Here is a 72,089-nt window from a genome sequence, read left to right on the forward strand (position 1 = left end):
TTCTAAGAGGACTCCTCTACCTTCAAGATCCTCCTTGCCTCACCTTTCTATCCCTTTTCCTTTCACTAAGAAGAAAATCAAGCTCTTCTTTGAAGCTTTCCTAACTGGTAAGGAGATTGAAATTCTTGAAATAGACTACCCTGCCCACATCCACCACCAGTAAATGCCATTGTCCCTACTCCGATTTGTTTCCCATTGTATAAATATTGGCTTTACGATGTTACTCTAGGTTTGGTGCTAAGTCACATATCACCCCTTTTTTTTTCTTGGATTTCTCCACTCCTCTGATGCATTCGCTCTTTATTTTCTTGCCTTCTTCATTTGTTAAATCTTCTGCCTCTGAGCCCTCTACCACTGTCCTTCGCCTTAACCATTTTGCTACCTCTCTTTACTTTCTCATGACTCTCTATTTTAAACCCTTAACCACTACTTCTTCTCTTCACTCCTCTCTCCTCTCTATCCCTATTTCCCACTGCTTTTCCTCTCTTTCTTATTGTGTTTCTTCCCCTACATGTGTCTTTCTGGACTTGCCTCAAAATATAGAGGAAGAGCAAGTTAGGAGGCTCGTAAATGTGTTTGTTCATACAAAGATAGAGTCAGACATTTTAGCACTTTTGAAGGTCTTTCTGCACTTGGATCCTGCTGGATTTGGATCACTTATTCCCTTAAGAACTTTCCCAGTCAAATTACAAACATTCTGGTCTAGAATTGATTGGATATAAGCTTATCTTTGGTTTCTGAATGAGACTCGGTGTTTAACACAAATTACATATGCCTCGTAGGTCAGTGTGCGATTTCCCACACAGATAAGGTCATTGAAAAGTTCTTTCAAAATCAGAATGATTTGCCTATGTTTTGACAGATGCACAAATGAGTTTTTTGGAGTTTAGTATTTCAAAATGACCTCTGAATTTCCAACCTATTTAAATGCTCATGATGTTAATTTCTTCTAATTGTGGAGAAATGTCCAGCCCCTCAACTTGCAGTTCCTTCACAATAGGAATTCCCTCCAATTTTGACTGGGCAGTTTTAAGTTGAGGGACTGGAATGGATACAGCACCACTATGATGATCACATTAAGAGAAATATATGTACTTTGAAATATAAACAGCTACTGACAAAATGCTAAGAACACAAAAGAGAAAAATTCAAGGTTCTATATTGATTATATTCTATAGGGAGAAAATGTCACATAAGGATTAATCTGAAGCATGAAGATGATTTAGGTTAAATCATTTAAGATTACATAAGCAAAAATCAAAATCTTCCTTTATAACACCAGGAGTTCTCAGAGTCACATCAGACTCTGTTGGAATGAAAGCTGTTTTCCCAAAATAATTCCAGTGATTCGATTACAACTTATTATCCAGAAAAAAATGGCTTAACTCCTTTTACATGACCCGAAATAATGCAATTTTTTTCTTTAATAGAGCATAATGAGAGTTGAGAAGTTACGCTCAGAAAATGAGAACCACCTCTGTTTCTCATTACCTTGAACATACAGATTTTGAATTTTATGGAGCAGTGATTCATATTTGATCTAGTTTTACAACAGAATCTGATTTGGCACACTGAAGTAAATATTAATACATTTTTTTCCTAGATTTAAAACTAGAAATGTGACAAAATCCAGCCTTAACTGCTCTAATCCAATAAGGAATTTAGTGTATTTGAGTCTGATAACACACCCAAAGAAGCTTAACGGAATTTTTAAATAATGCTATTCTATTCAAGAAAAGTTTTACTTTCTCAAAGGGAAAATGTTTAGAAGAAATAGCTGAAAATGGAATCGGTATGACTGGAGTTGACTTATTCTTTCATTATTTAGTTCATTCCCCACATTTGTGAGGGACCATCTTGAGTCTATTCCAAAAGGGGAGAAGAGAGTGTTATAGAAGAAAGTGCTGCCTGGGTTCAAATTTCTTCTTGGCAGGAAATAAGACCAATTCCGACAGCCTCAATAGCCTCATCTCTAAAATGGGGGTCATAATAATAAAAAATAAATCTGGAAGATGGCTCTTGTGCGGACTAGTGAGCAGTAACAGTGGCAAGCATGTAGACACCACTCAATTAATACAAGGTCTAGACAGTCAAAGCGTTAATGTGGAGATGCCTTTTTTTCTTTTTTTAAGTAATTGAGCTCTAGGGTTAACAAATTACTAGTAATGAAAACTGGCTGAATCAAAGGTACATATAATCGTATGTCTATTTTTTTATGAGCTGCACATGTTAAGATTTTTGCAATTATGTTAGGCCTCCTATCCATCCCATTTTTCGTAGACAAGCTCATTTGTTAATTACCTTTAGGGAAGAACCTACTGTGTCAATAGGATGGGGTGTAAATGGTTGTCTAATAAAAGACTCAAGTGGCTAACTCAGTCTTGACTACTCTACCTCCCTCTGGTTTAATCTTCCAGACATGGGACCTGAGAGGTCTGTGGCCAGAACTGATAAATCAGGACGCTTTTGTGAAAACGGTATGTGTGGTTACATTTGCTCTTATGGAGTGCCAACAAGGAGCCACCAAATCAAATTCTGTGGTAAAATCCTCTTCTAAAAATTGCCCATTAACACGACAGCTCCAAAAGGAGAAAAATGAATCTGTGAAAATAGTTGCTAGAAAGGCTCCAAGTAATATATCAGGACAGCCTGGAGAGGTGGTTAAGTGCAGAGGCTTTGAATCAGACCCTAGCCTGGCCACTTATGCCTCTAAATCTATTTCCTCGTTCGAGAAATATGGAAAATTATGTCCTTTTCACTGGATATTTTAAGGAATAAACTAGATAAAATTTATAAAGGAAAGAGTACTAGATATAGTACATTTTGTCAAACACGAATCACTCATTTTGGTCATCTTAATGAGCAGGTTCTGACTGTTCCGTTCATGTTATTTTTTCACTTAAAAATGGTTTTCTGATTAGGTAGGGGCAAATGATTTATGCAAGTTGAATTTAAATTTAAGGCAAATTGAATCCAGGGAATAAGAACTGCCAATTATTTAGTATGTATTTTTGTATCAGGCACTTTACATATTTAAAACTGTCTAATTCTGATGGCAACCCTATCAGAGAAATTCTATTATCCCCATTTTACAGATAAGAAAACAGCCTCAGAGGGATTAAATAATTTTCCAAGTTCACACAGTGACAGAGTTATTAAGAGGCAACGTAGGAAATCATACCCAAGACCTCTGACTCAGAAGCCTGTGTTTTTTCCAATCTATCTCACACCATTCAGCTTCACAACATTTAACAAATAACCAGGCTTGGTGTCTGTGTGGCCTTAAGGCAGAATGATATCATTGGCATGGAACTATTGGGCACTTGGGCCAAACTGCCTGCACGAAAGAGTTTTCTTTTTAGCTGTGCCTAAACAAGCCATGAGATATAGAAAATAAAACAATTTTTAAATGATCCCACATTATAGGAGCATATTAATCACATACTCCTGGACTCCCTGTTATAGCTAAGAATGCATCCTAACCCCTGTTTCTTTCAGCCCTTTTTATACTCCAGACTTTTCTCATCTCTCTAGCTTTGTGTGTATATACCTTTAGTATCCTTACAGTATTGCTACCAGCTGAGGCTTGCACTGTTTGTCATGGCTATATAATTGATCTGGTGCGGGGTACTGAGAACAGCAATCCATGCTGATTTGGTCAACCAGCCTGGACCAATTAAGAATAGTGAGTGATAGGATACCACAGGCTGAGACTCAATGTCATCAGTAGATTCCTTCTTCTAGAACATAGGAGGTTCTCAGGAAATGTTTCCTGGATTGACATTTAAAAATATTTTAGTTTTTCCAGCACATAACTGATAAAGTGTAATATATCAGAAATGTTCCTTTTACTAATTGATATATTAAAATACATACTGAAATGAACGGGTATATTGAAATGCAATGAAGGAACAGACACATACCTTGAAGTGAGACAAATGGATTTTTTGTAAGAAGAATTCATTTATTATAATCGAAAGAACGCCTCTTTTACAAACCAGGAGGGTCCTTCTTAAGTGTGGCAAATGGTGCTTGCTTTAATGTTTTATTTATTTAAGTTTTCCCCACTGCCAAGAGGATCGAGTCCAAACCTCTTCTGCCATGGTCACTCCAGTCTGTCCAACCTATATGTCTAATTTTTTTTTCTATATTAATTCCATTAGCAATATCCATCCTACCCAAACTGTACTCTTCACTGCCTCTTAATGCCTCTTGGTATTTCCTTCCTCTGAACCTTTCCCAAAGACATTTCTGTGGCTTCAGTGCTCTCACCCTCTTCTCCATCGATCCAAACTTTTCCCAAGGTGAGTACGTTCTATTTTATGATGTTTACTACTCCCGTGGAATTATCCCTTGTCTGATGTTGTGACCAAAATTTGAAAGCCAACTAACTTGGCACCATTGTGCTGTAAGCTCTCTGAGGGCAGGGGCAACTTCTGTCTTTTTAATAATACTTCCTCAGGATCTGGCCGATAAATAGTTATTGAATGTCTAAAGAAAGGAAAGAAAAAATGTCGGAACTCTTCTTGCAGAGTTGTCCTGCATACATACTATTCTATGTATTTTTTGGTATCTCTTTCAGCAGTAACCATAGTGCCTTGAACAAAGTAAGAGTAATTTTCTTTTCCATGTACTAAATTAATCTTTGAAAATCCATGCAAAATGTTTGAGTTTTTTAATAAAATATTAAATATTTTTTAATCCAGTGATGGTTTTATAAGGTAATGGTGATTCTGATTTAAGTTAAATGTATTTAAATGTACTATAGTAATTTTTAAATACACCATTCTACTTCTCAAACTAAAACTCAAGAAAATTATGTTGATCTTATCTATACCCTTATAATTAAAGTGATTTAATTAAGGCAATTTTCTATAGTAATGGCTTCTTTGTAACATTCCCTAAATATGTCACTCCCTAAAGTAACATATGTCCCCAATAGATAACATCCCCTAGATATGTTCTTTCTTCCTTCAAACCCTCATTGACTCCACAGCCCCATCCTGTAGCCCAAGATGACTGATCCATCTTTTGGGTCTCTACTTAGATGTTACTTTCTTCAAGAATCTTTCCCTGATGTCCCATTCCCACCCTCCTCATGGACTTGCACATCACACCCCCCCCCCTTATTATATCACATGGTAATTACCTAATTCTCCACTAGACTACAGCTTCTGGAGAGCAAGGGCCCTGTCTATTCTTTTTATTCCAGCAGCTAACATAATCCATGGCATATAGTATGTGCTTGACAAATATTTATTACATGAGTGAATGCCCTCCTCAGGAAGAATGGAAGGTGACTGAGGCTTAACGTTTCAACTTTACATTGGTTCAGTGTGTAAGAGTCATCAAAGTAGAGGTAATCATTAATTTCAAAGGAAATTTAGAGACCCACTTCAAGAATTGTGTAACAACCCTTGCCATGGAGAGGGTGGGTTGGGATGGGAAAGGGATTGAAAATGAGCCAACAGACAAAAGAATACCCAGTACCTATTCAGTGGTATGGCCAGGGCTATGATACTGTTTCAACCAAGCTTCAGGATCTGTACGATGGTTTCCACCAGTTCTTTTGTCCCAGTCCCCAGAGTGGGGATGTCAACCACAACACTCTGTGAAGTTACCTATATGTATAGAAAGTGTATGTATATGTGTGAAATGAGAAATATATTGTACAGATACAAGTAAGGTGGTGGCCAATTGATAGGCAGAATACTCTAATAGCATTGATGATCTTCAGTCTATTTGATCTTTCCAACAATCATCGTTCAGTCTATTGATAATGTTTCAATCTATTTTCATGATTGAGCCTATACCATATGATAGTGGTTCTCAGGAACACTTTACAGTCTTGAAATTATTGAGGAACCCAAGGAACTTTGGTTTATGTGGGTTATTGCTATCAGTATTCATTATGTTAGAAATTTAAACATAAAATTTTAAAATATTCATAGATTTATTTTAAAGTAACTGTGGTGTATCTGCTACATGTTAACATTTTTTTTTCTGGAAATAACTATATTTTCCAAAGAAAATAATTTAGTGAGAAAAGTGGCATTGTTTTACATTTTTGCAAGTCTCTTTAGTGTCTGGCTTAGTAGAAGACAGCTGGATTCTCATATCACTTCTATATTCAATCTGTATTGCAGTATGTTGTTTTGTTTGAAGTAGATGAAGAATATCCCATTTCACACAGATATGTAGTTGGAAAACGAAGCAGCATTTTAGTAACACTTTTAATAATTCTGGATATTCTTCTTTGATGCTACACCAAAATTCAACAAGTGGTAGTTTCTTAAACTTTCTAATTTCAGTGTGGAATATGAAACTGTCAGCTAAATTTTCATACTCCATTATATTAAAATTCTTTGATCTATCTTGTACTTTGAATGGATCTTTTAACTCATGAATGATTTTATAACATCATCCATCATTGGTCATTTGGAAAATACTGGTTCACTGAGTCATGAAGATATTCCAAATGTCAATACTTTTCGTTTTACAATACCAAAAACACATTAATTAAAATGATCACAATCTTAATACAAAAGACTTTGAATATAGGAAATCTACCAAGCTCATGGTGGCAGAGACATGTTTTCTAAATTCTCTGTTTTTTACTTGAAAGACCACATTTTTCACTGAAAATAAATACTTCCAGTTGTTTACCTTGAAGTGACAGGCTCACTTAATTTGTTTGGAAAAAAATATTTGCAAAACATCCAAGTGTAAATAACCATAGCTTGTCTGTCAGTTGCTCTTTCAAGTAAAAATATGTCTCATGAAAAAAAGCAGCTAGTTTAGCTCACAACCCAATTACCCAAGGGTTTTAATTCAAGACTAACACTGTGCTTTGGGATGCCGCGGAAGAATTTTATGTGTGCCTTCCATTTTGCCACACAGAATAGTAAAAGGACAGAGTCAAGGGTTTAAACTTAATGAAATGAACAAGTTTTACTGCTTCATCAAAGACATTTTTAAGTGCAAGTGACATTTGTGACAGGGGAGACTACAAATGCTAGGAGAGTTTGGTTCCACTGCCCTGACCCATGCTAAGGTGCTAGCAGTTTTACTCAGCCGTTGCTTTTGTGCCTATTAGTGCAAATGTCAACATAGTAAAAAAAAGAAAATTAACATCTTAGAATTAACATAATAATAGCTTTGGCCTTGCAGAACTCCCTGAAAGGGTCTCAGGAATCCCCAAAGGGCTTATGAACCATACTTTGAGGATTGCTACTTTAAGACACAGGCTTGAACGAAGAGTTCTCTCACACAGACTTTAGTTATATTCTTAATTTTATAATCATTTTGGGTTTTTTCCCCCAATTAAATAACAATAAATTTCATAATTAAAAGTAATCTCAGAAATAATAACTAAATCTCTGCCAAACACTTCAATATGGCATACTACCTCATCCTCACAAAACACCTGTAAATCAGCTATAATTTGTTCCATTTTTATACTTGAAAAAACAAAACAAAACACTGAAGCTCGGTGAGGCTAACCTATTTACCCCATAGCAAATAATTACCTGAGTCTAGAATCAAATACAAGTCTGTCTGACTAAATAATGCATGTTCTATCTAATACGGCACATCACCCAAGTCTGAAGATATTTAATACATATATATTTTTCGAGAAGACAGATATATTGATATATGCAAATCCTGATGTTCAAAACAGAAATATTTTTAGGAACTTTCATAAAAATATCCTTTACAGAGTTCTTATAGAACTTGTCACATAGATTTGGTCTGTCATGAATTGTCTGCATTAATGATAAGTCACTTTCACACATTTTGGACTCCGTTTCTTCCTAATGGCAATTTTAAAGTACTATCTCAATTTCTGGTTTATTCAAACTCCCCACTAACTCTGTGAGATTCACGGGCCAGGGAGGGTGCCCTATCCATACTGAGGAGGGAACTGACCCTCAGAGAACTCCATAGACTTCTCGGCTTTTCCCTTTCTACTTGCTTTTCCCTCAGTGTCATGCAATTAAGACCATGCGTCTCACATAAGAAAAGCAAACAAAAGTACAACCTCTACACAAGTGCTTTTCTTGTAACTTTTTCTACTTTCCCTCAAGACCAAACTGCTAGGAAAATGAGCTTGTGTTCTCTGTCCCCATGGTCCCACCTTCTCTACCTACTATGATCTGGATCTTTCGCACACATATACTATAAGCTACAATTGCTTAGGTGAAGATCACTGAGACATTTGTAAGGAGTAGCAGTTGCTTCTCAGTCTGACTGCCTTGATCATTCTGCCACATTCTGTACTGGTCAACAGTCCCTTCCTCTCTTGGCTTCATCAATCTTGCTCTCCCCTAGTTTCCATCTTGTTCTCTGGTCTCCATATCTTTCTTCTGCCGGCTCCTCTTCTTCCATCCACTCTTACATGGATGGAACATTGGTGTTCTGCCATGTTCCATCCTAAGTCTCTTCCTGGCTGCCCTCTTCTTCTCCTTGGCTTTAAGAAATACCTCAATGCTGATGATTCCTCATGGCCCCTCCAGCTTGGATCCTCTCTCTTAGGAGCACTCCTTCCAACAGCCTAAATGGTGCTGCACTCAGATATCCCACATTCGGCCCCAACTCAAGAAATTTAAAACAGAACTCATTACATTCCTACCCAAACTGCTCCTCTCTATATGTTGTTTCTCTTGGCAAATAGCACCATCTCCTGCCTTCTTGCCCCAACCAGAAACCTCCATGTCAGTCTAGACTACTCCTTTTCTCCATTACCCTCCATATCCAATCAACCACGAGGTCCTGTCTGTTCTATTTCTGAAATATCTCTAGAGCTGTCCCAACCTCCCAATTGGTACTTCCATTGCCTTAGTTGAGCCCTAACTTTTTCTCTGGAAATAACCTCCTCACTGCCATCTCTCTCCTATTTGTCTTCCACAACAGTAGCAGACAAAACTTTTTAAAACTCTTATTGGATGACAGTTAGAAACCTTAAAATCTGTCCTTGCATAAAGCCCTGAATAGTCTCCTAGCCATGCACCACCTTCAGGAGAGTTTTGGCTCTTTGGGCTTGTAGAGTCTGGTGTGGCCTGGCCATGCTCACTTCCAGCTGCAGTCTACCACACCTACCTTCTCCCAGCTCCCAGGACATACCTCAAGTACTTTAACCCTTTCCTAACCTCTTCACTTGCTTTTCTCTGTGGAATGCCCTTCCTTCCCCATCCTTATCTGCCTTGCATTGTCTTCCTCATCCTTCAGAACTCTACACTAAAATCTCTATTAAGAGTACCTTCTAAAGAAGAATTAGCTGTTTCCTTTCCAAAGGTCCTAACCAACAGGTACGTTTATTATAGTGATAATTCTACTTCCATTAATGCCTCTGTCTCCCTACCAGGCTGGAGGCTCCTTAAAGTCCGCACGCACTATGTCTTACCTTGAAATCACAGCACAAAGATATACATAGTACACAGTAGGCACTTAATAAATGTTTGTTAATGAATGCCCAAGGACCAGCTCTGGGTCATATCTGTTAAGTAAGGGCTGGAGTCACTTCTCCAGATCTTCTGAGCAGAGCCCAAGAGATCCCCTTTTCCCACCTCATTGTCTCATATCCTAAATAAATAAATAAGCAAGCTTGCACGGTGGTATCAACATCTCTTTTAGCGTCTAAACATTCTATGGCTTTTACAAAACTACTTTGTGGAGTATAAACAGTTTCATAAGTCCATCTACAGCAGTATTCTCACCTAGGAGCCACAAAACTTCGGGAGCCTCATTGCACCGCCCCCTGTGACCAGGTATTTAACAAAAAGACCACAGTTGTTCATATGACCTCGGTAAGGCTGATTTTCATCTTATTTATCTCCGTTTCTCGGTGGCAATAAGAAGAGGGCAAGTATTTTTCACGCTTTCAATACTGACACTCTATCTTAATAAACTATGTTCTGAGAACTTAAAATTCGAGAGTATAAAAACCAGGTTTGCTGGAAAGTAGGTTCGCATTTGGGAAAATGAGATCACTAAATCACTCACTCCCCACCCCCACCCCCACCCCCGCCTTTTTTCTCTGCCCTGGCCAGGTTGCTAATTAGGTAACTTCTTATCATAATTACCTAGTCAGCCTTAATGGCTTCACACACTCTGCTCCGTCTCTCACTGGTCCTGTAGGGCCGCTTTTCAATTGTTAAAACAGCTGCTGAGTTTCAAACCGGAGGAGGCTCGGTGTGCGCCGAGGGGGAAGCGCTCCCTGAGTGAAGGCTCTGGTAGGCAGGCGGTCGGGTGAAAAGTGGGACATGAATGCACAGTTTGCGCACTCAGCTTTCCGCCTCCAACCTTCTGGATTTAGCTCGTCTCTCCACTACCCCCCCACCCACCCATCAACCCCAGAGTTCCCCCTTATTGTGCACCCGGGTCTCTCTGACGGTGCGATGGCCCCGCGTACGCCTCTCCCTAGGTTTTGTGGTTTTGAGGGGGTCTCGGTGGGCCTCCCTCTCCTTCCTCGCGACACGGGGGGCGGTAAGGACGGTGGGGTGTCCCCTGCGATGCCGCCTGCCAGGGTCCCTGTTTGGGGAGCGCTGGGTCGTGCGTGTGTGTGTGTGTGTGTGTGTGTTTGCGCGCGCGCGCGCGGTGGCGCGCAGCGGGAGGGAGGGAGGGGCTGAGGGGGGAGGCACCGGGCAGAGGAGGGAGGGGGCGGGCGGGCGGCGGTGGGGCGGGAGGGGGAGCGGCTCTGGGCTTCAGCAGTGACACTCGGGAGCGAACACTCACTCCCCGCTCGGAGCAGCGAGAGAGCGGAGCGAACCGAGCCGCGCACCCGCTGCCGCCGCGCGCCCGGCTCTCCTTGCGTCGCACTCCAGCCAGGCGCCGGTGCCCCGAGCGGCCGCCCGCGGAGCCCGCGACAGCCCCGCTGGGCTCGGCAGCATCCTCCCGCCGCCCAGCCCCCGCACGCTCCCCGCCTTTTAAAAGGACCTCCCGCCACTTCCCCGCTCTGTCCCGGGATCCCCCAGCCCCGCGCTTCTCCCCGCTCCACTTCGCAGCAACTTCGGCGGCCGCGCGCCGCCAGCCTCGCCGCCTTTGAAGTTTGCAGCGCCCACGGCAAAGTTGGGACACTTTGGCCGATTTAATTTTTCTCTTTTATCTGCCTCCTCCTCCGCCTCCCAGCCCCTTCGGTTCCTGAGTACTGGTGCTTAGCATCTTGGCCGGTGCCGGGGACGTGGACTGTTTCGCACACCACACCTCGGGGAGGGATTTTTCCTCTCCCCCTCCCAGGAAAATCAAACAGATTTTTGTAAGGTAAGTAGCGAGAGGAAAGCAAACTCCTGACGCCCCGACGCCTTAGCCCGCCACCCCAAGACCTGGCACAGGGAGTGTTCACACCCGAGGGCTCATCTGGGATGGGGGTGGAGGCGCGCGTCCCCTAAGTCAGAGGGGCCCAGCGAGTGGAGGTTCTCCGTCACCGCTGGCCGAGGGCACCAGATCCGGAGGAGCCGAGGGCTTAAGGGGCGTGGAGCAGGTTTCCCTCGGTTCTCCACGCTGGCTTCGTGGCTGGGCGGCGCAAACGGTGTTAGAGGTGGAGAGACCGTGCACAGGCCGGGGACACTGGGTTCCCGGTGCCCAGGGCGCGGCGGAGTCCCGGGAGCCACAGAACCTTTATCCCGGACTTGGCCTGGACACTCACTTTGCCCGCCTGCCGGGAGAGCTGCTGCCTCCCCCTCCGGTTCACGCCCTCTACCCTTCTCTAGAGAAAGTCTGCGGAACTGGGTCCTGGGAGGCGTGTGAGTGTGGGACGAAAAGCGAGGGGTCTGGACTGCGCCTGGGGCTCGCCCGCGGGCAGGGCAGGAGCGGCTTCCTGGCGGGCGGCCCCCAGCCCCGCAGCCCGGGCTCTGAGATCTCGGTCCCCTTCCGCCAACCGAGCCCCCACCGCTCTGGCTCCTCGTTAGTCCTCTGCGTGCTAGGCGAGCATCGTTAGAGAAACTTCCTCGAGCTGGGCAGGGAGGCCCGGGACCTGATCCTGCTTTTGCCGGGGTACCAGAGCAGCCACCAAGGGGACCTTCCCTCCCGCCCCAGACCCAGCCGACAGGGCGTCGTGCCCTAGCCCTGTCTGTGCACCAGTCGGTGTCCGCTCTAGTTGGCGCTACCTTCAGTACCACCGAGCAGAGAGTTGGCGCGGCCCCGACACTCAGGAATCCGAACGAGTGGTTCCAGGTCCCAGCTGTGCTCCTGGGACACTTCGCAAACTGCAGAATTTAGGGTGCGGTTTCGTTTCATTGTGCGCCCTTCCTGCCCCCTCCCCCCCGTACCCCCGCCCGGGGCTGGAGAATTCGCCGCAGTCCCCAGCACCAGGTCCACGCGGGTCGCCGAGGCCCTTGGAGTTTGCCGCGGGCACCTCTGCAAGGGCGCTGAGCTGTCCTTCGGGCCAGGTCGCGGTTCCCCTCCGGGTCCCCTTCGGGGCGCTGTCCATCTCCTGCTCTGGGTACAAGGAGCTCCCTGAAACCAAGACCTTGAGCGAGAAATGAACCTGAGAAAATGTCTCTGGGTTTGATTTTTTTTTTTTTTTTTTAACATAGTTCCTTTTAGCAACTTAGTTGGGCTGGTTAATTTGTCTACTTCTCATCATCATTCTATCCTGCTATATCAAAAAACAATTTAGTTTTTCATTTAGTCGCTGACCTCTCCAAACACACTACCCTCTTCCCCCCACCGCCCTCGCCCACCCATTCTTTCGCCTCGCTTCCTGAACCCTTTTTCTTTTCTGAACGAGGGAATCTCCCCGCACCTCCTCCTTTTTTCCTCCCACCCGGTCCCTGAGCGCCTGTGAGAACCAGGGGAGTCGTCAATGGAAATAAATAGGACCCCCGCTCCATTCTCCGCCCCCTTTAAACAAGTAAAATCCTCCCTGGGCTGGCAGAAGTAGAGATAAAACATCCCTCCAGAGGGAGCGGTTTTGAGGATTTGATGGGATTGAATTGTTTTATTATCCTGAAAGATGTGATGGATGGATGCGAGAGCAGAGTGTACTGAGGGCTCTCAGTATTTATCATTATTTATTGTTTATTAAGTGTGATAATAAGGCCGTACCCTAGCTGAAGACCCTGTTTATATTTGGTTTTGATTTTGTGTCAGTCTTTTATTACAGTGGTTTCAGAAAGTGAATACACCAAAAGGGTATTAATTCCTCACACTCATTCTGCATATGGAATTAATTAAATGTCAAAAAGATACTGTCATTTTACCAAAGTTTAACCCATGAACTTTTAGAAGGTTGCAGTCTTATGAAATGCCCTCGTTTGCCTCAGTCTGTCTCCTTAAAGTTCAAAAAACTTGGCAACATAATTAATTATGGTCCCAATTCCCATTTTCAATCTAAACCTATATGCAGGATTACATTAAAATATCCCATCATTTATCCTTTAAAAGTGACTCTGATGAGTTTAAATTCTTTGGGAGAAGGAGTCAGCTGGGAATGAGGGGTCCAGAAGTTAGAAAAATTAGTGACTATTTCAGATTTCACTAAAAAAATCCTTTTAATTCTTCCTTTAAAGAACGAAATTAACAAGTGTTTTCTCTGCATAATTCTTAACTTCAGCGAAGGTCCTTAATCTTTACCATACACTAGAAACACAACAGCTTGCAGCTTTGTCTCTATTGTTTTCATTTTTATGTCAGGACATTTTATTCATTAAACCTGTATGTGGAAGTCACAGGCTCCACGTGGCAGCAACACTCTGTTTTAATTAGTAACTATCATAAAAAAGAAGCTAGAACTCTGTAATGGGCCTAAATTGCTAGGAATTATGTGTGGTTTAAATTACGCATTTATTTCAGCAGAAATGAAACCATGAATATAAAACATCTTTTAATCACTTGCAGACACAGCTTTTATCTCTTAAGATGTAACAAAATATATAATTGAAAAATATCCTTCTAAGAATGAGGGAAGCCCTGACCCTCATTTTATTTGTCCTGTGTCTATTGAACATTCATGTGGTAACATGAATAGTAAAAAGCAAAGAGTGATGTCATAATCTTGGCAATACCATGCTGAGGGAATGCTTACATTCAGGGTAGCCATCCATCGTGGATCAGTCTGCAGATAACTTAATGTAGCAACTTTTTCAGTTGGCTTCCTGAACCTGGTGATTCAGATATTAGTTTTCTCACTTGGATTTATTGGCCAGACTCTCCGTGTGATAAGGGAAAACTTGTGTTGTAGAACTCTAATAATTTGGAATGAAGGAGTTCGGAAGGTAGAAATAAAATGTACCTGTCCGTTGTTATCTTCCCGTGTTTGTTCCTATAGTATTTCTATTCAGTGTATCAAGAGGCCAGAATTTTTATTTTCAAACTGATGGTGTTTTTGTTGTCATTGTTAGGACAGAACTTATTTTTCACTTTGCAACAGTGAATGAGTAGATATTGGAAACGTAAGGACTATGCCTGAGTTAACAGATAGCAAGAAGTAGTGTGAATTCCACATAATGTGCACTGACTAAAATTATTTTAATCTTTCTCCCTTAGTTATTCCAGTGATAAGGTGGTTGAGTCTAGTGACCAAGCAGTGCTCCCACGCTTTTTTTTTTGCTCCCCGTCTCTGTGTTAGGTCTTGTTTTGGGGAGCCCTGCACTCTTGGTAGCATCCAAGTAATGAATGGACCTCTCCAGGGTCAGCTGCCATCATCTTAGTCACCAGGAAGAAAGCATATCCCGTAGCCATCCATATTGTGTCAAAACCAAGTGTAATCTACAAAAGTCATTCAGATTATTCACTTGACCTCGAAACAATGTCTAGAACCTCTAAATGTCTATTTTGGAACAATTATTCCAAAGAATATAATTTATTCTTTTCCAGTTGGTTCACAATCATTCAGTAGAAGCAACAACTAAACAAGTTATAGTTGAGTAGTAAATAGTAAATCACACTAAATCTTTACTTTCAAATGGATTTCAAAATTAAAGTTCTCCAATATTTAAACACTCCATTTAAAAATGCTTTGCAATTTAAACCCTGAAGTTATGCTAAATTCTGCCTTATTTTAACATTATATTACGGTGCAAATTGACACCCATGATACACACACTCATGCTTCCACATGTTAATTTTCACCTAAGAAGAAAAGTAAATACTTTGCTGTTATTGTTCAAAAGAATCACATAGCATGATATAAAGAACAAAACTGCTAATATTTTATGGCATCATATGGTGGTATGCTGATCCTAAATTCAGTTAATATTTCTGGGAAAAACCACACCATTTTAGGATTAAGCTGTGTTTGGATATGTGTATAGATCTCTTGCCTCTTCTGAGATGACACCTGACATTTGCTTTCTATAGCCCACCAGTGCCCAAGCCAATGACAAATGAAGGTATATTCCTGGCTGCTTACTTGCTGAACACATTTCCTAAACCCAAAGATGCTATATTCACACCTTCCCCCTTTCTTTTGTGTTACTAAAAACTGCAAAGCAACAAATCCATGCATTTTAGTATTTTGAAATATTTGGAAATTATAAAATATATAATATTAATTGACCCAAGATTTTAAAACGTGTTGCTTGTTTTACATTTTAAAAATTAAGAGTAAGGTATTTGATCAGTATGGAATAAAAGCGAACTGTCAATATGTTTTTGCAAATTTTTCGCTTTGGGATAAAGAGACAGATTTGACCACAGAACAGCTGGATAATGGGTCCTGTTACAACGTCAATTTTTTTAAGAACTCACTAAACTAAATGTGATTTAAACTTTAAAGTCCCCAGACCTCAAGTTTTTAAATCTAGAAACTTCCAAGATTACATGTCATTATTCCTTCAACAGTTTCCGGATCCTTTAGAAACTGATTTATTTTAGTAAGTTGGTGAGTAGTTTTTGGTTTTGATTTGTTCATTTTTCCTGTATCAAATTTGAAAATGATACATATTTAATACTTTACATATTCCTCTGAAGTATTTATTTTTAGTTTCACCTGTGAAAACTCTGAATGAATCTTTAAAAAAGAAAAAATATGGCAGAATGTATATAGTTAACTTTTCCAATGTCCCTTAATTGTTCCTTTCAAAGAATTTGCTGCTATTCTTTTGAAAGAATTGCTTCTATATAGTTATGAAAGAAAAAAAAAGAATAAAAAATTTTTAGAAACAATGGGTTATATAAAGTTTGGAAGGAACTCAATAAAAACATGATTACACATGATTAGAAATCGATTCATTTGAACAGACCTCTTAGACACTGCCTCTGCAGTGTGGAGGTTTTAAATATAATAACCAAATAACAAAAATGAGTTAGCAACATGCATTTATGTCTGTTTTCTAACTGGAATGATTACTGCCAATATCACAAATAGTGGTGACTGACTGGAGTATATGGTAACCGTGCAAGTTTCTGTCCTCTCCCTAACATGAAAGCGAGGCAAACCCTATCTCCTTCCAGCTGTGTGCTCGGAGGACATATATTCCACACTCTAAAGACATAGCCAAAAAATATGGACTACATTCAAATGCGTGTTTTATCCATAACTAAAAAATCATCATAACTACATAGATCTTGTTCTCTGAGGCAATTGTCCTTAAGCATACAGATCTAGACAAAATGAGACTGAATTTTATCATTTTTCTGAAAGAAATAGTAAAACCTGAACCCACAATTAGAAAGATTTGTGAAGGGTGATAGCTTGTTTTTGAAATCACCATGACTGTTGTTCAAGTTATAATATAGAAACTACAAGCAAGTGTTTATTTGTGAAGATTGAGAATACCGTGTCTGGAGAGTTGACAAACTAAATGAGAGGCGACGTTGTGATACTTATTTGAAAATATTATGTTTAAAAGGGAAAAGCTAATGTGAAAGGGATTAATTTATTTAGGGTTAATTTCTCTGACTTAGGTCCTGCACGTGTTAGGTGGCTCCTGGGGTATAGATGGTTACAATTCACAGCACGTCCACGTGAAAAATAAACCTCAGCAATCCATACGAACCTAGGAGATGGCTCTGATTACTCCCTTTTGTTCAGGTCATGTGTACTCGAAGCTCATGGGCATTGCCAAATGTAACAGTATGCATTTTATTTCTGTAACAAAATATGTTTCTGATTAAATTATCAGAGTCATACCAAAAAACAAAAACAAAAACAAAAGGCCAACTCGCATAAGCATAAATGTACTTGATCCTTTTTAGTTATCTTGTTTACAATACATTTAAAGACAGATAATAAATACATTTTACCCATAGAATACACTAGTAGATATGCCTTGGTTGAAGTCTAAATATTATTCGTATGTTGCTATTCATATTAAATCACAGCATTCACTGGAATTCACTGATATCATCAAAAACTTCAAATTGGGGTTGATTCAGAAGTAACTGGATCCTGTAACTGAAGAGAGATGTGTTGCCGGCAGTGGTGATAGAGACCAGAAACAGCAGTGGTAGCTAAAACACCTGGCAAACTGAGAAAAGACAGCAATCATTTATCTTTTGGCCTCCCCAAGGCTCAGATATTTTAGTTCTAGGGGTGATCCTTCGAAGTTTGCTAAAATGTGCTATGAAAATATATTACTTTTTTTTTTTAAAGGTTTTTTATTTATTTGACAGAGAGAAAGACAGCCAGAGAGGGAACACAAGCAGGGGGAGTGGGAGAGGGAGAAGCAGGCTTCCCGCTGAGCAGGGAGCCGGATGCGGGGCTCGATCCCAGGACTCCAGGATCATGACCTGAGCTGAAGGCAGATGCTTAACGACTGAGCCACGCAGGCGCCCCTATTACTTTTTTTTTAATGGAAAATGAAACTGCCCCTTCAATAGAAGACGAGGATTTGACCCTCTGACGATCCCAGTGGCAGGCAAGCAGGCAGGTCCCATGGGAGATGGCCTGAGGTATTGGGGAAGCCACCCTGCCCCCAAATATTACCAGGGCCTCTTGGGGTACTAAAATACTATATGTGAAAAGATGATTTTTCACTTTTAAAGTAATTTTGTTTTTCAGTGTCCACTATAAATATGAATATACCCCTAGGATGGGAAACAGGGTAAGCGGCTATCAGCTCACATCTTAAAAAGATGTTAATAGCTAGACAAAGCCAGATGGGAAGAAGGCTAGTTGAAGACAGAATTTTAGAGAAGGGAGATACTGATCTTTGGATCTCTTAGCCCCTTCTTCTTTGGACAGCCTAACTTCAGAGTACACCTGTTCTTTTTTCTCTTCCTTTGATAATTGCTTCTCAGTTTCTTATACTCTAGTGTAAGTTATACCCAGGGCCCGCTTCATAAGCCACACCTGGAAGGGCCCCTGTGCTTAGTTGAATGCTCTTCTGTCCCCATCTTGAAATTCTTAATTTTTGAACAAGAGGTCTTGCACTGAGCCCCACAAATTTTCATTTTATACTGGGCCCACAAAATATATAACTCATCTTCTTTCTACCTTGATGTGAACTTAAGATATGGACTCTTGATGTTAAGGAATTGGTAAGGACATTTGAGATTCTCTTTGCAAGATTAGGTCTAGTGACTATTTGTATTTACAAATGTACCTTTTCAGTAAAATGAAAGAAACAGAATACTCTTCTGAACAATTGAGATACTGAACAGGTATCTAGCTTTTGATAGTGTTGATCTTGTAAAGCAGTGGTCTCTGAGAGGGAGTGTCCTCTTTGCCTCACAAGATGTCTCCTTATAATGAAAGGAGAAAATATCAAAACTCTATTTACACTTACTTTTATATATAAAGAAGGAAAAGAAGTTTTGTTAACATTATGTAATATATCTCTTGACAAAGGCACTCTTACTCAGCATATTGGATGGTCATTGAAAAATCAATAATGATAGAGGTGACAGCTTCTTGAAGTAAAAATAACAGGTGAAAATAATGACATTCTAATCAGCTCTGACAAGAAGTCAGCCCTACCCGCAAGTTAACCAGAAAAAAGATGTGCAGTATAGGAGTCCATCCAATATAATCAACTGTGATACTCATCTCAGTATAGAACGTCTTAAGTTATATATACTCTAAACCCAATTCTAAAAGATTTGGAAACAACACATTACAGAGCCAGAGGTTTTAAACAGAAAGCTGAAAGATCCCTCAAATAGTCACTGTTATCTTCAAGTATTCTTAGTTATATGTATAAGCATTTGATAATTCCTCTGTTACCAGTAAACAGATAATACACTCCATTGGGTTCTGAAAAATTCAGTACTCTAAGACTTAAAAAAAAAAAGGTATCTAACCTGCTTAATGCTTTTGTAAGAATATATATTGTGTTACATTTTGAAATTTTTATTTAAAATTGTATTGTCTCTCAGTAAAGTTGCCAGCTATTAACTTATGTTAAAGTTGTTTCTGTGCTTTGAATTTCACAACATGAATGGAAATTACCCTACTTATTAACAATATTATAACTTTGTAAAACCCTCAGTTGTTTACAAGGTACTGCCACATCCATCATTTTCCTTAATCTTCACAGGAACCCAGTGAGGAAGAGACTACTGCTGAGAAATCTGAGACTCAGTTTCAGTTAAGACATTTACCTACACTCACAAACTTTTAAAATAAAGTGGGGACTCTGGTTCCAGAAGCAAAATTGATGGAAATGTCTAAAACTTTTAAATTGAAATTTGCAAGGACACAATTTGCTTGGAATTTTTTTGTTACAATTTAGTGTTTCAAAAATATCATTAATTTAGTCTAAATTCACAAGACCTTAATCGTAGACAGCTTATGTGCTAAATGTTCACTGGTTTTGGTAATGGTTAACTTACTAGGTAATTTTGTAAAGGAAGATGATTACACTTTTCCACTTTTAAATCAGTGTGTATTAAGGTGCAATACTGAAAAATTAATAATCTGCAGAAACCCTTTTTAAATTAGTGGTAATTCATAATAATTCACCTCTACAGTCATTCCAGTATTCTACTAGTAATACAGCGGCATTTTAAGAGATAAGATTTGAAGTTAGATCTGTTTTAAAAATTTTTAAATAAATTATTTCCCCCCAAATTGCATGAAGTTATACATTTCAGTGGAGTAATGAGGGTTATTATGGATGCATATGATAGGATATTCCAAATATCCTAGATATTTAAAGCCCTTTAAAATGTAATGAGGAGGGGCGCCTGGGTGGCTCAGTTGTTAAGCGTCTGCCTTCGGCTCAGGTCATGATCCCAGGGTGCTGGGATCAGCCCTACATCAGGCTCCCTGCTCCGCGGGAAGCCTGCTTCTCCCTCTCCCACTCCCCCTGCTTGTGTTCCCTCTCTCGCTGTATCTCTCTGTCAAATAAATAAAATCTTTAAAAAAAAAAAATGCAATGAGGAATAAGTAAGCTCCAACGGTGAACATATTTATACACACATACATATTAACACTTCAGCCAGCAAGTTCAGTCTATAATTAAAAAAAAATACCTATATTTAAAGTTTTATTCACACTTACAAAGCAATGACAACAAAGAGGCAGTTTTGAAACATCTTTTTCCCTTGTCAGGCTCTATGTTGTGTAATGACCACTGATCACTGTTGACCCCCAACATTCACCAGCTGCAGCCTCTCCCTAATGTGTCCCTTAAAATTTTTTTTTAAAGAAGAAAAACCACACCTAACTGTATATCTTACTTTTGGGGGGAGGTGAGGAAGGGGTGAAATAATTGTGGTCCAGCATTGTGTGGTTTGTCATCTCTCTGATTGTTGTAGACTTATGTGTTTGTGTTATAACACCATAATTTACTATAAACTCTTCATTAGAAGTGACCGTGGGGTCTGCCCACATTATCTGCCTTCTGAGTGCCCTGTTCTTTAATCATCTCTTAAGCCAGAAATAATAATGCAGAACATCCCAGGAACTGAGCCTGATCCTCAGCTCTCTAATCTCAACACGTGCGTCTGAAATCCTTTGCTAGATCTAGTCCCTAAAAAGCCCGAGCACACTCACCTTTGAATCCGTTTAATCCATCTTTGTTAAACAATATTGATGCCCTCAGATATGGTCTATCAAGGCTAACAAAAAGAATATTAAGAATTTCCTACTGTTTATGTGATTATTTTTAAAAACTCAACATCTTGGCCTTTCCTCTGTGCTTCTAGTCAGTCTTTGATGAAACAGGAACCTTTTACCTGATAGATTAGGTAAATTCAGACCTGATGCTGAGACACCTTCTGATACCTGTTTAAAGAGCAGGTCAAAACATGTATCTTTTGTTGTTGAATAAAATTTTGCAACTAGTTAGAGAAGCTGTTTCATACTATTTATAGCTAAATAGGACCTCTTTTTATTTAAAAGGGGCATTCACATCCACTATCTTAAACCTCTAAACAACTCTGGGAATAATTGTCTCCATTGTGTAGATGAGGAAACGGAGACCAAAAGAGATGAAGTGACTTGCTCAAAGTACAAAAGCCAATAATGGCTTAGTCAGAACTTCTTCGACTCAGATCTTCTTACTCGAAGTCCAGAGATCATTTTCTGTTTTACTCTGGCAGCCTTTTAACTGTTCCCAAACTTGGAGACATGAGACCACAGAATGAGCTACAGAAAGGAAAGAGAGGCGATACGTTAACTACCCTCTCTTTGAGGTTCTCTCAACTGCGAGATTGTCACGAACCAGTGTCCTTGGAGAGTATTATCTCATCTCTCCAAAGACAGGGCTTTACGTTTATAGTTTGTTTTTGGCCTTGGATTTTGTAAGAGGGGTCACAGAAGAAATACATATTTGAAAACTGTTACTTTAACTTATTGCTTTTTACAAGAACACGACAACTGCATACTTGTGTGCCCCCCACTTTTTTATTTTTTCTGGAAATAAAAACAATTTAGGGTTTAACTATTTTAACTATTTAAGGTTCCTGGTACATCTTTCTGACTCTTCTATCTTTGGATTATATTATCCTGATTATAGTTATTTTCAAATCAGTAACTTGATCTTGTCCTGGAGGCCACCTCAAAAACTCTTTGACAGCAGACGGCCTTTACTGCTGTCTTATCAAAATACATGCTGGGGCGGGGGGCAGGGGAAGAGGCAAAGCTCAGGACCATCAAGTATTTGGGAAAATATGGGATTGGATCCATGGAATCAAATGCCAATTCTTAGTCTATGGTAGTTATTGTTCTATAGTAATAATGATTTCTTCTTGACAGCATCTTATTTCTTCTTAGTATTTGCCAACTCCATTAAGTATATGAACAAATTAGAATCTTGTCACAATCGCCTAAAAATTCCACTAGGCCATTACTGGGCTTTAATATAAACATATTCCCCAGGGCAAAATACCTGCCTGCCTGTCGTCATTGTCGCCGCCTTCTTCTTCTTTTCTTCTTCTTTCCTTCTTCTTCTTCTTCTTCTTCTTCTTCTTCTTTTCTTCTTCTTCTTCTTCTTCTTCTTCTTCTTCTTCTTCTTCTTCTTCTTCTTCTTTTCTTCTTCTTCTTTTCTTCTTCCTTTTTCTTCTTCTTCTTCAAATGTAAAGAAGATAGAGAAAGGAAAGCTGTGAAATTGTGTGGATGTAATAATAGTACTCAAAGTAAAAGGAGGAAAGGATGTGTATAATCTTCATGTCATCCATGCTGAATAGATGTTGAAAACATTAACATTTGGTAATGAGTAAAAATTAGAAATCAGAAAGTTCAAATAATGAGGGGAGGGATACCTGGCTGGCTCAGTTGGTAGAGCCTGCAACTCTTGATCTCAGGGTTGTAAGCTCAAATAGAGGTTACTTAAAAATATATATTTTTTAAAAAGTGAGAACAGTGAAAATACTGGAGAAGAAAATCATAGTGTCACCATTACCAGATAATCAGTCATGTGATTGGAAGAGACAGAGCTACTTAACGTGCAGCCCATGAAATATCAACATCCACATCACTGCAGAGCTTGTTAGAGAGGCCAAGTGACAGGGCCCACCCCACACCTTCTGAATTAGAATCTGCAACTTAACAGGAAAGCTGGGTCCTAATTGCACATTCAGGTTTGAGAAGCACTGGTCCATAGTATTTGTTCTATTCTCTGATCAGAATGTATCTGAGCCAAACCATATTTTACATGTTTTCAGAGGAAAGAGGTCTTCCTGAGTAATGCACTATGTTATTCTTAATAGGACATGTCTGTGTTTTTAAGGACAGAAAAAAAGCATCCTTCTACCAGGTTCCTGGACCATCCAGCACATACCACCCATCTAATAGCAACCAGCCAACAGGTTTCCATGAGGTCCCCCTCAAAAGATTAAAGAAATACTTCCCAAGTTTTTAGGTTTTACAAAGTATACCCATAAAATTGTCAAAAGCATCCATAACTTATTTCCTATTTAGCTTATAATATCTCTTGTGAAACAAATTCCATAAATCAACAATAATAATCAATCTTACTATTTTCGATTTCATTTATTTGTTACCCACAAAATGTCATGAGCATCTCCTTGGTGTTTAGGTTCCGTGATCAGCATTATACCTGCTGTAAAGATAACATTTCCTTTCTGCAGAACCTGGGCATCTCAAGAACATGCACAAACAGAAGTTAAAATGGTCTGCAGTAGAAATATGCACATAGAAAAGCACACAGCTAAGTTGCCCTGTGGTTGTAGATGCATGAGTCGTGAAGAATGCGTAGGAGTCTGCGGCCCAGAGGAGCAGCAGAGACAACCTTACAAAGGAGGCTGCCCAGTGCCCAGGGCAGGTGGCACATTCTGGGCAGGGGAAGTCAAGTGTGGGGAGTTGTAGGAAATGAGTTTGGTAGAGCGAGTAAAGTGCGTGCACTTCATCCTCCAGGTCACAGGAAACCATCTGACTTTTTTATTTTTGTCAGCAGAAGAAGAAAACATTTTTGTTTATAAAGATAATGATGTCCGTGCTGTGCAAAATGATCAAGGAAAGATGTGGGAAATGGCTGTGGGTATGAGAAGCAGTAAGTGGATCTGAGGGACTGGCAGTTTGGGTAGAGAAGAGAGAACCAATTTGAGGGAATATCCAGCAAGGAGACTGGCAGGATTTGTTGGTTAGCGGGGGATGGAGATTGAAAACGAGTGGATAATGTTGAGGTTCCTAGTGTGGCACCTGGCAGGACAGTGCTGCTGAGGTAAAACTCATGTGTGCTGGTTTTCATGCAGCATCCGATGACCCTTCCACAGCCTTGCCTAGAACTACTCTTCCATTTCAGTCAACAAATACAGGAAGAAACCAAGGCGGCTCAGGAGTGGTCGCAGTCACTTAATCTGCCCATGGACTTGAGGGTATAGAAGTGTTCTGGCAGAGGAAGGAATAGGGCCCAGATTCCTACTGCAGCCCGAGTCTGGCTTGGTGGCCAGTGCTGAGCCACTTCACCCCTTTGAGTGTTCGATCCTGGGCATCAGGAGGAAAAATGGGTCTGGAGCTAAGAATCAGCCTTGAGGCCTTGGCAAACAACCACCCCCAACTTCTTTGCATAGCCCAGAATCTAACGGGAGGATTTCAGACCACCTTACTCTTTGCAATAAACTTCTTGAAATCAGTATAATTAAGCAAATATTTAATCAGTGCCTACTTTAAGAACTACAGAAGTCTATATAAGAGATAGAAAGATGAGTAAAAAATCTTTTCTAAGGGGCACTTACTTGAGTAAACTCATGTTATGAAAGCCTCACGAAGAGCTTTTTTTTAAGGACAAGAAAAAATATTAAAAATAGCTATAATTCAAGTGAGATAAGAAAGTGCCATAAGAATCAAGGTCTCTGGTTTCACTGGAGGACCTTGATTCTGCCTTATCCAACTCTGATGTTCCCAGGGAACTTGCAATAGGCACACACTAGTTCACTTACTGACAGTGTACGGAGAGAGCTCAGATAGCAAACTGTCTAAGTAAATACCACGCAGCTGCAATCCTATTAAGAATCTTCCTGCAGATTTTGTAGCTTTTTTTTTTTTCTTTTGGTGTCTTACTCCAGAAAGTCAGGAAGCATCCTTCCTCTGTCAGAACACCTCCTACTTTTTAAACTGCTCTGTTCAGTTTAATGGCTTTGTCAGCTAAGTCTTTATTTTACCTAGTCCCAAACTCCTTCCTTATAGTCCCATGCCAGCCGCTGGGACTAGCTGGGCCAGCCAGAGTGCTTGTAATCCCTCTTTCATCTGATAACAGACCTTAAAACATCTGGTGTCACCGCCCATCCTAGCATTCCTGGATTTAACACTGGCCAGTCCTTCCTCCCCAGATGTGATTGCAGCTGCCTCCGTGAGTCAGGACTGTCTTCTGGTCTCTGGGGGTTGTGACTGTGTCCCCTTTAGTGGCTGAGGCTTATGGTTAAGGCACAGGTGGGGCAGATTCCTGGACATAACTTGCAGCAGACCAAATAGGTCCTTCCCCTCAGTCTCCATGATTTACTCCTCTCCAGTCAAGTCTCTGCTGAAATGTCGCATCCTCAGAGAGGCCTTCCATGACCACTCAGCCTAGAAGGGCTCCCTACCCCTAGCCTTCCTCGCGTGGCTCCCCTCCAACCTCTTCGCCAGTTTCACTTTCCTCCCCATGCTGCTGCTCTCTGGAATGGTTACATGTAGATGTTTGCTTGCTCATCCTCTCCCTTACCTACCGAAGTGCAAGCTTTGCAAGCGCAAGGACATCACACATCTTGCGCACGGTCATATTCCCAGTATCTCAGGCGGTGCTTGGCACCGAGTAAGTGCCCAATAAACATTTGTTGCATCAGCCAATGAACTCTGCAATTCCATCATGCTGGCTCTTTGAAAAAAATTTCCTGTTGTCACTGCCTTGTTGATGAGTATCGCTTTTTATTACATCACTAGAAGCTGGGTTATAAAGATTTCTTTGATCAAAACTTTATTATGGAAGATCCAGCCCATGTGTTCAGCAGACACAGCTGGCAGAATTACCAAAGCAATTTTTGAAACCAGGTTTGTCATCAGAACAGGAATATCATTGAGCCTGAATAATTAAAGTACCTCGTTTTGTTCGTATGGTAAGTAGAACGAAAAAAGCTTTTTAAATTTTGAAGTTCCTTTGAGAAGGTAGTATGTATTACCTGAGATAGATGGAAAATATATAAAAATGTACGGTTGTTGCTGATGGATGAGTGAAGAGATTGATTATTTTTAGAATCTTTGTTCCGCCTACAGTATTTTGTTTTATCCTTGCTGTCACCAGCACACAAAACTAGTAATGATCTCCGTTCAGAAGATGTAGTGATTACTCAGTTTGGTCCACCAGTCAATTGGTATTTAGTAAACCCTTACTATGTGTATTACAGAATGTCTGAAAAAGATTGCTGGCTTTTCTCCTTTAGAGTTATTACACTTCAAAGTTTGGTGTCTGTCCTAATGACCCCACCACCTGCCTGCGCAGTTCCCCTCATTCTCCTATCAGCCCCCTGTGTTTACAATTCATCCTCCGTGGACGGCAGCGTTCTGCGGAAAAGTGTCCAATAGAATCAGTTAGATGGCATTGGCAGATGTGGGCTCTTAGGAAGATTCCTAAGTTTTATTTAGCCTGTCCATCTAGACATAGCCTATGAAGAGGTTTGGTTATATGCCAAATTGCAGTGTTTTTTGGTCAATTTTTTTTCTTAACTTCCATATCTGTTTCTCTTAGCTTCCTCCTCACTGACCATAAACAACCTCTTACCAGAACTTTTAATAAATTAGTTAGCCTCGGATGATATGCACCCTTCATTGGAAATCTAAATTCAAAGAAGCAGCTACTGGTGTGTGTGTGTGTGTGTGTGTGTGTGTTTGCACATATATACTTGTTGCCCTTCCCCAGTATGTCTCATCCAACTTCCCTGCATCCAGCAGATCCCCTTTTCCCACCCTGACAATTGAAATCAATATTTTTGGTTTTTCAACCCACACATCTTGCTACTTCCCACCTTGGCCGGTGCTCCCTTATGTTTCTTATTAACAACGAGAGTGTCTTCTGTTTTTGTCTTTTCTAATACCTTATCCAGTATAAGAATTAGCTTTTAAAAACTGTATCTAAGATGATCAGCAATTCATGAATTATTTGATGCCATCTGGAAATTCTGCATGATTAATTTCATTTCTCTGATTTCTTCCAACGTTTTGTTATTTTATTGCACCTACGTTCCTATAATCAAGGTGTTATCTTTGATTCTTCTCTTTTCCTCACTTCCTGCCTCCAACTCACCTGCCCATTCTGGTGATGGTGACTGTAAGACAGAGCCCATCTCTCCATTACTCTCTGTCTCCCCCACCACGTTTAAACCATCACCGTGTCTGCCGTGGCCTTCTTCTGATCTTGTTGCTTTTACAAAGATGAGGTTGGTTTTTGCTTTTACAGTTATCCCTTCCCTAACATCGTGTTTCTACAAAATAGAACTATTCCTAAAAAACATGGATCAGATCATGATCCTGAGCCCTTTTTTTTAAAAGATTTTATTTATTTATTTGTCAGAGAGAGAGCGCACACAAGCAGGGGGATCGCCAGGCAGAGGGAGAAGCAGGCTCCCTGCTGAGCAAGGAGCGCGATGCGGGACTCGATTCCAGGACCCTGGGATCATGACCTGAGCTGAAGGCAGACGCTTAATCAACTGAGCCACCCAGGCGTCCTGATCCTGAGCTTCTTAAAGGCTTTCCCTCATACTCAGAATAGAATCCACACTCCTTAATATAGTTTGTAGAACTGTATGTGATCTGCCCTTTGCCTTCCGCTCTCCCTTCTGCCCACTTTGTTCCACACTGATATTCTTTCCTTCATCCGTATTCATTTCCTTCAACCGTACTCATTTCCTTCATCCGTACTCACGTCTAGTGCCAACTTCGGGCCTTTGCACCACAGCTGTCTCTCTGCCCAGAATGCTCTTTCCTCTGACATTTATTTCACTGGCTTCCTCTGGTTCAGATCTCAGAGGAAATGTCATTTCTTCCAAGAAACCTGCTCTAAATATTCCACCTAAAGCAGCCATCGCTTTCTCTCACGCAGGCCTATTTTAATTCTCTATGGAGCAGTGAATGCCAGCCACTAGTGTTTGGTTATTTATGTTTCTGTGTATGCGCTGTCACCCCCACTAGAACATGGCTTCATGAGATTATCAGTGTCCCTAGAAGAGTGTCTGGCATGTAGCAAGGACTCATGACAGATATGTTGAGTAAAAAAATAGTGAATGAGCGAATATACTGACATTATTGGATTCTGCTGCTTGGATATGTAAGTTTTGTTTTTATAAGTAAGTTATAAATTCCTAGGATATGTCTTTTGAGTCCTCATGTTACCTACTTCGGTTTGAGATGTGGAGTCAGCACTTGGAAAATTCTTGTTCTCTTGATTTTTAGCTCTTTCAATCTTATTTAGTTTTGGTGTCCTAAGAAGTCTATGGAGTATCTTACTGAAAAGTTCCCTTCCTGGTTAAAATAACTGTAAAATATCAAATTCAAAATTGACATGCTATTGTCTTAACCTCCAGTGAGTCTACAACAACTCACCTCTACTGTCCTAATGATTATTTCCAAAGGAATTGGAAGTGGGTTTACTCACTAATAGAAATTCACATTAATACTCTTCTAAGAGCTGTTACCACAATTGTGGTAAACCCTCTCCCAGGGCTAACGTTCAGCAGTAACTATTCAGTACATGAAATGGATGGACAGATTTCCATAGAAGTAGGTTGGTTTTTCTTCACTTCAGTCTTTAGCCTGTTCTTTTGTTGTCTTAGAATTAAATAGAGAGGAGCCCAAGTCATAGTTTGCATCTTTGTGAAACTTAGTTACTGCCTCACGTTGCCAGCTTCCCTAAGAGGTATGATGCGCTAACCTAGACTCTCAGGGGTTCACAACTGCAGGGCACTGAGGAGAACATCTGGGCCAATAAGCCACCAGTGTGGATAGTTCTGATGCCTGCAGTGGAAGTGTCCTGACTCAATCTGTGATTTTCCCACTGAACCATACTTCCTAAACTTGGGGGTGCAGGAGAGGGAAATTCTGTGTGGAAAAGAGAAGTTTTGCTAATAGTACTCTTGGAAAAAGTAGCCTGTCTTGAGGAAATACTTGTTCTTGTCTCCATCATCTTTCCCTGTGGTCTTAGGACATGATGTGGAACTGTAGGGCCCCTCTTCAGAATTCTCCCCAGGAATCTCAGCTGTTGCTAAGAAACATAGATGGTAAACCATTAGATAATCACCTTTTAGCTTTCTAAGTTTTCCCAGCCATTAGAAAGGGATATTTTGCTTTTATGAATCCTCACAATTAGTTCCCTACTGATCTCGCTTTACCTATGTCTAAAAGTATTTTCTTCCTCACTTCTTTCTAGACTGTAAATACCTCAAGAAGAGAGGACATCTTACATGACTGGCACATTGTTCAGAGTCCTGAACCAAGGAAGTGCTCAATTAACATTTGTTTATTAACTCGTACTGATGCAGTTCTGTCTCTGTGCTTCAGCCCCTGAGCTCCCACCTCCATCTATCTCCCTTCCCCGCATCCAGCTCTTCTCCCCTTATCCTGTTCTCTCTCTCTCTGAGTCTTGCTCCGTCTTCACTCCACCTCTGTTAAGCACTTATTATATAAATCACCTGTTTCCTATTGGTTTCCTGTTGGTATCTTACATTGCAGCATACTTTTATCTGGAATTAGTGTCCACTTAATTCAATTGTAAGCAGCAGAACAGTCTGAATCTATATGAAACGACTTTGTGCTTGTAGTGTATTACCCACAGCAGGGACTCAGCATTTGTTGCCCATGACAATTCATGACTTATCTTCTGGGCTGATAGGTGCTATTGCTAGATGCTCCTTGCATGTTGTCATGTTACATCTTAGTTAAATTTCAGCCGAGGATGGGGTGTGCAGTTTGTTAACTGCTTTGGGGAACATTGCACGGGAAGTCATTTTCATTTTGTTGCAGATCAACAGGAAATAAGGCTTAGTTGCCAAACTACAGTAAGAAAAGCAACCAAGCATATTATTCCTCCCTTAGGATCTTTCATTATTCCAGGAATCATTAGCTTCTCCTAAGATAGTGGAAATTATTCCAGCTATCTCACTTGCACATGCAGAGCAAAGTTTGATAGGAGGAAGATATTCTGCCTTTTGTTCCAGTTTTACTTTGTATTATCTTCTCTGTTGCTTTTGAATTTATCATATCTTCTAATCACCAATCAGATGCCTTTTAGGAGATCTACTCCTTCGTTGAGTAAAATGGGTCTGGCTTCCTGGATCAAAGACTACTCTTATCTATAGTACACTTATTTTGGCCATTTCTCTTGTTCATTATTCTTTTTATTGGCATTAGTGATGGTGAGAATACAGGATCACTTACTCTAAAATCTGATCCCTTTCAAGTTTATTCTGTAGGCATGACCATCTTTTAAAATTAGAATGCCCTATCCTCGGCCCTGCTGTGAACTACACGTCATGAGGATCAGAGGGGAGGAGATGAGAGAATGGAAACTTTATTCAGATCTTTGGCATGTTTTAATTTTACGTTGCTTTTTCATACTAATTTAATTTCCTTCCAGAATGAAAGTTGGCAATCATTTAGAGAAGTGGTAGAGGAGGTTGGAATCATTGTCGTTGAAATGCACGTGAGGGTCCCTAATCCATAGATTATTGCCATAATGAACTCCTAAAACTCTTAATAATCATTCCACTATGTAATGACAGACTGCATTTAGAGAGCTTTAGCCAGTGGATCGTGTGCCTAACTCTGGCTCTGCTCTGTTGGGGTGAGCACGTTGCAGCTGGGCCCTGCAGTCATGGCCGAGCAAGGGCTCACCTAACACGTGCCAGAGACGGCTCCTTAGAGGGAGCCCTTTCCTCCCCCTGGCTTCATCTCCCCTTGGCAGATAGAGAAACACCCCAAACCACAAGATGCCCTATCTCCTTCCAGTTTTCAACCACAGCAGAGGATATTTCTGTATGGAAAAGAATGACCGACTAATTTCAGTTATTGTTTTTAATATTTTTCATGTTTGCAATTTTCATTGTTTGCAAAAGACAACAGAACAGGACAACTCCTGGGAATTCAGCTTTTTTTTCACTGCTAAGTGTCAGCCTGGAGGGCAGCTGTGTGTCCATGCTGGGCGTCGTGCTCTTAAAGAGCACAGACAGACCCCCTCGCTCACAGGGCAGGCTCTGCCAGACATGGGGGCCGGGCCCCCAGTGAACGCTACATTTTTTTCCTTAAAGCTACATTAAATGCTTCAGATTTATTATCAGATGTGGCGTGGATGATTCAAACAAAAACAAATGCCCTTGAGTTTAAAAATAGAAGTCGAGAGACTAAATATTTGCACTTAAAAAGGAAAGGAAAAGAACAGAAATCTCTGCAGCCGACCACTTCTTGAAGTCATCCTCACTCAATTATGATCATGCACTTCCCACTCCCTGTAACTAAACATTAGATTTCATTTACTCCAGATGCATTTGCCGCAAGTAAATTCAGAATGCCCATCCTTCTTTCTGGCGATTGTAAATTTATTTCATGTTTGTGGCATACATGTGATTGGGGGCACTGACTTGTTTTTTAAGTGAATCTTAATGACATTATGGGGACTTTTTTTCTTTAATCGGTCGCCTGGCGTGGCCTGTTTATACAGATGAATCTGATCTTACTGAGCTTTGCAACGTTTAATATCTGTAAGAGCTTGAAGACATTTTTTGCCAGTATGTCACATGTTTTTGCAAGGGACGTGCCAGCCCTCGGTGGTTGGTGGTGCCGGGACGGAGGCATTAGCTTTGAGCATACCACTCGCAGGGGGGCTGAGCTCTTGGCTGCTCTTCTGAGGAGCCTAAGGCACTGAGCAAGGCCGCGGTGTCTTTAATATGTGCGTGACACCTTCTTCTCAGAGAGCTTGGACAGTCTCTGAAAACCTGAAACAACTTTTTATTGACCACCCTTGCAAATTCCTTACATGAGTGAGATAATATAGCTAAGCAGTGGTCTATAAATATAAAGGGAAGCTTTTTAGTGGCTCAAAGCCTTTCCCTACTCTTAAAACGAGATTACCAATTAAGACTGTGGTCAAGTACAACTAATATATTTTTTAAAAGGAGTGAAAAAATAACGCGATTTATTTACTTACAATCATTGCTTACACAATTTCAAATAATAAATCTTTATGTTCACTAAGTGACCCAGTGGATTAACCGAGATGGTTAATTGGCCAGTCTTAGGTAATGAAAGACAAATCTTGCCAAATGACAGTAGTGAAGTTGCTGCGGACACCCCCGGGGCAAGTTTTATTGCTTTTACGCATACTATGTTTTTGTGGTGAGAGAGGTCATCCTGGGTGTTTAGTTGATACGTTGGCAAATTATTTGAGTTTCCTTTAATGTTTTTTTTTCCTGCTTACCATTAGACTATTTTACTGTTCTCAAACATTCCCATAGGTTTGTGGTAAAAGGATATGCCAGGTCAGTTTGACTATTTATTTTCACTGCACTAAAGCCTCGATAGAACAAAACGTTTAAATGAATGCTGAAAATAAAGTCTTAGAATGAGCTGCAGGTTTTCAGTTATCCATCATATGCTCTAATCCCTACCCCTTAGGAAACAACATAAATGCTTCATATCTCTTCATTGGCGTTTCCTTCAAAACCAGTCTTGAGTTCATTCCCTGTGCTCTCTACTATTCCCCCGTCCCTTTGTGGGCTGGGGGAGCAGAGAGCCCTGCAGAGAAGATGGAGGAGAGGAGTGGGAAAAGCAATCTTAGTCCTCATTCCTAAAACAGCCCAAAGAAAACCACTGTCCACTCCTTCCTGATCTGTAGCTTTTACCCACTTGCCAGAGAGGGGGCAGCAAATATAAAAATAATTTCTTATCCGTAAAAGGTCCTTCTTTTAGAATGACTGCTCATTTACCTTTAATCTAACACTTGGCTCATATAATGTTTCCAAATAGTTTAACTTTAAGTGTCTGTGTGTGTGTGTGTGCACCATATAAATTAATTATATTTAAAGTTATTTACTTTATAGTGCCCACACTTCTCTCTGACTTTGTAAGTAGAGAACTCACGGTTAATCTTTGGGCAATTATATTTCAAAAACAATCTCTCCTTTTAATCTAGGGCACATGGGCTTTCCAAAGAATAAAACTATCCAATAACCTAGATTACTCATAATCTAGACTAAAGGTCGAGGTATATCAAATCATTAGATCATTTTTCTTTTCTCACTTCAGTCTTGGCAGGATCCGAACGTGTGTGCCAAATATGAATATGCCTCTGACAACATCAACAACATCAGAGTTTTAGATTAGCATCTATATTCCTTGATTCATTAGAACTTTTTTTTACTTTTTTTTCTTTTATTATGTTATTAGTCACCATACAATACATCATTAGTTTTTGATGTAGTGATCCACAATCCATTGTTTTCGTATAACACCCAGTGCTCCGTGCAGCACGTGCCCTCCTTAATACCCATCACCAGGCTAACCCATCCCCCACCCCCTCCCCTCTAGAACCCTCTTTTTAATTGAAACAAAGTCAATCTTCTCAGTAATAGGATAACACCAGCTAGTTTTTCTGGGCTGTGAATAATTATGGGACCAAGTTGATTGGTCTGCCTAGAAAAATAAAAATATTTGGAATCATCCTAGCAACTTCCTACTTCTGTTGGAACTAGATCCTTGATTATATAAAGATAGTGCGGTTTATTGCTATACAGATAGGTTGCCGAGATTACTACCAGACGCCCATGGCAAAAGAAATAATGCTGAAAGAGAAATTCTGAGAAATGTTATTTAACTTAGACTTTAAATCTAGATAAGCTCTGGATACGCAGAAGTAACAAAAATAAATGAGAAGGAAAAGTTATGCCATTAGAGGGCACTTTTGTAATCTTAGAAGAAAAGTCAGTTCTTATAGACTAGCTTACCCAAGTCTTATTCTTAAGAGGAATGTATTTTTAGTTGTTTATTTAAAATGACTAATTCTTAAGCTGAGTGTCAGAGAGGGTATTTTATTGGTAGAGGAAAAAAATCTATAGAATCTTAAAACAATCCTTTAAACAATATCTAAGTGACACTTGAAACCTGAATCAGTGAATAGAAGTTGTAAAAATATATACACTCTGAATAATAGTTTTTTGATTAACTATCTTTGATGCTTCTTTTAAATACATTTCGTTTAAAATAATTCTGCCTGTAACCTGATCAAATTGATCAAATGATTAACTTTTCCTAATAACTGAGTATGCTTTTCCCCAACAGTAGATGAATGTTATTAAATAACATTTTGAAAGAGATAATCCTATAGAATATAAAGACTTGTGCTTTGGGATCATACTAATTTTTTCCAGTTTCTTTGAACAATAGTTGTCATATATCACTGTGTAAATTTAAGGTGCACACGTGATAGTTTGATTTATATATATCATGAAATGATTACCACAATGGGCTTAGCTAACATCCATCTTCTTATAGAGATACAAAGGAAAAAAAAAGAAGAAAAGAAAAAAAAGATCATACTAATTTTAAACACTTTTCCAAAAACTGTTTTGCCCATAATATATGGCAATTAAAATGGTTAAAATTGTTTCAGAAACAAAAAGCTGACCTGATAGAATTTTAGCTGGAGAAATAATGATTTTTTTTTTATAAAGAAAGCAAAAAATAGAGTTGAGTCTACTCCCTGTTGGTGGTAATCTAAATAAAAACTTCTGCCTGAGCCAGTAAAGTAGATAAGCCAGTAAAATAATTTAGCAAGTAAGACAGAGTGTCAAGAACTGTGAAGAGTTTGAGATTTTACTCTGCTTGTAAGCTAACAAGTCAGCCTGTCAAACAAAGTATCATCGATGCTAGATGGCATGAGCCTCCTGGGTCAGAGACAAAAGCAGTACTCAGAGCAACTCAGAGCCATCCCTAGCACAATCCACTGGCTCCCTGACCCCCAATTCCCACAGATGAAAAGAGGGCCAGATAGCACCAGCCCCAAATAGTTTTGTTTTGTTTTTTTTTTTTTATGAGAGGAACCCTGAACTTGGGGAGCCCAGATCTTCCATGGTATAGTGATCATGTCTGCTCTTGGCTCAGGAAACTTTATCTTCCAAGGCTTTTCGTTGCACAGACATCCTTGAGAAGATAATCTGGAGCAAAGGCAGTGAACTCCTCTGCTCCCAAGACGTGCAAAAACAAGCACAGAGACCCATGGAGGATTATCTCTCTACACTTACTTTGTAGAATCCTATCATCTGAAGCTGTTCACTGCTATTATTTATTTATAAATGAAAAAGTAGCTGATGTGGCAAATATACAATAATCCTATTTTCCATATTTTTTAACTTACTCGTGAAAAATAGTTTGTATTTCTTACATCGTATTGTATTCACTATGTGATCTTACCTGTCCAAGCCTCAGTTTGATCATTTTTGAAATGAGAAAATAATAGTACCTACATCATAGAGTTGTTGCTAGCATTACATGAGATTTTATATATATATATATAAAGCATTGAGAAGAGTGCAGCATGTACAAAACAAAACTTACTAATATTGTTGTTTTTAACTCAAAATTCATTTCTTATCACTCGCTGATTTAATAAAGAGAAAATTCTTCCCATGGATGGCTAAGGAAGCTGGGAAGATAGCTACCTCCCTAACTCTGGAGCTGACCTAAATATCCCCAATATCCTGGGACATTGGGCAGCCTGTCCTGCTCGGTCATACGGTGGTACTGTGTAACTGACAACTTTCTGGGCAAACATAGCGCCTAATGAGGTAACGCTGCCTGAGAGTGGTTCTAGGGCAAATACACCTGAGTATCTAATACTCAAGTGCTGCCATCACATGTCTGCTCTAAGTTCCTAATAAGTATGGAAAGCCAAATTCTAACCACTTCTAAAGAGACCAATTTTATTGTCTGGCTTCTTCTGCTCTCAGGAGGCAAAGTTTCAGGGATGCTGCTACAAAGTAAACTGGATATTTTCCATTATGCTGAAATAATAATTTCTTAACAGGGGCAGCCAAGCAAATTCTAGCATATCAAATTGTTCACTTCTGTTAGCTACAGGAGGAGGGCATCAGAGGGGAGGGATTAAGGTTTGTGAGTAGAGGTCCCATTCCGTTTGGTCAACCATGTCCATGTTTGTTTCAAATGGGTTCATTGAGTTTTGATTTTGATCCATCTAGCCATCTTTTATAGTTATAAGCTTCATCTGCTATTAGTAACTAATATGAGCTCCCGCTTTCCATCCCCAACTTCCCTTCGATTCCATCCTGACAATTATATGGACATCTGAGGTTCAGATTACTTAATGAAACTTAAGAAGGCCTGGTCTTATTCCTAAATTGCTAGCTAGTTGGGAGGAGGAGTTGAGGATTCAGTCTCAGAATCATCATTTGTTTTCAAAGTTTAGAGATCATCACCTTAACCCTTCAGAAAATTGAGGTCCATCCGGAGTGGTTAACTGTGGTGCCTTAGATTACACATCTAGTTAGTGCTGCAACTAAAAAGTCAGATTTCTTAGCTCTCAGTCAAGTTTTCAGTCAATTACAATACAATTGAGAAATAAGGATGAGAAATAAGAGCCCCTTGTAAGAACTTATGATGGCTTTCTTGAGAGATATTACAGAGGACAAACGTTTGGGCTCTGCAGTCAGATCCACCTGGATTTATATCCTTTCTCCGCTTACGTAAGTGGAGATTTACTCTTACATGAGAAGAGTACCTACTTCACAAGGTTATTGGGAGGACTAAAGGCAATAATGCAGCTAGTGAATTTAACATCTTGTTTTGCACATAGTAACTCTCAATTACTATAGATATCTTATATGGAAAACTGCAAAACACATGACAAAAAAAAACCTGTTTTTGAAAAAAGAAGTTAAATTTATTTTTTGGGTAAGCTCACTGTGAGAAAATTACTTCTCACATTCTCATAAAAAAAAAAAGCTTACTTCCTTCAAAAAATATTTTTAGTTGTATGAATCTATTTTTTATAGCACTCCAAGGAAGATAAAATTAAAGTTAAATGATGGTTTAAGTAGAGGTGATCTCATAGCTGTAGTAATGACACTTTAGAAATAAAACTGGCTTTCACTTCATTTCAAATTATTGCAAATATTTTCATTCTACTTTCTCACTATTTAAAGCACTTAAGTGTAAACACACTATGTTTCCCTAATGCTTGAAATCCCTGATGTAAGTTGTCTAAAAGATAAGGGAAAACAACTTCTTACAGAGTTCTTTTTGTGAGGAAGAAAGGCACCAAGTCTTCAGAGGAAGGAAAGCCTTTTACCAGTACTTGACATCAAAAGAACTTGCCTACATGAGGCTTCCTGTTAGGGACACTGAGACATGTAGAAGATGGTGTCCTTGACAATATCCCCACAGCAGCGTGCAGTAGAGAGTGATCCATAATTACCTATAGGATCTTTGATGAAAGTCAGTTTGAATGCCAAAATGTAACTCAATGAAAATACTCTGCTGGAGTAGTAAATATATAACTCTGCTGGAGGTTAAGACAAATGACCTAACTATACAACTTTCCAATGGTCTCACTTGATCTGAGAGAGGGAATCCAAGCCCACTTCTAATATGGCAAAGATTTACATTTAAATATTGTGTTGAAGAGTCTAGTAATGAATAATAATTAGAGATCAGCAAATAATTTATCTTCTGATTTTGGACAAATTGCTTAACCTATAACAAAATTAACTTTATCATCTCTAAAAACCTCTGGTTTATGAAAATCTGATCTTGGAAACAAGAATAATACTATACATGTATAATCCTTAGTCAAATTTCAAGGAAGAATAAAAGTAATTGTGCAATGGTAATGGACTCTCAGTGAGTCTGTGTGTCTCTTTATGGTATGGTTCAATCGTTGAGACATTTGTATACCCATTTCTACAAGAACCATATTGGCTTCTACCATATTGAAGTGGGGATTTTCTCTCTGAATATCCAGAGAAGTTAATGCACCAAGAGTCCTTTCATTTCAAAATCTTTTTCATATCTGAAATTCTAGTGAATTTGTTATCAATTCCATGAAATACTTTGGGGAAAAAACAAAACAAAACAGGAAAGTTGTCTTCAAGATCATGTATGTATCCAAAATACATACTACAACTCTAACTTCCTGTCAAAACTAAAATATTCTTAACCCTTTAGAAAGTTTGCAACTTGCCCAAGCATCTACCTGCAGAACTAATGTAAGCCATCATTTCTGTTGCCCCAGGATGGTGCCTCTCCACTGGTGTCTCCTATGGCTGCTATTACCACTCAGCTCAAGGACTCAGAAGTTACCCACTCGAGATGAGGAACTTTTTCAGATGCAGATCCGGGACAAAGCATTTTTTCATGATTCATCAGTAATTCCAGATGGAGCTGAAATTAGCAGTTATCTCTTTAGAGACACACCCAAAAGGTATTCTCTCTACAGTACCTTCTTTATCAATAAGTTCATTATAAGCAAAGTAACCATTAAACTTAGATTAGGTAATTTACAATCAACCTCTGAATAATATTGCCTATTTTCTCTAAGAGAATGACAACACAACTTTTAATCATTAAGTAGAGGCTATTTGATCCTTGCTGATTGTGATCTCTTTTGGGATGGAGAGAGCAGTTTTTGCAGTTCTTACATTTTAGAATGATTATTTTCTTATCTTTGGGATAGCAGGAAATTTCTAAGAAGGGTTCTGTAGGATTAAGGTGAAATTAATCAAGAACAGGGTTCAAAACAGGGGCATAAGAAGACCCTGAGCTCACCTCCTCCTATTCACACAACAAAACTACAGCTACATATAGAACAATTCTCTCTGAAGAAGATCTGACAACTAGCTGAACAGTTCCTCCACACAAAGGATAAAAAGCCCACACACAGAGATGGGCAGGAGAGGCAGGCATGATCTTGCGAGAAACCCTACCGCTAGTGTGGCAATTCACAAACAGAAAGACTCTGACAAATACAGAGCACATCCCTGAGGAACAAGGGGTTTGAGCCCCACATCAGACACCCCAGCCCGTGGGACCTGCACCAGAAAGACAAAACCCAAAACATCTGGCTTATATCTAGGAGACCCAAAAGGCTATGAGAAACTAAGCCTCCAATCTTTTTTTTTTTTTAAAGGTTTACTTATTTATTTATTTTAGAGAGCAGGGGAAGGGGCAGAGGGAAAGCATCTCAAGCAGACTCCCCACTGAGCGTGGAGCCCAATGTGGGGCTCAGTCTCACAACCCTGAGATCATGACCTGAGCCAAAACCATGAGTAGGACACTCAACAAACTGAGCCACCCAGGCGCTCCCTAAGAGTCCACTCTTAAAGGGCATATGCACAGATTTACTCACCCCAGGACCCAGTGCAAACATAATAAGTTGAAAAATGCCTAGACTACATACAAAGGAGATTCACTGGATAATCTAAAAGTGTCTGCTGGAAGGGCAGGGGTCTCTTAGAACTCTTTTGAGTCACAGAGGTGTTGGCAAGTATCATTTTTGCCTTCTCCCTCTACCTTGTTAGCACCGCTAACTGGTAAATCTGTTTACCACACTGTTAAACCTGACAGGTGGGCTTGCCCCAGCCTGGCACTCTACCACAACCCAACCAAAGCCAGCATATGTGCACGGGCCACACAGGGGATGCCCCTTGAATTCCTGGCTCTGGTGACCAGGATGGTTACATTTCTGAGCCCCGTGGGATTAAAATAATCAGGGAGACAGTTCTTGGCAGGCTACCACCACCAGGATACTGCAGAGACTAAGACTGAGACACCCCAGTCGTCCTGTGATCAATCCTTCAAGACAGGGAGAGATAGTTCTTTCACCTAATGCATAGAAACCAACGCAGAGACTTGAACAAAATGAAAAACAAACAAACAAACAAACAAACAAAATAGAGGAATATGTTCCAAATGAAGAATAAGATGAAACCCCAGGGAGGAAAAAAAAGAAAAAGAAAAAGAAAGAAAGAAAAAAAAAACCTTAATGAAACAGAGATAAGTAATTTACCTGATAAAGAGTTCAAAGTAGTGGTCATAAGGATGCTCAGCAATCTTGGGAGATGAATGGGTGAACAAAGAGGTAGTTTTAACGAAGAGATAGATAATATAAGAAAGTAGTACCAGACAGAAGTCATAGATCTTAAAAATACAGTAACTGAACTGAAATATACACTATGGGGGTTCACCAATAGACTAGATAAAGCACAAGAAAGGATCAGTAACCCGGAAGACAGGGCAGTGCAACTCACCCAAACAGAGCAGAAAAAAGAAAAAGTAATCTGAAAAAAATGAAGATTGTTTAAGAAACCTATAGGACAACATTGGGTGGAACAACATTTGCATATTATAGGTCCCAGAAAGAGAAAAGAGAGAAAGGAACAGAAAACTTATTTGAAAATATAATGGTTGAAAACTACCCTAACACATAATAAAACATATATCCATATCCAGGAAACCTAGAGTTCAAAATAAGATGAACCTAAAGAGATCCACACTAAGATATATCACATTAAAATGTCAAAATTCAAAGATAAAGAGAAAATCTTAAAACCAAGAGGAAAACTTGTTACAAATAAGGGAACCTCCACAAGATGATCAGCAGATTTTTCAGCAGGAACTTTGCAGGCCAGAAGAGAATGACATGATATATTCAAAGTGCTTCAAGCAAAAAACTTCCAACCATGACTACTCACCCAGCAAGATTTTCAGAATTGAAGAGAGATAAAGAGTTTTCCAGATAAGCAAAAACTAAAGGAGTTCATCACCACTAAACCAGCCTTACCAGAAGAAATGTTAAAGAGATGTCTTTAAGATGAAAAGAAAGGGCACTGACTAGTACCAAGAAACCATATGAAAGTAAAAATTTCCCTGGTAAAGGTAAATATATATTAAAGGTAGTGAACTAATCACTTCTAAGGCTAGCATGAAGATTAAAAGACAAAAGTAGTAAAAAATATAACTAAAACTACAACAATTAGTTAGGGTATATACACAAAATGATGTAAAATGTGACATCAGAAGCATAAAATGTGGGACTGGGAAGTAAAAATGTAGAGTTTCAGAATGTGTTCATACTTTTTACCAACTTAAAATAGACTGGTATATATACATAGGCTTATATTTGTAAGTCTCATGGTGACCACAAAGCAAAAACCCATGGCATATACAAAAAAGATAATGAAAATGGAATCTAAACATAACACTAAAGAAAGCCATCAAACCACAAGGGAAGAAAGCAAGAGAAAGGGGAAGAACAGAAGGGAACTACAAAAAAGCCAGAAAACAATGAACAACAACAACAACAAAAAAATGGCAGTATACACCTACCTATAATTACTTTAAACATAAATGGACTAAATTCTCTGATCAAAAGACATGGTGTGGCTGAATGGATTTAATTCTATATGGTCCCTACAAGAGACTCAGTTTAGATGTAAGGACACACAGAGACTGAAAGTAAAGGGATGGGAAAAGATGTTCCATGCAAATAGAAACCAAAAAACAGTTGGGGAAGTTATGCTTATATCAGAAAAAAATAGACTTTAAAACAAAAGACTATAATAAAAGACAAAGATGGGCATTACATAATGATACAGGGGTCAATCCAGCGAGAAGATGAAACATTTGTAAATATATTTTTTTAATTTTTTAAACATTTGTAAATATTTATATACCCAATAGAGATAGGAGCACCTAAACATATAAACAAATATTAACAGACCTAAAGGGAGAAGTTGAGAGCAATACAATTATAGTAGGGGGACTTAGTACCCCATATTCATCAATGGATGGCTCATCCAGACAGAATATCAATATCAATATGGAAACACTGGCCTTAAATGACACATTAGACCATTTACTAGATATATACAGAAGATTCCATCCATAAGCATCAGAATATACATTCCTCTCAAGTGCACACAGAACATTCTCCAGGATAGATTGTATGTTAGGCCACAAAAAAAGTCTCAATAAATTTAAGAAGATTGAAATTACATCTAACATCTTTTTAGACCATAATTGTATGAAACCAGAAATCAATCATAAACAGAAAACTGGAAAAATCACAAATATGTGGAGATTTAAAAACATGCTACTGAACAACCAGTAGGTCAATGAAAAAATAAAAAAATACCTTGAGACAAATGAAAGTGGAAAAGTCACACACCAAAATTTATGGGACGCAGCAAAAGCAGGTCTAAGAGGGAAGTTCTTAGTGATACAGGACTACCTCAAGAAATAAAAAAATCTCAAATAAATAATTTTATACCTAAAGGAACTAGAAAAATGTAATGAATGAATCCCAAAGTTAAAAGAAGGAAGAGAATAATAAACATGAGTGGAAATAAATAAAATAGAGACTAAAGAGACAATAGAAAAGATTCCAATGAAACTAAGAGCTTGTTCTTTGAAAAGATAAACAAAATTGATAAACTTTTAGCTCCACTCACTAATAAAAAAAGAGAGGACTCAAATAAAATCAGAAATGAAAGAAAGTAAGTTACAGTTGATACCAAAAAGATACAAAGGACCTACTATGAGACTAATATGAAGAATTATATCCCAATAAATTGGACAAACTAGGAAAAACATGGACAAATCCCCAGAAACATATAATCTTTAAGACTAAATCATGAGGAGTAGAAAATCAGAATAGACCAATTATTAGCAAGAAGATTGCTAGTCCCAACAAACAAAAGTCCAGGATGAGATGGCTTCACTGATGAATTCTACTAAACATTCAAAGAAGATCTAATACCTATCCTCCTCTAAATATTTCAAAAAATTGCAGAGGATGGAACACTTCCAAACTCATTTTATGAGGCCAACACTACCCTGATACTGAAACCAGATATAAGGACACCACACACAAAAAAAAAAAAAAAAGAAAGAGAGAAAGAAAGAAAGAAAATTACAGACCAATATCCCTAATGAACATAGATGCAAAACCCCTCAACAAAATATTAGCAGACCAAATTCAAATAATACATTAAAAAGATCATACACCACCATTAAGTGAGATTTATTCCAGGGATGCAAGGATGATTCAAGATCCACAAATCAATAAGTGTGATACCACATTAACCAAATGAAGGATAAAAATCATATAATCACCTCAACAGATGCAGGAAAAGCATTTGGTAAATTCAACATCCATTTATGATAAAAATTTTCCACAAAGCAGGTATAGAGGGAATGTACCTCCACTTGGTAAAGGCCATATATGACAAGCCTACAGCTAATATCACACTTAATGGTGAAAAGAAGAAAGCTTACCCTCTAAGATCAAGACAAGACAAGGATGCCCACACTTGCTACTGATATGTAACATGGTATTGGGAGTCCTAGCCTAAGCAATTAGGAAGAAAATGATATAAAAGGTGTTCAGATTGGAAAGGAAGAAGTAAAACTGTCACTGTTTGCAGGCAACATGATTTTATATATAGAAAACCCCTAAGATTCCACCAAAAAATGTTGTAACCAATAAACAAATTTATTAAAGTTGCAGGATACAAAAATCAATATACAAAAATCTGTTGTTTTTTTTTTAATACACTGATAATGAACTACCAGAAAGAGAAATTAATAAAAACAATCCTGTTTACAATTGCATCAAAAATAATAGAATACCTAGGAATAAATTTAACCAAGGATGAAAAAGACCTGTATACTGAAAACTGACACTGATGAAAGAAATTAAAGAAGACACAAATAAATGGAAAGATATTCTGTGTTCATGAATTGGAAGAATTAATATTGTCAAAATGTCTATACTACCCAAAGCAATCTATAGATTCAGTGAAATCCCTATCAAAACTCCAATGGCATTTTTCACAGAACTAGAACAAATAATTCTAAAATCTGTATGGAACCACAAAGACCCTGAAAACCCAAGCAATCTTGAGAAAGAAGGACAAAACTGGAGGTATTATTTTTCCTGATTTCAAACTGTACTACAAAGGTATAGTAATCAAAACAGTACGGTATTGGCATAAAAACAGATACATAGATCCATGGAGCAGAATAGACAGCCCAGAAATAAACCACGAATACCTGGTCAATTAATTCATCACAAAGGAGCCAAGAATATACAATGGGAAAAGGACAGTTTGTTTAAAAAAATGTTGTTGGGAAAACTGGATAGCCACATGCCCAAGAATGAAACTGGACCACTAATCTAAACATAGGCAGTAAGCTCCTTAACATTGGTCTTAGCAATGTTTTGGGTTCTTTTTTTTCTCTGTTTGTTTGGGTTTGTTGGTTGGTTGGTTGGTTGGTTGGTTTTGGATCTGGCTCCAAAGGCAAGGACAACAGAAGCAAAAATAAACAAGGACAATGAAAGCAAAAATAAACAAATAAACACATCAAACTAAAAAGCTTCTGCATAATGAAGGAAATCATTAACAAAATAAAAAGACAACCTACTGAATGGGAGAAGATATTTGCAAATCACATATGTAATAAGGGGTTAAAATCCAAAATATATAAAGAATGCATACAACTTAAAAATAAAAACACAACTAACCTGATTTAAAAATGGGCAGAGGATATGAATAGACCTTTTTCCAAAAAAGACATCCAGATGGCCAATAGGTACATGAAAAAATGCTCAACATCACTCATCATCAGGGAAATGCAATCAAAACCATAATGAGATGCCACCTCACACCCGTCGGAATGACTATTATCAAAAAGACAAGAGATAATAAATATTGACAAGAATGTGGAGAAACAGGAACCCTCGGGCACTGTTGGTGGAAATATAAATTGGTACAGCCATTATGGAAAACAGTAATAGGTCCCTCAAAAATCTATAAAGAGAACTATCATATGATCCAGCAATTCCACCTCTGGGTATCTATCCAAAGAAAATGAGGGAATGTAATGTACAGCATGGTGACTACAGTCAGTATTATATTGCGTATTATGTAATTTTATATGGTTACAAGGGGGAAGTAGACTCACTGTGATGATCATTTCACAGTGTATACATAAATCATTATTTTGTACCTTTGAAATTAATATATTTCAACTGTATCTCAATAAAACAGGGCTTAAATAGCTAAAAAAAAAAATGAAATTAAATGAATACATATGATTCCTCAAGGGTTTACATTGTATTATAAGGATAATATTTCTGGGGTGCCTGTGTGGCTCAGTTGGTCAAGCACCCGACTCTTGATATCAGCTCAGGACTTGATCTCAGGGTCGTGAGCTCGAGCCCTGTACTGGACTCCATGCTGGGTGTGGGGCCTACTTAAATTAAAAAAAAAAAAAAAGATAATATTTCTTTGAACAATATGATTAGGTTCTGAGAATATTAAACCAAACTGTAGTAAAAACTGTCACAGTTCCTTTATCTTTACTCCATCAACAAATTAGGCTCACATAATGATTCTAAATATTTTGACCTTGAAAAATGATATATATTTGTTTATCCTTTCTTGGCTTTTTCCCCCCACAAATAATGATCAGGGGCTTTGATATCTACATTGGGATGAAATGTTACCTCACACTGAGTTGAGAGTTACAACAACAATAGAAACATCATTTCTAGGAGTGAAAGACACAGTGGGAGGCACTCACAGACATTGTTGATATTACAACTAACGATGAAATTTCAGATAAAATGTAGCAGCAGCGGATAGCTTTTTTCATTAATTATTCTTATGTTTACACATAAATTCCAAAGGCTAAATGGTTCATGGAGTGTTTATCCCTCGGCTTTGGCATTATAATTTGGGGCCATGTTTTCTTAGTTATTCATTGCATTTCTGTCTGCCTCACCAGCCAGTAAATATCTGGAGCACATAGATCAGGCCCTATTATCTGTGATTGCTGTTCTCTTCCACAAATGCTCTGTGTATGGTAGCCAACAAATGTTTGTCAAATTGTTAAAGTTTATTCAGATTATCTTTTATCCCTAATCGTAAATGCCTCCATATGAAAATGTTGAGTTAGAGGGACTCCCTGCTGTTTTATATGTATAATGAATACCTTGTGGAATGCAAGAATTGTTTTGTCATTGGTTGCCTATGGCCTGTATTTAAGTTAGTAAGACACAGTTACTTTAGGAAATAAGCTACTTCCTTGTTTGAAACGAAGACAGAAGGTAGTAGATGAACTGACACATTGATTTCGGCTTCAGCAGTTAGCTCTGTTACCCACATAAAAATCTAACCCTAGAAGTTTGGAACACTTTTTTACTTCCATGATACCAAACAAAATATTTTGTTGTACCTATTTCTTTGTAATATAGATGGGTTCAGTTGTGTGTGTATTGTTAATGTATCCCATGTGCCCTGGCCAAAGGAGCAAAATTTTACTGTCCCGGAAGTAGACTGAATTGGAAATTAAGCCATCTGACACTTGTCTTGAAAGATGCTTATGATACATAAACTTCCTACCCAGTAAATAGTATAGTTATTTTGTCTACATGACATCTAACTTTATTATTTTATGAACAAGTTGTTTTTACTTTTATAGAGTCTTTGTCTTCCCACTGCCTGACCCCTACCCTCCTTCTTTTAATTCTTATTTGAATGGTGAGGGGGGAAAGTGCTGATAGTGCCATTCAGATTCTGTATCTTTAGATAGAAACAGACTTGAGGTGTAAGTCTCCTGGAGCTGGAACAATAGGATTGGTGTTAGGATTCTTGGGTTCTATTCATTAATTTAGTAATTGATCATTCAAAAATATTTATCAAGTACCTACTACATGCAGAAATCAGTGCTAAGTGCTGGAATACAATGACATGGCACAGGAACTCTAAGTGGGCCTTTGTAGAGAAAATGACAATCAAATAATACAAATATATCGTCACAAATTTTAATAAGTGCCCCAGGTGAAAAGTACAGGACGCTCTCAGAGTATACAAGAACCAGACCCAGAATTAGGAGTCAGAAAATGCAGCCCTGAATTCAGAAGTGACACTTAAATATGAGTAAGGGCAAAGGGGAGCATTTCAGGCATATGAAACAACATTCCAGAGGTGCCAATATGGGGTAGATTCTGGGAAACTAAGGGAGTCCCATGTGATTCAAGCACAGAAGGGGAGAGGCCAGTGAGGTAGGCAGGGGCCCCATCACTGAGGAAGTTTTAGACTCTGCAAACAATTAAGGACTTTTCCCCAAAAAGCTGAAGTCTAAAATACTCATCAATTCATCCAACAAATACTTATTAGGAATTATTTTAGTCTCTAAGTCTTCATCAATGAACTGAATGCCCTGCCCTCTTATAGCTTGCATTCTAGTTAGAGGAGATGGAAAAATAAAAAGGTAAACAAAGAAATAGATAATATGTCAGGTAGTGATAAGTGCTGTGAAGACAAATGAAGAAGTGTGAAGGAGAGCTTCATGGGTAGGAAGGTGATATTTCCCATAAAGGGTCAGAGTAGGTCTGTTAAATGAATAAAAACAAAACCAGTGATTTTTCTAGTGACTCTTGATTATAAGTCCTAGTAAGAATGATCTCAGTCTGAATTGGCCCACTTTCCCACAGGTATTTCTTCGTGGTTGAAGAAGACAATACTCCATTATCAGTCACAGTGACTCCCTGTGATGCACCTTTAGAGTGGAAGCTGAGTCTCCAAGAGCTGCCAGAGGAGGCAAGCGGGGAAGGCTCCGGTAAGCAGCATGCTAAGTCTGGCCCCAGACTGCTCAATGGATAGCTAAAAGACCTGTGACATAGACTGCCTTTGGTCTGTAAGAAAAACCAGCATGGATGCACAGGTGAAGACGCTGGAGACTTTGCAATGGGGATGAGAGAAATGGGGGATGGCACCGAATGATGGTGATCTTGGTAAAATAAACAGTTAAGGGAGACAGACGCGGAGCCTGAAGGAGTGAGGAAAATGGAAAGGTTTGGACTACCCTCTCCAGCTGTGGTTTGCAATCCCACCCAAACACTGGAATTAACACTGGGGGCTTTATAAACTACCAATGCCTGGATCCCACCCTTAGAGGTTCTTATTCAGTTGTCCTGGAGTGTGATCTGGACACTGGGACTCTTAAAATCTCCCCCTAGGTGATTGCGGTATGCAGCCAAGATCTCTGGGGAGTAAAGGGTGGCACCAGAAAGAGGAGTAAAAAGGCACTGAGCACTGTTGAAAGGCCAGGATGACAAGAAAGTCAGTAAGAGGGCTATGTTAGGCATTTAAAGAAGATGCAGATGGTGCAAAGCAAATACCAAGATACAGGGAAATGAGAAGAGTCCATATGAGGCCCTGGGGTGACCTGCTCCCTTTAAGGGGTGAAGGGATCATAGCTTAAAGGTGAAGGCTTGGTGACTGGTGCCACGCAAAGGATGCTAGCAAGATGCGCTACTTGTAGGGATAAGATGACAGAGAGTTGTAACTAGGAAAAGATGGGAAGTATGTCATCAGGGAGACAGAGAATAAATAACTGCATGAGATTGTTCATCTCATGGTTTGGGAATATGAAATTCTATATCCCTCACTCAACTTGCCGCAATAAGCTGAACAAGATACATTCCCACACTGGCTACTCAATCTTTCACTAAGTCCTGTAAACGTATCTGGCATCTATATGATATCTGATATTAACAATAAAAAGACAGAAAAAAATAGTTTGGTTTCAATACTCTCCTCCTATTATTCCTAGGCATGTGTTCTCTACACTGAAAATTAGTTACTCTTACTGGTGCTTTATATTCTATATTTTAATGAGAGACTGTCCTGTCCTAGTAACAAGAGTAAAAGTAGTGAAATGGCTGGTCATCAAAATGCAATCAGATTGAATCATTTTGATAAGCAGACTGACAGTAGGGATTAATCTCTAAAAGGTTTACAGTCTCTGACCTGAAACTTCCAATAATTGGAGTCTATCCTGAAGCCTAAATTTAAATATATATATATTTTATATATATTTTTTATATATGTAAATATATATTTTATATATATAGGCATTATCTTAAATTGTCAAAAATTGACCAACAGTATTATTTATATATTTATGAAAATATCGTTTTTAAAAAATTTTTATTTTATTATATAATAATAATATTAAGTGAGAAAGACAGGATTCAAGATGGAGGTTTGTCTGGGAACATATATGTATGAGAATAAATGTTACTAAGTTATAGAGAAAGATGAAAAAGAATACCAGTTGCATAAAAATACGTAAAGGACTGAATGGAAATGAATCAAAATATTAATGGATGATTTTTTATCCTGTTCTCTTTCTCTATTTCCCGTTATCTACTGGGAACGTTATAATTTTTTAAATTTTTATTTATTTATTTATTTTAGAGAGAGAGCACAAGTGGGGAGAGGGGCAGAGGGAGAGGAAGAGAGAATCCCAAGCAGACTCTGCGGTGAGCATGGAGCCTGACTTGGGGCTCAGTCCCACAACCCAGAGATCATGACCTGAGCGGAACTCAAGAGTTGGATGCTTAACTGACCAAGCCACCGAGGCGCCCCACATTATTATTTTTATAACAGAGAATAAAGAAGATAGTTTCGAAAATAGGATTTAAGGTCGGCAAGCCACAGTACGTACCCTGACATGTAGCTTGTGTTTTTCTCGTGTCTTCTAGGTGACCCAGAGCCTCTGGAGCAGCAGAGGCAGCAGATCATTAATGAGGAAGGCACAGAATTATTCTCCTACAAAGGCAACGATGTGGAGTATTTTATATCTTCTAGTTCTCCATCTGGTTTATATCAGTTGGAGCTTCTCTCAACAGAGAAAGACACGCATTTCAAAGTCTATGCCACCACAACTCCAGATTCTGATCAGCCCTACCCCGAATTACCTTACGACCCAAGGGTAGATGTTACCTCCCTGGGACGCACCACGGTCACTCTGGCCTGGAAACCGAGCCCCACGGCCTCCTTGCTGAAACAACCCATTCAGTACTGTGTGGTCCTCAACAAAGAGCACAATTTCAAAAGCCTCTGCGCAGTAGAAGCCAAACTGAGCGCAGATGACGCTTTCATGCTGGCTCCAAAACCCGGTCTGGACTTCAGCCCCTTTGACTTTGCCCATTTTGGGTTTCCTCCAGAGAATTCGGGTAAAGGACGCAGCTTGCTAGCAAAGCCTTCTCCCAAACTGGGGCGGCACGTCTCCTCGAGGCCCAAGGTCGACATTCAGAAAATCTGCATCGGAAACAAGAACATCTTCACCGTCTCAGATCTGAAACCCGACACCCAGTACTACTTCGATGTCTTCGTGGCCAACAGCAACAGCAACATGAGCACGGCGTACGTGGGCACCTTTGCCAGGACCAAGGAGGAAGCGAAACAGAAGACGGTCGAGCTAAAGGACGGGAAAGTCACGGATGTGTTCGTCAAGCGGAAGGGAGCGAAGTTTTTACGGTTTGCGCCAGTCTCTTCTCACCAAAAAGTCACTTTCTTTATTCACTCCTGTCTGGATGCTGTTCAAATCCAAGTGAGGAGGGACGGGAAACTTCTTCTGTCTCAGAATGTGGAAGGTGTTCGGCAGTTTCAGCTTCGAGGAAAGCCCAAAGCGAAGTACCTCATCCGCCTGAAAGGACACAAGAAAGGAGCATCGATGCTGAAAATACTGGCTACCACAAGGCCCAGCAAGCAGCCCTTCCCCTCTCTTCCTGAAGACACAAGAATCAAAGGCTTTGACAAGCTCCGCACCTGCTCTTCGGCCACTGTGGCGTGGCTGGGCACTCAGGACAGGAACAAGTTCTGCATCTACAAAAAGGAAGTGGACGACAGCTACAACGATGACCAGAAGAGAAGAGAGCAAAACCAATGCCTAGGACCGGATACAAGGAAGAAATCGGAAAAGGTCCTCTGTAAATATTTCCACAGTCAGAACCTACAGAAAGCAGTGACCACGGAAACAATTAAAGGGCTTCTGCCGGGAAAGTCTTACCTGCTGGATGTGTATGTCATAGGGCATGGGGGGCACTCGGTGAAGTACCAGAGCAAAGTCGTGAAAACCAGGAAGTTCTGTTAGTTACCTCGTCTGGAGAGATGCTATTCATTGACCTGCAGGAGAGACATGGAATCACTTTAAGGATAGACTGACTAATCCCACGGCTGAGAGAAGCGGTGACCGGTCGTCAGACCATGGAGGGAAGGATATCAACTTGCGTATGTTGGGTTGATATGAGTAGCTGTGGAGAAGACTTGGTGTCTAGTGAGCCTCAGTGGTACCTAGTGTGTGTCTGCTGCCCGCTGCTGTCGAAGCGACAGGGCATCTGGAAGGAACCGCCATCCCTTGTTTTGACCACTGCATGAACTGCTTCTAAATTATTTTATTACATGAAAGTTTAAAATATGCCATTCATTGCACACATCCACAAATGCAAATCATTCCTCTCTATAGATGCTAGGATATATATAAATTATTTTATAAAGTCTTGTTTTAAATGTCAGTGTTTCTATGATTGTAAACTATTAAATTCTTTTCCTGTTAAAGTACAGATCTAATCTAAGTATATAATTAAGTGGACAGCCCTCTAGCCAGTTATATTGCTATTGTAAATTCTTATCTGTTGAGTAAAATGTTTAAATACTGTATGTATCTCATGTACAAAGTTGACATACATTATATCCATGTACATAAAATTAAAGATATTAGATTATATACTGTTCATTTTCCCAAGCAGCTACCACGGTGTATTCAATTTCTATTCTGTTCATAAAACTGCGCCCTTATATAATTTGGCACTGGAATCGACCCTTTTTGTAAGGGTCGAGAGAGCATGGTAGAGAGAGCATGCTGCATCTCTCTAAAGTTACTGTGGCATTAGAGATAGTTACTACAGTTTGCTTTTGGACGCTGAATTGGAGCCAGGTATCGTGAGAATTGAAGGAGTTCCAACAGACTTGTTTTAAAAGGATAGGCTAAGCCAAACACTGTAGCTCAATGAGGATTCAACAAGTCGTTCTTAAGAGCCAGAAATATATTACATTTATTTTAAAAATAAGCATCTATTCTAAGTACAAAATTGGGATATCCCAAGTATTTTCCATCTGCTTGAATATTAGCAAGATAACGATTTCAATGTCTATCTGAAGCAATCTAGCAATCACCAGTTAGGACTTTATTTGGTAATGAGGAGACGACAGAAGCTACCATTTTGATAACATTAACAGTCCGATACTTTGATTTTTCACAGATTTTTACAAAGTAATTTAGGCGTAAGATGAAATTTAGGCAAATAATAACAGAAACCATTTAGCAAAGACTGCACAAAGAACACCTTTAGATAATTTCATTCTCCACAGTTCTATACATGAGCTGTCATGAGAACATTAGATCAGGATTCAGAAGAGTGTAGAATTTGCAATCACCTAAGCTATATAACTTTAAGAAAATCTGTGCACTCCCACTGTCCCCCTTGCCCATTTATAAATTGGGTAGTGACAGATTTGGATAAGATGACATCAGAAGATACTTGGTATTATAAGACATTGTCTTTCATAGGATTCTATGATTCTGAAATTATAAAGTGCTCCTGTAACTACAAGTGGGGACAGATGCAATCTCTTGACCTCTACATTGTCCCCTACATGCTGGCACCACCTTCATGTGGCGGGCATGCGTCAGTGGCATTCCTACGGAGCGTAGCATCGCTATGGCCGAGGGAGTATATGTGGTGGTCGTTTTGGAAGGTCCTCTGATCATCTGAGGATAAAATATCTCCCCTAAAAATCCATCATCCAATTCCTCTGCGTTATGATATCAAAAGAAAATTGATTGCATGTATATAAAACAGTAATGGCACCTGAAAGAATGTTTAAAAAGCAAAAAAGCACATGTGCCCAGTGGCCATGTAGCCAATCAACCTGGAAGGAGAACTTTAAAACTGACAACATCCCAGAGATGTTACATCCTAAGCTATAAACATGGTGCATTTGGAAGGAGAATTTACTTTCTCCTATTACTCACAAATATGTTATTATAGAGCAGCGTGCTAAATGGAATGACAGTGGATCAAAGAGTTATTGCAGCTTCTGAAGGCGATGGACTTACTCTCAGATATTGCTTAATGCCTGCAAACCCCTGGGAACCCAGCCAAGTCAATTCAACCAAGCTTTTACCTTCAGCCAGCTGTGATGGTGGTTTCTACATAGTCTGGATAAATTTGAGAATTCTTTCATGGCCCCAGTGAAATTTGCCTTTTAGAACTTAAAGGAAAATTAAATACACATTGTGAAACTTCTCTCTCTCATAAAGAAAGGGAAAAAACCTATTAAAAATAAAGACCTCATTTACTAATGTGTTAGATTTTTAGGAGCACTTGGGTGAACTGGAGACAAGAAAGAGAAACTTGTTCTTAATTAACAAAGAACTAGAAAGTCGCTAATATAAAAGCACCACCTTGTCTTCGTTAAAATCCTAGGATAGCTGTTTTGAGAACAGGGCGTTTAGAATCCCAAGGATAGTCACAGTATCATCGAAGAGGGAAGAATCTTTGAGGACATTGAGTTCAAGGGCACAATCTTTATTTTTCATGTGCAAAAGAAATTGAAGACCAAAGAAATAAAGTTCTCATAGTCGAAACAGATAAGTAGTGGAATTGCCCAGAATCCAAAATACTTGCTGAATACAAATCACTGATTCTTGGGGGAGGAGGAGAGTCACTTGTGGGTCATTTTCCAAAAGGAAATAATTTTTTTGTCTTATTTATTATTGCAAAGCAACTTATTCTTAAAGGCCATTTCAGATTTTCTTAAGAATGTGTGTGTAACCTATAACTGACAGCTTCAAACTTGTAAGAAAAAAAATTATGTTTAGTTATTTTCAAAGACACAGAGTGTTTTAGGTTTTCATGCACACACAAACTTCAGGCTATGAGATCATTAATCAATTGTAATGATAAGGCCTGGATCTAAAACTATTCAGAATCTATAAAAAAAATCATAGCAGAGTATTTTCTTGGTTAAATTACTTTACAATCAATGTCTAGATTAATTTTTTAAATGTGCATGCATTAAAGGGTATGTGCTGGAAAGGATATATCCATTTCTTATTTTCGTTCCTCAGAGTACCTTTGAAAAAATTATGATTTTGGTATCTCGAAAAGCCAAATGAAATGACTTCAATAAACAAAAAACTCTCTTTGATGAACTTTACAATTTGAAATCAGCTTAATGATTCTTAATAGATTGGGAGGTCCAGATGCATTCAATGAAAACACACACACACACACACACACGCACGCACTTGGTTTTGTATACAATTCAAGGGTTTGGTGGACCCGAAACTAATCAGGAGCTCTTCCAATACTTTACCAACCCCTCTTAGAGATCATCTATTTCTACTACCTCATTTTACAGATGAAGAAATTGAGGCCCAACAAGACTAGAGCCCAGATTCCTATACTCCCGTTTTAACGTTCACCCTAGGACTTAATTTTAAGCATTTCTTTACTTCAGAAAGCATACAGTGACTCATCCAGAGTATACTTCTTTGTCTCTAGTCCGTGGCTGGCTTCAAAGCAAAACAAAACAAGTTAGCATCTAACTTGAAAAACAAGGTCATTTGGAGCATCTCCAACCACTTCCTTCCCCACTTTGATAATGGTGTGATAGAGATAAAATCTTCTGGGAACTTGACCTCAGGTTCTCTCACCAGCACCAAGAGAAGTGACCACGGCCAGACTTCAGCTGTCCTCTGTTTATATCTGTCCACAGGACCCGGGAGGCATCAGGGCACACTCATCATTGTGTTCTTCCCAGAGCATTTGAGCCAGAAAATTATACAGTGGTTTGGGATTTGGGCCTTTGTTGTTGCTTTGAAGGTGGACAGTGGGAGAGAGGAGAGCAGGCAGATGAAATGGAGCATGGAGAAAATTAGGGCTTTATCTAATTTCTTTCTCTAAGGGGCCTGAGAGAACAAGGGCAGTGAGAGATCTCCTATAGCTTAACTTTATTAAGATTTTGGATTCTGTTTTATGTGCAAAATTACACTGCAAAATTTGACCTAGATCACCATCCACTCTATTAAAATTGTATCCACTGACTGACATTCTCATTTCCTTGGAAGGGTCGACCATGTTATTTGGAGAAGATTTTCAGTTCTGTTTATTCATATTCCTCCTTCCCAATCTTTGAGAAAAAATTCAGTAATCAAAATTTAGAGGTAAATTTACTTAGAATGGCTTTTCATATCCACCCTTTACCTCTTTCAAAGATATTTTTAGATATGTTTTCAAAGTGTAAAATAAATAGAAGGCTATTGATTGCCATCACAGACAAATGATTGGTTCCAAGATTGAAGAGTGCATGGCCTTTAGGCACAGTTCTACTGCCATCTTGTCATTATTCAGATAGTACTAAAGATACGAGGGCATCAGCTACCCCACGAGCGTTAGAGGGGGAGGAAAGTAGTTCAAGGAGGAACATTGAGTCCTAGGAAAAGACTCATTAAAAAAACAGAAATAAGGATGAATGTAACTCATCATCCCATTAGGCTACAGGGGAGAATTTCAGGTAAGCTTAAGGTTTTCTTGAAAATTGTCAGAAATGTAAAGTTTAGAGACTTTGAGCCAAGGACACATCAAACACCCTCCCAGGATGTGGTTGTGTCCCAAGACTTCAGAATTTGAAATAATATTTGAGTTGAGACAAAGGTGTAATACAGAGAAGTCGGAGCAGATCACTTCTCACTATGGGTAATGAGATCTTGACAGAAAGGTCTGGGAAAAAAATATCATCTTATAATAAGAGATGTGATGAGTCTGATATTATTTGATTCTGAGTCTGATATTATTGTCAGAAACTGAGTTTTAAGCAGCAATTTCAACATGTTTTGATTCTCTCTCTTCTTGTGTAAATACCTGCCAAGATTAATGTTGCCATAATTTGGAAATAAACAAATCTATTTCTTATCTATAGTTAGCTCTTGGTATAACCCTTCCAACTTGTGTAAATAAGGCAGCACAGAATAATATATGCAGTTTTTTAAATGAGTTCTTTAAAGATTTTATTTATTTTAGAGAGAGAGACAGAGTGCAAGTGGGGGGAGAGGCAAAGGGAGAGAGAGAGAAACCTCAAGCAGACTGAGCTGAGCGCAGATCCCAATGCGGGGCTCGATCCCACAACCCTGAGATCATGACCTGAGCCAAAACCAAGAGTCAGACGCTTAACCGACTGAGCCACCCAGGTCCCCCCATATGCAGTTGTTTTAAAAAGATATCCTTGACAAAACCCCAAATGTCCATCCTTGATTATAACTGACAGGGTTTTGCTTCTAAGAAAAACTGTTCATAACAAACAGCACCAAGTACATTAATATACAGCGGGGTTAGAGGTTAGACTGTTCAGTCTCATCCCTTCCCATTAAATTTAACAACTCAGACCTATTAAATAAGATTAATGCAATAGCTGCTTTTACATTCAGGCTGGAAAGGTTCCACAAGGCCAGCACAACAGTTTTTAGAAGCAGCGTGTTACCCTCAAGAGCCACAGAAATATTGCACAAGCCTCTGTGTTTGTCTGACCCACTTCAAGCTCATCGGCAGATCCATATGGCAAAGTGACCAGCTTGTGGCTCAGCCATGTAATGGTTATAGCAACAGCTCTAGTTCGCTACACGAGCAGTTTGCTAAGAGCAACTGGTATAGTCACAAATACGGCCCATTTCCAATGGCTGAGTTCCCATGTATCATAGCAGCTACATTTAGTATGTCCTGCTCTTTCTGGATGGAGTCAGAACGGTACCTGAGACAAGAGGCGTGAGAGACAAGTGAGAGAGACAAACAAGTATGCATATGCTTTTTAAAGAACCAGATAAAATGTAACCAGTTTTATTATGGTAAAATGGCACTTTAAGAACAGTTTTTAAAGAAATAACAAACTCTTTTGGCAGGCTATTTTTAAATGGTAGTATTGAATATCTCCTTCCTGCTGAAGAAAGCTTGCCGTTCTTTCTCAAAGAAAGAGTCCAAGATCTAAGTTACATGTTGCTGAATTTTTGCTTTTTTCCATCATGTACATGATAACAGGTTCTCTCAGGTTATCCACGGGTGATCTCTTCAGGTATGGAACAAGATGACAAAGATACGACCGCAGGGTAAGATCACAACGTTGACATTTAAATTGTTTGTGTTTTGTGCAAGGTCCAAGGACGAATGGCATAGAGCCGTACTTCAAATACAGCTGTGTGCTGAGCAAACTTGACTGCTCTAAATTCTGAACGGCCGCTCCTTTGCCAATTCCACGGGCAAGCATTCCGGGAGGCCTGAGTTGAAATGTGCAGATAAATACTCAGTTCGGGGGGTTTTGGTGCCAAAGCATACAGAATACTTATGCTCTGCTGTGGAAATCTTGGAAGCACAGAACTTCTGTTTTTAATGTCTCTATGGATTTAAGACAGTTCTTAGACTACTTATTACCTTTTATAAAACGTACTCCTACTTTAAAAATCTCTTGGTGGCTTACCTATATTAAAAAGAGGGAAAGAATATTTTTTGATTCCAGTGAGTTTTCTCTTCTCCATTGAAGTTAAACAAGCTTCTAGGAGAAAGGACAGCGCAAGAGTATAGTAGAAACAGGACTTTGGGTGTGTTGGTTTTTGGTGTTTTTTTTTTTTTAACTTCTGTGGACTTGAGCTTTTTCATTTGTAAAATGAGAAGACTGATGATCTCTAAGATTCCTTTTGGAAAAGCAGGGAAACGAACAACCTTTAAGTACATATTGAGTGCCAGGCATGGGAAATACAGTTATTTAATCCTAACAACTCTGAGATGAAGACATTATTGTAGTCTCCCGGAACAGACAAGTAACCTAAAGAAGGACGGAATTGCGTAATGTGCTCAAGGTCACCAAGTGGATACAAAGTGGATACATCTGGCTCCAAAGTCGTGCATCTTTCTCCTTCCACTTGTGTGGCTGCGAGCTCTAGTGCTCATTAGTGAACCAAAATTTTATCAGAATAGAATACATGAGGAGTAGATTGATAAAAATGGGGAAAAGTGAAAATACATTTAAAGCTTGGCCTGGACATTTAGAAACAAATGATCTTTGATATAGATAAATATAGAGAGCTAGAGGCAGAAGAGAAATAATTCACAAAATACTGCTAAATTCCTCTTACTGGGCAGAGTTTTTCCTGTTTCAATGATGTCTTATACTATACCACAACAACCTTGCTTGGTATTTGCTTATAGACTTTATTATGCAGAATTTGCTGTAATGCTTACATATGATATAATGTGTGTCAGTAATATGATGCCAATAAACCTTTACTTAACGCTTCTGTGTTTTAGCATACAAACAGGTGTCTGTGGTTGTTTTTAGTTTTGTTTCAATTTTGCCTTTATACATATTTGCCTTCTTTTGTTATCGTTTTTTTAATGGCAGAAACTTACTGGGCCTTCATTATAGGAGAAGCCCTGAGCTGAGGCATTATGGCATTAATTCACAGGACAGCCTTATGAGGTGGATACTATTATCATCCACATTTTGCTGATGAAGAAACAAACCAAAGGTCAGAGAAGTTAAGGTGCTCTCCCAACATCATACAGCTAATAAGGGGTACAGCCCAGTGTCAAATCCAGGGTTATAGATAAAGCCAATGCTGGAAGGGATGACTCTTGTTCCTTCCTTTTGGTTTCTATGGAATCCACTGGCACACATTTACTTTTAAAGTATGTTGGTCTTATTGTGTTCATTCTACTAAGGATTTGCTTTGTTGGTGCACTGGGTACCAATGCTATTAATATTCTTTTGATACACTTTCTTACATCTTTACTCCCATACAAATTCTTCCTATGTATTTCGCATTTAAGAAGCTCACATAGCTATTTTGCCTGAGTCCCAGACAGAAACCTGGTGAACTCCGTGCCCTGCATGGGGAAGGAAGGAGCTGATGACAAGATTCAGGTATCGCATTTGGGGCTAGTAAGTTAGCTGATGTGGCTGGCTTCTTTAGTAGTGCTCTTCTTCCTAGACAAATCTAAGGAGGGATAAGGGCCCTGTTGCCTCTCTTGCCCCTCCCCCACTTTAAAAATATTTTCTCCTAGTTCCTAAGGCAACATTTGGTTTTAAAAAACTCTTCAACATGACTAAAACACGTAACATGAAACTTGAATCTTCACTCCCCAAAGAAAACTACTTTTTAACAATTCTGTTCACATGCCAATGCTTTCTCCCTCCCTGTACATAAACTAATATTTATTATTATTATTCATTTTTCTCAAATATGGACTTATACTAAATACACAGTTTTGTAACTGGCTTTTATCATCGAACTTGATACTTTGGCCCTCATTCCATGTCAGCTTGATCTCATTCTTTTTTTTTTTTATTATTATGTTATGTTAGTCACCATACATCATTAGTTTTTGATGTAGTGTTCCATGATTCATTGTTTGTGCATAACATCCAGTGCTCCATTCAGTACATGCCCTCTTTAATACCCACCACCGGGCTAACCCAACACCTTACCCCCCTCCCCTCTAAAACCCTCAGTTTGTTTCTCAGAGTCCATAGTCTCTCATGGTTTGTCTCCCCCTCCAATTTTGCCCCTTCATTTTTCCCTTCCTTCTCCTAATGTCCTCCATGCTATTCCTTATGTTCCACAAATAAGTGAAACCATATGATAATTGACTTTCTCTGCTTGACTTATTTCACTTAGCATAATCTCCTCCAGTCCCATCCATGTTGATGTAAAAGTTGGGTATTCATCCTTTCTGACGGCTGGGTAATATTCCATCGTATATATGGACTTTATCCATTCATCTGTTGAAGGGCATCTCGGCTCTTTCCATAGTTTGGCTATTGCGGACATTGCTGCTATGAACATTGGGGTGCACATGGCCCTTCTTTTCACTACATCTGTGTCTTTGGGGTAAATACCCAGTAGAGCAATTGCTGGGTCATAGGGTAGCTCTATTTTTAACTTTTTGAGGAACCTCCACACTGTTTTCCAAAGTGGCTGTACCAACTTGCATTCCCACCAACAGTGTAAGAGGGTTCCCCTTTCTCCACAACCTCTCCAACGTTTGTTGCTTCTTCCCTTGTCAATTTTTGACATTCTAACTGGTGTAAGGTGGTATCTCAATGTGGTTTTGATTTGAATTTCCCTGATGACTAATGATGATGAACATTTTTTCATGTGTCTGTTAGCCATTTGTATGCTGCCTGTGCCGGAGAGCACCACTCATTCTTTTTTTTTTAAAACCTCGCCTCTTCCCTGACATGGCCCTCAGATGTGTGAAGTGTGTATCAGCATAAACACATCGTGGTGACCTACCTCAGTTACATATGAAACCATCCTCAAATTCAGTGCTGAATCAGCACCTACCTCCCCTGCGTCCACTGTGACACATGAGCTTTCTCTCCCAACAAGTGACAATGACTCTCTTTGACCTAACTCTCGAGGCTTGTCATCTAAGCCGTCAAGGCCTGGACTTAAGGGTCCTCCTGGTAGATTCTGCATTGGCCTGTTTTAGCGAGAATCCTGCTAGAGGGGCACATGGGTGGCTCAGTTGTTAAGTGCCTGCCTTCGGCTCAGGTCATGGTCCCAGGGTCCTTGGACTGAGCCCCACATAGGGCTCTCTGCTCAGCGGGGAGTCTGCTTCTCCCAATCCTTCCCCCTCGTGCTCTCTCTCACTATCTCTATCTCTCAAAAAAAAAAAAAAGAAAAAAGAAAAAAGAAAAAAAGAATCCGACTAGAATCCCCCACCCCAGATATCTGATACTCTTGATATCTCACCAAACTCCTCACTCTTCACCACCCCCCAGATAATATCTTATCGTCTTGGCTTGCCTGCAGCAAGAGTCCTATTCGGTCAGTTTAGCCAGAATAACCATCCTCTCATCGTCCTTTTCCATCCACAGACCCCTTCCCCACCCTGCCACTTGGCTGTGAATCCCTACTTCTCTTTGTTGTATCTGGACTCAAGCTCGATCTCTCTCCCTTACTGCAAAACCCCACTGCAGTAGTCTCTAGACCTATCATAACAGTCTTGAATAAAATCTGTCTTACCCTTTTAACAGATGTCAGAATAACTTTTTTTAACATAAGTAAAATAGGCGGAGCAAGATGGCGGAGGAGTAGGAGACCTGGATTTTGTCTCCTCTCAGGAATTCAGCTGGATAGAGATCAAACCATTCTGAACACCTACAAACTCACCAGGAGATCGAAGAAAGGAATAGCAACAACTCTCTGAACAGAAAAGCGACCACTTTCTGGAAGGTAGGACGTGCGGAGAAGTGAATCCGAGGCGATATTCGGGAGGACAGACGGCGGGGGAGGGGCCTCCGTCGGCCGCTTCTGGCAAGTGATAGAACCACGGAGCACAAAATCGGAACTTTTAAAAGTCTGCTCCGCCGAGGGACGTCACTCTGGTGGCTAAGCGGGGGGTGGAACCCTCTGGGACAGTGTGGTCTCAGGACCCCCGGGGTCACAGAAAGACCGGGGGTGCCTGAGTGTGGCAGAGCTCCCAGGTAACGGAGCAGGGAAGCCGGCTGCAGAGGCGGGGCCCAGGCGCGGGCTCTCAGCTCGGGGTGGCCATGAACCGTGATCCGCGGCCCAGTCGGGCCCCTGCTCCTCCAGCAGGGACCCAACAAGCGGCAGATCTGGGGACACTCCCCTTCCTCCCCTGGAAGGAGTGGTGCAGGAGTGCACCGCAGGGATCTGCCGGGTTTGGAGACTCCACCCGGGGTCGGGTGCCAGAGAGAGAAACGCGCGGTCACAGGCCGGGCGAGCACGGAGTGCGGCCGGAGACCGGGGAGACGGGAGTGACTGACGGCCTTTCTCTGGGGCTCACTGAGGAGCGGGGCCCCGAGTTCTCGGCTCCTCCGGGGCGGAGATTGGGAGGCTGCCATTTTCACTCTCCGCCTCCAAAGCTGTAGGGAAAGCTCGCAGGGAACAAAAGCCCCGGAGAGCAAACCCGAGCAGATGACTTAGCCGGGAGGGGGCAAGGGCGGGGCACTTCCGCCTCCGGCAAAGACATTTGGGAACCACGGCAACAGGCCCCTCCCCCAGAAGATCAGCAAGAACAGCCAGCCAAGACCAAGTTTACCGATCAATGAGAACGGCAGAACTCCAGCGCTAGGGGACTACTGCACATAGAATTCACGGCTTTTTTACCATGATTCTTTAGTCTTTTAAAGTTAATTTTTTTTTAACTGTATTTTTGTCTTTTTATTTCTTTTTGAATTTTTCCCTTTTTCAACCAGCATCTTATCAATCCCTTTTTTTAAAAAAAACATTTTTATTTTTCATTTTTAGAGTCATATTCTATCCCTTCATAATAGTTACCCATATTTTTGGCTTATATATATAAGTTGTTCTCTCTTTAAAATTTTGAGATAGTTTCTTCTAACAGATTAAAATATACCCTAAATCTCTAGTATATGGTGTTTTCTATTCCCCTGCCTGATCACATCCTCTCCCTTTTTTTTTCTTTTTCTTTTTTTAAATCCTCTTCTTTCTTTTTTCAACAACTTCTTATCAATTCCTTTTATAAAATTTTTTATAATTTCCATTTTTACAGTCATATTCCATCTCTTCATCATATCAACCCTTATTTTTGTACATATATAAGTTTTTCTTTCTTTAAAATTTTGGGAGGCACTTTCTTCTAAAAGACCAAAATACACCCCAAATCTAGTGTGTGGCACTGATCTATATACCATATAGATCATATTTGATCACATTCTGGTTTTTCTTTTGTTGTTGTTTTGTTTTGTTTGTTTTTGTTTTTATCTTTTTCTTTTTCTTTTTTCTCTCTTTCCCTTTCGTATCCCACTGCTTCAGGTCTTTTCTGATTTGTTTAAAGTATATTTTCTGGGGACGTGGTTACTCTGCTAGCATTTTGTTCTCTCATTAATCTATTCTCCTCTGCACAAAATGACGAGACAGAAAAAATCACCTCAACAAAAAGAACAAGAGGTAGTACCGACTGCCAGGGACCTACTCAATACGGACATTAGTACGATGTCAGATCTAGAGTTCAGAATCATCACTTTAAAGATACTAGCTGGGCTTGAAAAAAATATGGAAGTTATTAGAGAAACGCTTTCTGGAGAAGTAAAAGAGCTAAAATCCAACCAAGTAGAAATCAAAAAGGCTATTAATGAGGTGCAATCAAAAATGGGGGCGCTAACTGCTAGAATAAATGAGGCAGAAGAGAGAATCAGTAATATAGAAGATGAAATGATGGAAAATAAAGAAGCTGAGAAAAAGAGAGATAAACAACTACTGGATCACGAGGGCAGAATTCGAGAGATAAGCGATACCATAAGACGAAACAACATTAGAATAATTGGGATCCCAGAAGAAGAAGAAAGAGAGAGAGGGCCAGAAGGTATAATGGAGCAAATTATAGCAGAGAACTTCCCTAATTTGGGGAAAGAAACAGGCATGAAAATCCAGGAAGCACAGAGAACCCCTCTCAAAATCAATAAAAATAGGTCAACTCCCCAACATCTAGTAGTAAAACTTACGAGTCTCATAGACAAAGAGAAAATCCTGAAAGCAGCTCGGGAGAAGAGATATGTAACCTACAAGGGTAGAAACATTAGATTGGCAACAGACCTATCCACAGAGACCTGGCAGGCCAGAAAGGACTGGCAGGATATATTCAGAGCACTAATGAGAAAAATATGCAGCCAAGAATACTCTATCCAGCTAGGCTGTCATTGAAAATTGAAGGAGAGATAAAAAGCTTCCAGGACAAACAAAAACTAAAGGAATTTGCAAACACAAAACCAGCCCTACAGGAAATCTTGAAAGGGGTCCTCTAAGTAAAGAGAGAGCCTAAAAGCAACATAGACCAGAAAGGAACACAGACAATATACGGTAACAGTCACCTTACAGGCAATACAATGGCACTAAATTCCTATCTTTCAATAGTTACCCTGAATGTAAATGGGCTAAATGCCCCAATCAAAAGACACAGGCTAACAGACTGGATTAAAAAACAAGACCCATCGATATGCTGTCTGCAAGAGACTCATTTTAGAACCAAAGACACCCCCAGATTGAAAGTGAGGGGGTGGAAAACTATTTACCATGCTAACGGACACCAAAAGAAAGCTGGGGTGGCAATCCTTATATCAGACAAATTAGATTTTAAACCAAAGACTGTAATAAGAGATGAGGAAGGACACTATATCCTACTTAAAGGATCTATCCAACAAGAAGATTTAACAATTGTAAATATCTATGCCCCTAACATGGGAGCAGCCAGTTATATAAGGCAATTAATAACAAAAGCAAAGAAACACATTGACAACAATACAATAATAGTGGGGGACTTTAACATCCCCCTCACTGAAATGGACAGATCGTCTAAGCAAAAGATCAACAAGGAAATAAAGACTTTAAATGACACACTGGACCAAATGGACTTCACAGACATATTCAGAACATTCCACCCCAAAGCAACGGAATACACATTCTTCTCTAGTGCCCATGGAACATTCTCCAGAATAGATCACATCCTAGGTCATAAATCAGGTCTCAACCGGTACCAAAAGATTGGGATCATTCCCTGCCTATTTTCAGACCACAATGCTTTGAAACTAGAACTCAATCACAAGAGGAAAGTCGGAAAGAACTCAAATACATGGAGGCTAAAGAGCATCCTACTGAAGAATGAATGGGTCAACCAGGAAATTAAAGAAGAATTAAAAAAATACATGGAAACCAATGAAAATGAACACACAACTGTTCAAAATCTTTGGGATGCAGCAAAGGCAGTCCTAAGAGGAAAGTATATAGCAATACAAGCCTTTCTCAAGAAACAAGAAAGGTCTCAAGTACACAACCTAACCCTACACCTAAAGGAGCTGGAGAAAGAACAGCAAATAAAGCCTAAACCCAGCAGGAGAAGAGAAATAATAAAGATCAGAGTAGAAATCAATGAAATAGAAACTAAAAGAACAATAGAACAGATCAACGAAACTAGGAGCTGGTTCTTTGAAAGAATCAACAAGATTGATAAACCCCTGGCCAGACTTATCAAAAAGAGAAGAGAAATGACCCAAATCAACAAAATCATGAATGAAAGAGGAGAGATCACAACCAACACCAAAGAAATACAAACAATTATAAGAACATATTATGAGCAACTCTATGCCAGCAAATTAGATAACCTAGAAGAGATGGATGCATTCCTAGAGATGTATCAACTACCAAAACTGAACCAGGATGAACTAGAAAACCTGAACAGACCTATAACCACTAAGGAAACTGAAGCAGTCATCAAAAATCTCCCAAAAAACAAAAGCCCAGGGCCAGATGGCTTCCCAGGGGAATTCTACCAAACATTTCAAGAAGATTAATACCTATTATTCTGAAACTGTTCCAAAAAATAGAAATGGAAGGAAAACTTCCAAACTCATTTTATGAGGCCAGCATTACCTTGATCCCAAAACCAGACAAAGACCCCATCAAAAAGGAGAATTACAGACCAATATCCCTGATGAACATGGATGCAAAAATTCTCACCAAAATACTAGCCAATAGGATCCAACAGTACATTAAAAGGATTATTCACCATGACCAAGTGGGAATTATCCCTGGGCTGCAAGGTTGGTTCAACATCCGCAAATCAATCAATGTGATACAATACATTAACAAAAGAAAGAACAAGAATCATATGATCCTCGCAATAGATGCAGAAAAAGCTTTTGACAAAGTACAGCATCCTTTTTTGATCAAAACTCTTCAGAGTATAGGGATAGAGGGTACATACCTCAATATCATAAAAGCCATCTATGAAAAACCTACAGCGAATATTATTCTCAATGGGGAAAAACTGAGAGCTTTCCCCCTAAGGTCAGGAACGCGGCAGGGATGTCCACTATCACCACTGCTATTCAACATAGTATTGGAAGTCCTAGACACAGCAATCAGACAACAAAAAGAAATCAAAGGCATCCAAATTGGCAAAGAAGTCAAACTCTCACTCTTTGCAGATGATATGATACTTTATGTGGAAAACCCAAAAGACTCCACCCCAAAACTGCTAGAACTCATACAGGAATTCAGTAAAGTGGCAGGATATAAAATCAATGCACAGAAGTCAGTGGCATTCCTATACACCAACAACAAGACAGAAGAAAGAGAAATTAAGGAGTCGATCCCATTTACAATTGCACCCAAAACCATAAGATACCTAGGAATAAATCTAACCAAAGAGACAAAGGATCTGTACTCAGAAAACTATAAAATACTCATGAAAGAAATTGAGGAAGACACAAAGAAATGGAAAAACGTTCCATGCTCATGGATTGGAAGAACAAATATTGTGAAGATGTCAATGCTACCTAGAGCAATCTACACATTCAATGCAATCCCCATCAAAACACCATCCACTTTTTTCAAAGAAATGGAACAAATAATTCTAAAATTTGTATGGAACCAGAAAAGACCCCACATAGCCAGAGGAATATTGAAAAAGAAAAGCAAAGCCGGCAGCATCACAATTCCGGACTTCCAGCTCTATTACAAAGCTGTCATCATCAAGACAGCATGGTACTGGCACAAAAACAGACACATAGATCAATGGAACAGAATAGAGAGCCCAGAAATGGACCCTCAACTCTATGGTCAACTAATCTTCGACAAAGCAGGAAAGAATGTCCAATGGAACAAAGACAGTCTCTTCAACAAATGGTGTTGGGAAAATTGGATAGCCACATGCAGAAGAATGAAACTGGACCATTTCCTTACACCACACACAAAAATAGACTCCAAATGGTTGAAAGACCTCAATGTGAGACAGGAGTCCATCAAAATCCTAAAGGAGAACACAGGCAGCAACCTCTTTGACCTCAGCCGAAGCAACTTCTTCCTAGAAACATGACCAAAGACAAGGGAAGCAAGGGCAAAAATGAACTATTGGGACTTCATCAAGATAAAAAGCTTTTGCAAAGCAAAGGAAACAGTCAACAAAACCAAAAGACAACCGACAGAATGGGAGAAGATCTTTGCAAATGACATATCAGATAAAGGGCTAGTATCCAAAATCTATAAAGAACTCATCAAACTCAACACCCAAAGAACAAAGAATCCAATCAAGAAATGGGCAGAAGACATGAACAGACATTTTTTCCAAAGAAGACATCCAAATGGCCAACAGACACATGAAAAAGTGCTCAATATCGCTCAGCATCAGGGAAATCCAAATCAAAACCTCAATGAGATACCACCTCACACCAGTCAGAATGGCTAAAATTAACAAGTCAGGAAACGACAGATGTTGGCGGGGATGCAGAGAAAGGGGAACCCTCCTACACTGTTGGTGGGAATGCAAGCTGGTGCAGCCACTCTGGAAAACTGTATGGAGGTTCCTCAAAAAGTTGAAAATAGAGCTACCATATGATCCAGCAATTGCACTACTGGGTATTTACCCCAAAGATACAAAAGTAGGGATCCGAAGGGCTACGTGCACCCCGATGTTTATAGCAGCAATGTCCACAATAGCCAGACTGTGGAAAGAGCCAAGATGTCCATTGACAGATGAATGGATAAAGAAGAATGGTATATATATACAATGGAATATTATGCAGCCATCAAAAGGAATGAGATCTTGCCATTTGCAACGACGTGGATGGAACTGGAGGGTATTATGTTGAGCCAAATAAGTCAAACAGAGAAAGGCATGTATCATATGATCTCACTGATATGAGGAATTCTTTTTTTTTTTTTTTTATTTATTTGAGAGAGAGAATGAGATAGAGAGAGCATGAGAGGGGGGAGGGTCAGAGGGAGAAGCAGACTCCCTGCTGAGCAGGGAGCCCGATGCGGGACTCGATCCGGGGACTCCAGGATCATGCCCTGAGCCGAAGGCAGTCGCTCAACCGACTGAGCCACCCAGGCGCCCGATATAAGGAATTCTTAATCGCAGGAAACAAACTGAGTGTTGTTGGAGTGGGGGGTGGGGTGGGGGGGATGGGGTGACTGGGTGATGGACACTGGGGAGGGTGTGTGCTCTGGTAAGCGCTGTGAATTGTGCAAGACTGTTGAATCTCAGATCTGTACCTCTGAAGCAAATAATGCAATATATGTTAAAAAAAAAAAAGAAGAAGAAGAAGAAGGTAGCGGGAGGGGAAGAATGAAGCAGGGGAAATTGGAGGGGTAGACGAACCATGAGAGACGATAGACTCTGAAAAACAAACTGAGGGTTCTAGAGGGGAGGGGGGTGGGAGGATGGGTTAGCCTGGTGGTGGGTATTGAGGAGGGCACATTCTGCATGGAGCACTGGGTGTTGTGCACAAACAATGAATCATGGAACACTTCATCTAAAACTAATGATGTAATGTATGGGGATTAACATAAGAATAAAAAAAAAACATAAGTAAAATACTCTCAGAACTTGTCTTCAACTTACGCCTCATCAGCATCTTTGCGGGAGTATTCACCCCCACAATATGGAATTTTGCTTAGGGGTTAATGCACACATAATTCTAAGAAACAGAGAAATATACTCAAATGTGAGTTCAAAGGAAATGTTTCTGAAGCCCAGTTTAAGGGATTTTCATGTTCACATTTATATTAAACATTATTTGGGATGATCTGTGTTTCTGTTCCACGCTAATCAAGTTGACATTTGGCAAGTAAAAATGACGATCTACATTGTCCCCAAATCCATGTGACATAGAGGTTGGGTTAAAAGCAGGTTACCCCCTGGCTTCTCTTTGACTATCGCTCTCACAAACCTCTCCCCCTCCACCCACTTAGTCCAATAAGAGCAAGGAAAGGAGTCCTTTCAAAGGACTCTTCACTCCGTACGTGTCTTGAGCTATAATCAGTTTCCTACTTGGGGAAGGAATAGTGAGGAAGGAAAGTCTCCTATCTTTCCACCATTACTCCCAAACAATTCTGCCGTGGGTGAAAATGATAACCACAGTCAAGTCACCTCGAGGTTTTCTTGTTGTCTGCTGCTCTTGGAGCATTCAGGGTGGGGACTGATCCGGCAGGCACAAAAGAGAGCCAACAGCATCTCCATCACCTGGGAGTTAAATATAAAGCCACCTGTGAAAAGATTTCAATCTAAAATGGAACCAGAGGATGTGAAATGGGAAAACTCGAGGATGTACCCTCAGGAAAATGAAACTTAAGAACTGAGAGACTGATTTCCCATAGAAAACCAAAATTTATATCCTAACCACCGAACATCTGACAAGGATCTCCCCATTCTCAAGCCAATGAACTTACTGACCGGAGCTCGGCTGGACTTCCCTCTCTCTGCACTCCTTGCCCGTAAGTACAACACACCTCAGATCTTCAATGGCCTCCTTACAGGTTACTGCACTTTGCATTTCCTGAATTGCAATTCCTCTGCTGTTCCCAAGTAAGCTCAATTTTTGGTCATTCGAGCTTGCCTCAGTTACCTCCTTATTTAGGGTAACACACTCTTCTCTAACAAGAGCTTCAGCAAATAGCTTTAATATTCCTATTTCATGCTCATTCCAAATTCTGATTAAACAAAGTGACCATAAAAAAGTAAAATGAAACTACTCTCAAGGGACCTATACTGGACTAAACTAAGAATTGAAAAGTATTTTTAAAGAGTATATAATAAAAATTATTGCTACATCTGCATTTTGGGTAAGATAAAATATACAGTTTATGCCAACATCTGGTTTGTTGTACATCTGATTTATATGTATTTACAAAAAATTATATGTATTTTATGTAAATACACAGAGGATATGAAGTTATTTACAAAAAGCATGTATAGAATATAATAACCATAAAATATTTGTCTCGGATTTATACTCTTGCGTTCCAGAATGAGAATGCATTCTAATTTTTCTTTCTCCTACTGACTTTGTCTGGTTTTCTTACAAAAGTTATCTTTGCCTCACAAAATTAATCAGGGAGCTTTCCTTTTCTCTTTACCCTCAGAAACAATTTGTATAATATTAAGGGTTATTGGTTTCTTGAATATTTGATAAAACACACCTGGGAACCATCTGGTTCTATTATCCTTTGGAGCCTTATGACTACTTATTCTATTTATTTACTAATAGTATTCTACTCAGTTTTCCTATTCCCTCTTCAATCAAAATTTTAACTCATATTTTCCTATAGAACTTGTCATTACATTTTCAAATGCCCTGTTCCAAAGTTGTTCATAGTATTATGTTATAGTCTTTAAATATTCTCTCTATATATACTTTATTATTTGCAAATTACTTGCGTTTTATTATTTTCTTAAAAGCTTCTCATGAGCTTATTTATTGTTTTATTTTTCTCAAAGAAAGCAGAAGTTTCTAAATTTTTTAATCTTCTAAATTTTCTAAACTGTTTCTTTCTTTATTATTATTCCTTTTGGTATATTACATCCCCACAATTTATTTATTTTATAACTGGAAGTTTGTACCTCTTGACCCCCTTCATGCATTTTGCCTACCCCCATCACCCTTCCCCCTGGCTCTAACTGAGAAGGATTTCGGTTCCCAACAGCCCTTGTTCTCTTTGGGTCTACTGGATGTGAGCCCTATTGGTTCTCAGAGCCAGACATTTTGGTGGCTCATCTTTCCTTTGCAGGACCTGAGGGTACGGATGTCTCAGGTAAGGCACAAACCCCTCACTCCTCAGGAAGAAGCTCCAGATGTGTGAGATTCCTCCCGATTGTGGGTCACAGCATTGGAGTGGGTTTTTTGTGAGACAGCTTCTCTGCCTCTCTTGCCATCTTGATGTGGCTCTTTTATCATTTGTTGTGAAGAAGCTGTTCAGCTAGTTTTCAAGTCTTTTTCAGGGAATTATTTCACAGGTAACTGTTGATTTGGTGTGTCTGTGGGAGGAGGTGAGTTCAGTATCTTCCTCTGCCACCATCTTGGACCACCTCCTCTGGGTTTTATGTTATGTTAATTTCTAATGTTAACTCCATTTCTTTCTTCCTTTTTCTTTCTTTGCTTTTATACTGTTTTTTAGATCATGTGAGTTGATCACTTTATTTATCTTTACTTTGTTATATTCTACCAATATACCTTACTTAAATGCATGCAAATTTTAAGAAATCATTTAAGAGGTCAGGGAATCCCAGAATGGAATACAGATTTTGACCAGAGAATCTAATTGTATTACAGAGGTATGAAACAATCCACTGTAGGGAATGGGGGGAAAGTTGCTGACTTAAGTTACTTTGAAAATGTGCATAAGACTAAGAGCAAAAGAAACTACGTGAGCACTATAGTTCAGTTGATAAAGTTGTTTCCTATTAGGCTAAGTGTTAATTCTAATACTGCTACGCATGTATACTGGAATTGTAAAATTAGATAAAATGTATGGAAGATGGAAAGACTGGGAGTTGGAATGGAGTTTACCAATAAGCAAGGAGACAAGGAGGCTAGAGTGATCCATGTGGTAATGGAATAGAGTTGGAGATGCCATTATAAACTCATGTTTAAATTAAGATAGATACAGCTGGGAAAAAATTATCAATATAGATACACAGATGACCATACACACATATATTTGCATGCTTTGTCAGCTGAGAGGGCCTAGAAGCAATGATACCCTAGTAGCAATAATGTGCACAGCTAACACCCAGATCTTGGTTTCTGTCTTAGTCTATTTGGACTACTATAACAAAACACCATCCTGGGTAGTGTATAAACAACAGAAATTTAATTCTCACAGTTCTGAAGGCTACAAGCACAAGATCTGGGTGCTATTATGGTCAGGTTCTGGTAAAGGCCCTAGGAAGGGTTGCTGACTGCCCACTTCTCAATGTGTCCCTACACGGTAGAAGGGATGAGCTAATGTTCTGGGTCTCTTTTATAAGGACTCTAGTTCCATTCATGTGGGCTCTTCCCCCAAGAGCTAGTCAACTTCCAAAGGCCCCACCTCCTAATACCATCAGCTTAACTATTAGGTTTTCAATATATGAATTTCAGGTTGGAGTTATTAAGGTCAACATCAATAGTGATACTGATCTTGATAGCAAGTAGCCTGACATGCTCTTTCGTAGCGTTCCCGGGTCCCAAAAATCCATAGCCCCAAGCTAATCATGAGAAAATCATCAGAGAAATTCTGACTGAGGGACCTTCTACAAAATGCCTTACCAGTACTCCTCAAAACTGTCAAGTTCATCAAAAACAAGAAAAATCTGAGAAATGGTCATAGCAAAGAGGAACCTAAGGATATTAAGCAAAAACTAAGGAAATATCAGTGAAGTATGGGCTTTGGTTAATAATAATGCATGAGTATTAGTTCATTAATAGTTACAAATGTGCTATAGTAATATATGATGCTAATAATAAGACAACTGGGTGGAAGGTGTATAGGAATCCTCTGTACTATCTTCACAATTTTTCAGTAAATCTAAAATTGTTTTAAAAAGTGGAATACATGGGGT

General features: G+C 39.5%; 1 protein-coding gene across 1 annotated transcript; it reads left to right on the forward strand.

Annotated features, from left to right (window-relative positions):
* Nucleotides 1–10,763: 10,763 nt before the first annotated feature.
* On the forward strand, nucleotides 10,764–51,415 carry NDNF (neuron derived neurotrophic factor). Its single transcript, XM_035029312.1, has 4 exons — nucleotides 10,764–11,259; nucleotides 38,049–38,237; nucleotides 47,316–47,440; nucleotides 49,371–51,415. Exons 2-4 carry the CDS (start codon nucleotides 38,050–38,052, stop codon nucleotides 50,762–50,764), a joined length of 1,707 nt encoding a protein of 568 aa, XP_034885203.1. The 5' UTR covers nucleotides 10,764–11,259; nucleotide 38,049; the 3' UTR covers nucleotides 50,765–51,415.
* Nucleotides 51,416–72,089: the final 20,674 nt, after the last annotated feature.

Source organism: Mirounga leonina, unplaced genomic scaffold, assembly GCF_011800145.1.
Source record: "Mirounga leonina isolate KUSES-001 unplaced genomic scaffold, KU_Mleo_1.0 Mir_234, whole genome shotgun sequence".
Taxonomy (NCBI): domain Eukaryota; kingdom Metazoa; phylum Chordata; class Mammalia; order Carnivora; family Phocidae; genus Mirounga; species Mirounga leonina.

Excerpts from the sequence above, each read along its gene's own strand:
- NDNF (XM_035029312.1), top strand. The coding sequence starts at position 38,050 with ATGGTGCCTCTCCACTGGTGTCTCCTATGGCTGCTATTACCACTCAGC. Across the intron at positions 38,238-47,315 it reads TTTAGAGACACACCCAAAAG|GTATTTCTTCGTGGTTGAAG; the intron begins GTATTCTCTCTA and ends ACTTTCCCACAG. Across the intron at positions 47,441-49,370 it reads GGCAAGCGGGGAAGGCTCCG|GTGACCCAGAGCCTCTGGAG; the intron begins GTAAGCAGCATG and ends CGTGTCTTCTAG.